Genomic DNA, 71,047 nt, shown 5'->3' with positions numbered 1-71,047 from the left:
AGCAAATTAGAAATCAAGGACCAGCACATATTAAACGGATATATCTTGCATTGATAGAGATCGATTCAGAAACAGAGCTTGTTAAGGATTGTATGATAAAATGGGCCCAAAACATTCAGGAAGTTATTACAATGGACACGTGGGAAAAGATCTGGGTGAGGAATGTAAAATTCACTCAAGCTCAAAGTCTAAGAGAGAACTTTTACAAAATGTTTTATAGATGGCATCTAGATCCTAAAAAGCTTGCAAGTATGTATCCGAATTATCAGCCTAAATGTTGGAGGTGTGGTGATGAAGAGGCAACATATTTTCACATATGGTGGACATGTAAAAAGGTCAAGGCTTTTTGGATAAAAGTCTGGTGGAATATGCAGAAGATTTTTAAACGGAGGATAAAGTTTTGTCCGCAATTTTTTTTGTTGGGAATAATTGTTGACGCTACAGTTGTGGACTCTAAGTTGATGTTGAATTTAGTTACGGCAGCAAGACTTTTGATAGGTCAATATTGGAAGAAAGAGGAACTGCTGACTATACAAGAGTGGATTTTAAAGGTTTCCGACTTGGCAGAGATGGCGAAGATTTCGGCCTATTTGAAAGATTACTCGCAAGAACATTATATTATGGAATGGAGAAAATGGATTGAGTTTATCCAGAATAAGTATAGGGTCAAGAAGTTTTATCTAGCATTTGAATAAGTCTTCTTTCGTTTTCTTTTTTCTTTTTTTGTCTTCTATATATATTTAATAATGCTAAGTTTTGTTTGATCCTATATAAGTTAGAGAGTGATGGATTTTAGAATTTATAGTTGTTAGTATATGGTTGTTTATGATTGCTTTTTTATATATATATACCTTGTATTTAGCTCTGGGAAGTCCGGGGGGGGAGGGGGGTTGGGGGGAGGAGGGGGGGGAGGAGGGAGGGGGGAGGGGGGGAAGGGGGGAGGTAGAGAGGGGAGGAGGGAGGGGGAAGGGGGTTTTTTAAAGGAAAACTGTATTTTTAAAACTTTTCAATAAAAAAAAAGAGATAAGAAAAACAAAAATGGCCACTGGGGGTGGGGGTGGGAAAGGTTTCACTTAACAACCCCTGTGAAAAAAACTCATCATTTCAAATCTAGTCACCTGATACCTAGACTTATAACTGCAATGACTTACAGCAGTAATTCCAGGTTCAATCACATTTTTTAGTTGGGGACTATTGGTATCTCTGCCCTATACAGCGGCTCCTAATTTTTCTACAAGTGTTCCAACTAGTCCAGATTTTGTATCTTGCCAGACTCTTCGGTACAGTCCTATTAGTTTACAGCCTCTGCATATCCTCCAATAACCTTATTCTTTTTAGTTTCCCTTTGAAATTAGTCCCCCCCTTCTTGTTTCACATTGCCAGTTTGTATTCAAACTGTTCCTTCAAAATTAGGACTAAAAATTCCTTCTGGTTCCTAGAGCAAATCTCAAACTTGCCACTAAATTGTAATGTAAAAGAGTGCAGTTATCAAATCGAAATGAAACATTTATCTTAACGACCTTTAAATTTGACTTGTCATTAAAGTGATATCAAAACAAAAAAAAAAAACATATGGAGAGGTCCAGGGTGAGAAAGGCTGTCACTGGAGAAAAGAGGTCTGGATTATTCACCAATTTCTTTCTGTGTCTTATCACAAGAGCCCTCCCCATTCTGGACAGTAACTTAGCCCTGAAAGTTCCAGTAACACAAGAGCATCTTGAAAAAGCCATGGACCAGGAAGACTCACACCAAGCACAATGGATTCCTTTGCTTCTTACCAGTAGTCATTGGGACAATATCCGACCGCAAGAGAATATGCAATCGACCTGCAGGTTTATTTCCAATCTTGATCTCCATGTAAACCTGGGGGTTGGTCCTGGATTTTTTCACTGGTGGTTCTCCCTAACAGAAAAGAAACAGAGCTTTTTCCACAGGTCCAGAAGATGGCTACCTACGAGCCATTCTCCTCCTTCCTCTGCTTTAAAGAAGACATCTAAGAAGGGGATGAGGTAAGAACCACTGTGATGCAGTGGCTACCCAGGTAAATAACAGATTGAAAAGATCCAGATTCAAATCCAGTTGTTAAATCACAGTGGGTGACTCTGGACAGGTTACTTCCTTGGTTCTCCCCTCGCTCCAGAGTTGCTGGCAGGAAAATATATGCCATTTTAGCATCTGGAGAAAAAGGAAGATAACAATAAAAACTGCAATCAAATGCTCATGTACAATCATGGAGGCTTCGCAGAATAAATTTGTGTCCAGCTAACAGAAGCCCACATGTATGCAAACCTATCAGAGCCCCCAAAGGTCTTAGGATGAGATGGGCATCTTGGGAGACAGAAACCACCCAGGGCCATGTGGCCTTTCGCCAAGGAATGTCACTGTACCTCTTGAACCTCTGACTGGGCTGCCACCGCTCCCTCTTCTTCCAAATTATCCTGAAGTGTCTTTCCCGAAAATTTCTTCAGCCAGTCATCATCCGACCAAACTGTCATGGAAAAACAGAAAAAGTTCAGAGAACTTGTGAGCTGAGCATCAAATCAACTTATAAAACAAGTAGGTCTGAAGGAATTCCCTCAGAGCAAGCACAAGTATGTGGGCTGAAGATTCCTTATGATCTTGAATTCTGCTGCTCACCTGGACGGGAGGAGCCTTCTTTGATCCTCATTGGCTTGGCCAGGTTGACACGGATAGTCCTTCCAAAGAGCTCAGATTCGTTCTAAATGGAACAGGGAAGGAGGAGGGACGTCATTACTTTATACTAGAAGGCAGGACAAGAAGAATGGATGGAAATTAATGAAGGAGAGAAGTACCTATAACCAAGGAGAAATTTCCTGACAATGAAAACAATCAGTGGAAGGGCTTGCCTCCTGAAGTTGTGGGTGCTCCATCACTGGAGGCTTTTCAGAAGAGATTGCAGAATGGTATAGGACCTGCTGCTTGAGCAGAGGGTTGGACTAGAAGACCTCCACACTCCCTTCCAATTCTGTTACTCTGTTTTATTCCTCTCTTGCCAAGGAATTCAGCTCCGTATCAATGCTGTGTTTCTGTGTCCTGCAACAATCATCCTGAATCTTGTTCCAGTGCATTAGCACCCAGATTAATATCATCTGCCTCCACCGCTTCAACTTCCCTGTGGCCCCATGGAAGGACTCCCTTACTGGGCAAAGAGGCTTCTGCCTGCCTGGTTTTAAAACTGGATTTGAAAAACCCAACAAGTGGAAGTATTCACTCCTCCAGAAACAGAAAGCCAGGCGGTACCAGCCTTCCATGGTTTGGAAGCCAAAGAGAGGGACATGCTGTTTCTGAGAAAGGCTCAGCTTCCCCTAATGATCTCAACCATTTGGGAAGAAAGGAAGAAAATGTTTGAAACTGCTGAAAAATGAAATAAAAGATTTAAAGATAAACTTACCATGTTGTCAATAGCAGCTGCAGCATCCTAAAAGAAAAAAGAGGAATCATTTAGGACAGACTGTCCCTTTACATAGTTTTGTTGTGGTCATGACATTAAGTACTGTACTGAGAGAAATAATCTGATCAAGATCTGGGCAAGATGGATGAACCTAGGAAACTTGCTAGGTCTTCAGAAACCTTTTACTAAGCAAGCTTTCAATAATCGCCGGTGCACTGCTTGAATTTTTGGTAGCAAAGAAACATGCTGAAGTTTAAAGAATGCCAAAGGTGGTTGGAAACATCATTTATCTCTCATCTGCCAGCTTGGAAGCACCTTCTTTCAAACCAGACTGCAATGGGATGACTGGGCACATATTGGCCTCCAGACATATCCATGCTCTTATAATTGATCGATGCCATTTCCAGAGATGTCACCTGCCCAAATGGATTTCATGCAGTCCTTACAAGTGCTCAGGGATTCACCCTCCCCACCTGACCCCAAATGGGGCGAAAGGATGAAGAAACTTTGAAAATGCCTTCCTCACTTACCTCAGCCAGCTCAAATTCAATGAAAGCAAAGCCTCGATGTTTTTCTGTAGACAAAAGAAAAACATCAAACATCAGTACTTGAGGAAACAGACCTCAATATTCATCTCGATATGGAGATCAACTGCAATTTTTTGGACTTTGTAAAAACAAATGGGTGTCAGGAGTAGGAAGAATCAAGACAGCAGCTACACCATTTTGACCCTTCCACCAAACTGCCTCCATCTCCTTGTCACCCCACCCGTCACAAGGGCCCAAGAGCACTGCTGAGCTGCAACCAGTTTCTATCCCGGAGCGAACACAGAGCCCAATCCAAGTTTCTACAATCTCCTTTCCAACCTCCAAGTGCCCATTTAAGACTCAGGGCTGGGCTGTTTATTATAAACCCTCTAGGCCACTCATCTCACTGATACAGTGACTCTGGACAGCTTACAATATAATAAAAAGCAAAAAAAATACTAGGAAACAATAAAATTGTTTCGCCTTGACTACTGCAACGCTCTTTACATGGGGCTGCCCTTGAGAACCACTCGGAAGCTTCAGCTGGTGCAGAGTGCAGCTGCACGAGTGCTTTTGGGGGTCTCCCGATACTCCCATATTACACCTCTGCTCCGTGAGCTGCACTGGCTTCCAGTTGCCTTCCGGGTGAAATTCAAGGTGCTAGTGATGACATACAAAGCCCTACATGGCATGGGTCCGGACTACCTACGGGAGCACCTACTGCCAGCGTCAACATCCCTCCGTCCTGTGCGCTCCCACAGAGAGGGCCTCCTCAGGGTGCCACCGGTCAGAGAATGTCGGCTGGTGACCCCCAGGGGGAGAGCATTCTCGGTGGGTGCGCCAATCCTTTGGAACCGCTTACCAGCTGAAATTCGGATGGCCCCCGACCTTCGCTCCTTCCGGCGTGATCTAAAAACGTATCTATTCCAACAAGCCGGCCTGGCCTGATGGATTTGGGTTTTAAAATTTTCTCACTTTATTGCTTTATTGTATTCTTACTTTATTGCTTTGTACACCGCCCTGAGTCCTCCGGGAGAAGGGCAGTATATAAAACAAACAAACAAACAAACAAATAAATAAATAAAATTAGAAAAACTGAATAGGAAAACTAACCAAGATGTTGGGCAGCCTGGGGTGAGGATCTTTTGTACCAAGACCAATGCAGGAGACACCAGGCCAAGTGGCAGAGCCAATTTTTTAGACTCTTCTGGAAGGCCGGGAGTGTGGGGGTGAACTTCACCTCCAAGGGGAGAATATTCCAGAGGTCAGCAGCCACAGCAGAAAAGGCTCGTCTCCTGGATCCCTTTGGCAAATGGGATCCAAAGTAGACCCCTTCTGCTAGGATGAGTGAGGCAGGCTAGTCCCATCAGGGTGAGAGGGCTCCTCAGACATACTGGACCTATGAACAAAAGGGCCTTTGAAGGTAATGACCAACACCTTGAATTGGACCTGGAAGTAAACTGGCAGCAGCTGCAGGTCATGTAACAGCAGTGCAGGGGTGGGGGGTACCCAAGGTTCTGTCTTAGGCCCAGTACTCCTCAACAGCTTCATAAATGATTTAGAAGAGGGGGTAGAACAGGAACTCATCAAATTTGCAAACAGAAAGCTGTCTGGGGAAAATAGCCAACACTTTAGAAAATAGGCTCAAGATCCAGAAGATCCTGAAAGACTTGAAATGCTTAGCCCAATCCAACAAAATGCAGTTCAGTGGTGAGAAATGGAAAGACAAGAAAAACCAAATGTACAGGTACGGGATTAGGTGAAACTTGTCTCAACAGCAGCAGCTGCCAGAAGGATCTTGCTCACTTAAATATGAGCTAGCAGTGTGCAGCAGCTGCCAAAAAAACCAATGCAATCCTAGGCTGCATCAAGAGATATTTTACATTGCATTGGTCAGTTTTGATCAACATGATGTAAAAAAGATGTTGAGACTCTGGAAAGAGCGCAGAAAAAAGTAACTAAGATGGCTAAGAGGCTGAAGACTAAAACATATGAAGAAAAGTTGCAGAAATTGGGTACGTGTAGTTTAATGAAGAGAAGAACTAAGGGTGACATGATAGCAGTCTTTCAGTATTTGAGGAGCTGCCACAAAGAAGAGGGCATCAAGCTATTCTCCAAAGAACCAGAGGGCAGGACAAGAAATAATGGTTGGAAACTAATCAAAGAGAGAAGCAACCTGGAACTAAGGTGAAATTTCCTGACAGTGAGGACAATTAGCCAGTGAAATGGCTGGCCTCCAGAAGTTGTGGGTTCTACATCACTGAAGGTTTTCAAGAAAAGCCTGGACAGCCACTTGTCTGAAATGGTCTAGGCCCTAAATCAAGGATAGGCAACCTTGGCTCTTTCATGATTCGTGGACTTCAACTCCCAGAATTCCTGAGCCAGCAAGGTTGCCCTAAACTGTCTCCTGCCCCAGGAGGCGGTTGGACTAGAAGACCTCCCGGATCCCTTCCAAACTTGTTCTGGGGTGTGTGGGTCAGCGACCGAGCCCTTCCAAACTTGTAGTGTCTCTCTCTCTCTCTGTCAGCGATCGAGCCCTTTCTCCCGTCCCGCCCTCGTCGGCCCTCACCGGTCTCGTAGTCCAGCGGGATCTGGATGTCGGTAAGGTCTCCGAAGGGGATGAAGGCCGCGTGCAGCACCCGCTCGTCCACCTCCTCGGCCAGCCCACCTGCAAGAAGACCGGCCAGGCCAGTCAGACCGCGCGTCGCCCCCGCCCCGCCCCCCCCCCGCGCCGCCGCCGCCGCCGCCGCCGCTCACCCACGTAGAGAACCCGCTTGCTGGAGGCCATCGCTGCTGCGCTCGCTTCGCCAGGCGCCACTTCCGGGCGGCCAGGCAGCAACAGCGCTCCCAGAGGCGGGAGGACCCGGCGCCGGAGCAGCAGCCCAAGAAGCGTCCCGCCCCTCGCCTTCCCGAGGCCGTCAGATCCGCAGCTGCCGGGCAGATCCGAATCTTCCCGGGGCTCGCCGCCCAACGAGGCTCGTCGCTGCCCGGATCGAGACAACAGCCGGCCCGGGTCTCTCCGCGCCGGCCAAGGCCGGCGGGCCCTCCAGCTGAGTCGGTTGGCGCGGAGGGCGTGCCCGGATCGCCTCCGACGGACCCCCGACCCAGCCAAGAGCCTCGGGCTGCCACGGCGCCTGCGCGGGACTTTAGCGCCCTTCTGTCTCCTGGCTCTTTCTGCGGGAGCAATTCCTGTCACCCCCTTCTGGCTGGAGGATTCTGGGAGCTGGAGTCGGAGAACAGCAGAAAGCCGCCCGCGGGCGGGGCTTGCTTCCTTCTGACAGAAAAGGCACTTCCCGACTTTCAGCTGCCGCAAGCTCAGCTGGCCGCTCCTGCGCAGCCCTCCGTCCCCTGAAGGCTCCCCGCTCCTTCAGCAAGGAGCTCGGAGGCGCTGCCCCGCCGGGGCACTCTTGGGCTCTGCCCGGGCATGCGCAGGCGTGGTAGCAGCAGGGAACACTACCTAGCTACAGAAATGCACGTGATCCAAGATAAAAGCCCTCCAGAATATATATGGGTTAATATAAAAGGGGGGGAAAGTGACATTGCCATAGGGCAGGGGTTGGCAACCTCGACTCTTTTAGTCATAAAAGCTATGCTGACTCAAGAATTCTGGGAGTTGAAGTCCATGAGTCATAAAAGAGCCGAGGTTGCCTACCCCTGCCATAGGGTATACCACAGGCCACCCAACCAATCAGAAGAAATAGATGGGCTCTTTGCCAACCAGTTAACAAATGTATGTAGGAAGCAGTAGTAATGGTAGGGCGGAGGTACAAAACCTATCCATATGGTATAGTAACAACAACTGCACCTAAACATTGGCAAGTCGAAAGAGATGGTGTTAGACTTCCGGAGAAAAAAGGAGGAACCTGCCCCACTTTACATCGGGGAGGACTGTGTGGAGAGAGTTTCCTCCTTTAAATTTCTGGGAGTCTACCTCTGTGAAGATCTGACCTGGAAAGTTAACACAACCCAGGTGGCTAGAAAGGCCCAACAGAGGCTTCACTTTCTTAGGGTCTTGCGGAAGAACAGGGTAGAACAACGGCTAATGACCCTCTTTTACCGGTCTACTATTGAGAGCGTCCTCTCGTATGGTATTGTGGTTTGGTATGCTGGCCTGACAGCCGCGGACAGGAAAATATTACAGAGGGTGGTGAGCACAGCACAAAACATTGTGGGCTGTCTCCCCTGACACCACTGGATGACATCGCCAGGGCTCGTTGCCTTGGAAGAGTGAGGAAGATTCTCAGGGATGACTCACACCCTGGACGGTATCTCTTTACTCTCCTACCATCCAGTAGGAGATATAGGAGTATAGCCAGCCGTACCAACAGGCTGAAAAATAGCTTTTATCCATGGGCTGTTGGGCTTTTAAATGGAATATAATCTCTGTGAACTTATGCAGAATTGACTTGGGAGGCCGGTGTGTGGTGTAGTTGGTTCACATGGTGTGGTAGGATGGAGGGTTTGTTGTCATTGTGTGTTGGGGGGAGAGAGCAGGGGGGGGAGGCTCAGCTAATCTCAATGTACACATGTTGTACTTTGACAATAAAGGTTTATTATTAATGGGAGACTTCAACTAGCCAGTTATCAGCTGGGAGACAAAGTCTGCAGTGAGTGGGAGATCAAACAGATTCCTAACCAGCCTAGCTTTTGGATGCAAAAGGTGGAGGGAACTAGATGTAAAGCTATACTGGACCTAATTCTAATAGAGAAGAAGTGACACAGGGAGTTGAAGTTGGGTGAAAGCGACCACGTCATACTGGGCTTTAATATAATGCAAACACAAAGCTCCGTCTTAGGCCCAGTACTCTTCAATATCTTCATCAATGATCTAGATAAGGGAATAGAAAGGGAACTCATCAAATTTGCAGATGACACTAAGCTGGCAGGAATAGCCAACACCCCAGAAGACAAGCTCAGGATTCAAAAATATCTTGACAAACTGGAACAATGGGCCCTATCCAACAAAATGAGTTTTAAAAGTTTTACATTTAGGGAGGAAAAACCAAAGATATAAGTACAGTTTAGGTGAGACCTCAAAAACAGTAATTGCGAGAGAGATCTTGGAATCCTAGTGGACGATCACTTGATTATAAGCTAGCAATGTGCAGCAGCCGCCAAAAAATCTAATACAATCTGGGGTTGTATAAACAAAGGCATAGAATCAAGATCACATGAAGTATTAGTACCGCTTTATAAAACCCTAGTGAGACCACACTTGGAATACCGCAACCAAATTTGGTCACCATACTACAAAAAAGATGTTGAGACAGACTTCCAGTTTGCTGCCGTGGATGTCTGGAAGGCAAGCTCTGTCTTCCAGGTCCATTTTCACTTCAGTGGGGGACTCTGGAAAGGGTCAAAAGTCGCCCTGTAAGGGTGACGAGCAAGGAGGGGACCCCCGCTTGATCTGGGGCAGCCCTCCAAACTGGCAGAGAAAAGACCAGCCATAGCAATATGGCCCATCATTAATTAATAATTTAATTTAATAATTTAATTTGTATACCGCCCTTCTCCCGAAGGACTCAGGGCGGTGAACAGGGCAATACATAATAAAAATAGAATACAAAAATTAAAAAGCCATTAAACATTATGCCCATAAAATTGTGTTGTTGTTGTTAGCTGCGAAGTCGTGTCCGACCCATCGCGACCCTATGGACAACATTCCTCCAGGCCTTCCTGTCCTCTACCATCTTCTGGAGTCCATTTAAGCTCACGCCTACTGCTTCAGTGACTCCATCCAGCCACCTCATTCTCTGTCGTCCCCTTCTTCTATTGCCCTCGATCTTCCCCAGCATTAGGCTCTTCTCCAGGGAGTCCTTCCTTCTCATTAGGTGGCCAAAGTACTTGAGTTTTAGCTTCAGGATCTGGCCTTCTAAAGAGCAGTCAGGATTGATCTCCTCTAGGACTGACCGGTTTGATCGCCTTGCAGTCCAAGGGACTCGCAGGAGTCTTCTCCAGCACCACAGTTCAAAGGCCTCAATTCTTTGGCGCTCAGCCTTTCTTATGGTCCAACTTTCACTACCATACATTGCAACTGGAAAGACCATAGCCTTGACTATACGCACTTTTGTTGACAGGGTGATGTCTCTGCTTTTTAGTGTGCTGTCTAGATTTGCCATGGCTTTCCTCCCCAGGAGCAAGCGTCTTTTAATTTCTTGGCTACAGTCCCCATCTGCAGTGATCTTGGAGCCCAGGAAAATAAAATCTGTCACTACCTCCATTTCTTCCCCATCTATTTGCCAGGAATTGAGAGGGCCAGATGCCATGATCTTGGTTTTCTTAATGTTAAGTTTCAACCCAAGTTTTGCACTCTCCTTCTTCACCTGCAACAAGAGGCTCTTTAGTTCTTCTTCACTTTCTGCCATTAGAGTGGTATCATCTGCGTATCTTAGGTTGTTGATATTTCTTCCTGCAATCTTAATTCCAACTTTTGATTCATCTAGCCCTGCCTTTCTCATGATGTGCTCTGCATATAAGTTAAATAGGCAGGGCGACAGTATACAGCCTTGCCGGACTCCTTTCCCAATTTTGAACCAATCAGTGGTTCCGTGTCCAGTTCTCACTGTTGCTTCTTGACCCGCATATAGGTTTCTCAAGAGACCAATAAGATGGTCTGGTACTCCCATCTCTTTAAGAACTTGCCACAGTTTGTTATGATCCACACAATCAAAGGCTTTAGCATAGTCAATGAAGCAGAAGTAGATGTTTTTCTGGAACTCCCTAGCTTTCTCCATGATCCAGCGTATGTTGGCAATTTGATCTCTAGTTCCTCTGCCTCTTCGAAATCCTGCCTGCACTTCTGGTAGTTCTCGATCCACATACTGCTGAAGTCTAGCTTGTAGGATTTTAAGCATGACTTTACTAGCATGAGAAATGAGTGCAATGGTGCGATAGTTTGAACATTCTTTGGCACTGCCTTTCTTAGGAATTGGAATGTAAACTGATCTTTTCCAATCCTGTGGCCACTGTTGAGTTTTCCAAATTTGCTGGCAAATTGAGTGTAGCACTTTTACTGCATTGTCTTTTAAGATTTTGAATAGCTCAGCTGGAATACTGTCACCTCCACTAGCTTTGTTGTTGCTCAGCTTTTCTAAGGCCCACTTCACTTCACATTCTAGGATGTCTGGCTCGAGGTCAGTGACCACCTCATTGTGATTATCAGGGACGTTAAGCTCATTCTTGTATAGTTCTTCTGTGTAATTTTGCCACCTCTTCTTAATCTCTTCTGCCTCTGTTAGGTCCCTGCCATTTTGGTCCTTTATCATGCCCATTTTTGCATTAAACGTTCCCTTCATTTCTCCAATTTTCTTGAAAAGATCTCTGGTCCTCCCTATTCTATTGTTTTCTTCTATTTCTTTGCACTGTTCATTTAAGAAGGCATTCTTATCTCTTCTAGCTATTCTCTGGAATTCTGCATTCAATTGGGTGTATCTTTCTTTTTCTCCCTTGCCTTTCGCTTCCCTCCTTTCCTCAGCTATTTGCAAAGCTTCCTCAGACAGCCATTTTGCTTTCTTGCATTTCTTTTTCTTTGGGATGGTTTTGGTTGCTACCTGTTGTACAATGTCACGAACCTCTGTCCATAGTTCTTCAGGCACTCTGTCTATCAGATCTAATTCCTTAAATCTATTTGTCAACTCTACTGTATATTCAACAGGGATATGATTTAATTCATACCTGACTGGCCTAGTGCTTTTCCCTACTTTCTTCAGTTTAAGCCTAAACTTTGCAAGGAGAAGCTCATGGTCTGAGCCACAGTCAGCTCCTGGTCTTGTTTTTACTGACTGTATAGAGCTTCTCCATCTTTGGCTGCAGAGCATATAGTCAATCTGATTTCTGTGTTGACCATCTGGTGATGTCCATGTGTAGAGCCGTCTCTTGGGTTGTTGGAAAAGAGTGTTTGCTATGACCATCGTATTCTCTTGACAGAATTCTATCAGCCTGTGCCCTGCTTCATTTTGCACTCCAAGGCCAAACTTGCCTGTTATTCCAGTTATCTTTTGGCTTCCTACTTTAGCATTCCAATCCCCCATGATGATAAGAACATCATTTTTTGGTGTTAGTTCTATAAGGTGCTGTAGTGCTTCATAGAACTGGTCAATTTCATCCTCTTCAGCACTGGTGGTTGGGGCATAGACTTGGACTACTGTGATATTGAATGGTTTGCCTTGGATTCGAACTGAGATCATTCTGTCATTTTGAGGATTGTATCCCAGTATTGCTTTTCCTACTCTTTTATTGACTATGAAGGCTACTCCATTTCTTCTGAAGGATTCTTGCCCACAGTAGTATACCTGATGGTCATCTGAATTAAATTCACCCATTCCTGTCCATTTTAGTTCGCTGATACCTAAGATGTCAATGTTTAGTCTTGTCATCTCTTGTTTGACCACGTCCAGCTTTCCTTGATTCATGGATCTTACATTCCAGGTTCCTATGGAGAAAAAATCTTTACAGCATCGGACTTTCCTTTCACCACCAGACACATCCACAGCTGAGCGTCCTTTCGGCTTTGGCCCAGTCGCTTCATTCTTTCTGGCGCTACTAGTACTAGCCCTCTGCTCTTCCCCAGTAGCATATTGGACGCCTTCCGACCTGAGGGGCTCATCTTCCAGCGTCATATCGTTTTGCCTTTTGGTACTGTCCATAGGGTTTTCATGGCAAAGATACTGGAGTGGGTTGCCATTTCCTTCTCCAGTGGATCACGTTTTGTCAGAACTCTCTGCTATGACCTGTCCGTCTTGGGTGGCCCTGCACGGCATAGCTCATAGCTTCATTGAATTACGCAAGCCCCTTCGCCACGACAAGGCAGTAATCCATGAAGGGGCCCATAAAATTAATACATATTAAAATTAAAACTATTTATAAAAACCCAGCCCCATCCCATCAGACCAGGCCAGCTTGTTCTAAAAAGAAAGTTTTGAGATCGCGCCGGAAGGAGCGAAGGTCGGGGGCCATCCGGAGCTCAACCGGTAAGCGGTTCCAAAGATCTGGCGCGCCCACAGAGAACGCTCTCCCCCTGGGGGTCACCAATCGGCATTCTTTGATCGGAGGCACCCTGAGGAGGCCCTCTCTGTGGGAGTGCACCGGATGGAGGGAAGTTGACGCTGGCCGCAGGTGTTGCCGTAGGTAATCCGGCCCCATGCCATGAAGGGCTTTGTAAGTCATCACTAACACCTTGAACCTCACCCGGAGAGCAACCGGTAGCCAATGCAACTCGCGGAGCAAAGGTGTAACATGGGAGTATCGGGAAACTCCCAAGACAACTTGCGCGGCTGCATTCTGCACCAGCTGGAGTCTCCGGGTGGACCTCAAGGGCAGCCCCATGTAGAGAGCATTACAGTAGTCTAGACGAGAGGTCACGAGCGCATGAGTGACTGTGCGCAAGGCATCCCGGTCTAGATAGGGCCGCAACTGGCGCACCAGGCGAACCTGGGCAAAGGCCCCCCTAGTCACAGCTCCAATATGCTCTTCCAAAGAGAGCTGTGAATCTAGAAGGACCCCCAAGTTGCGGGCCCTATCTACGGGGGGTAATAGCTCACCCCCCATGGCCAATGATGGAATAATCGGAATTTCCCGGGATGCCGGCACGAACAGCCACTCAGTCTTGTCAGGGTTGAGTCGAAGCCTGTTCCTCCCCATCCAGACCCGGACCGCCTCCAGGCAACGGGACATCACGTCGAGGGCATCGCTGGGGTGGTTTGGGGTCGAAATAAAAAGCTGGGTATCATCAGCATATTGGTGATACCCAACTCCAAAACTACGAATGATCTCACCCAGCGGCTTCATATAGATGTTGAACAGGAGAGGCGAGAGAACCGATCCCTGAGGGACTCCGCAAATGAGAGGTCTCAAGGTCGATCTCTGCCCCCCTGCCAACACCGACTGCGAACGTCCCAGAAGGTAAGAGGAGAACCACTGGAGAACTGTGCCTCCCACTCCTAACCCTCTGAGACGTCGCAGCAGGATACCATGGTCGATGGTATCAAAAGCCGCTGAGAGGTCTAAAAGGACTAGGACAGAGGAGCAACCTCTGTCCCGAGCCCGCCAGAGATCATTCACCAGCGCGACCAATGCCGTCTCCGTGCTGTACCCGGGCCTGAAACCCGATTGGTACGGGTCTAGGTAATCTAGGTAATTAGGCTGCAGACAGCCGAAGTCAAATCTATTATTAAGCACTTCAAAAGCAACACAGATGAAACTGGGTGAGATTTGATCTTCGCTTTACCCTAAGTATTTTTTTTCCTTGCAAAAGCTGTTTGAAATATCTGTCCCCCTGTGAGGAGAGAGGGAAGGGAATTTCTATCCCACCCTCTAAGAATAGCGGCGTTTGACTACCCAGGGGAATCAAAGCATTAAAAAGGACAATTTTAATCTAATTGGATTTATATGCTCCTGAAATTTAGGGAACAAAAATTTCCCTACTTTTATTGGAGACTTTTGTTTTTATCTACAAAAAAGAAATAAAATTGGAAAAAGGACTAGAACAATTTCCAATTTAAAAAACCTTAAATGACATCAGTGACATCCTGTGGTGAAGTTTGGTATTAAAATTTGTTATTTCCTAAAAGACAATTTGAAACTCAAATACTTTGGCCACCTAATGAGAAGGAAGGACTCACTGGAGAAGAGCCTAATGCTGGGAAAGATTTGAGGGCAATACAAGAAGGGGACGACAGAGAATGAGGTGGCTGGATGGAGTCACTGAAGCAGTAGGCGTGAGCTTAAATGACTCCAGAAGATGGTAGAGGACAGGAAGGCCTGGGGGAACATCGTCAATAGGGTCACAATGGGTCGGACATGACTTCGCAGCTAACAACAACAAAAGAGACTTGGCGTGTAGCTCAGACCTTAGGTAAGACTTTCCTGACCTTGGTACCACCTGTGAGAAACTCAGCTGTAAGCGAACAGCTGGGCAGCATAACTAGCCTACTTGAACTGTGAATGTAAACCCTTACTGACTTTTGCTTGGCAAACAACTTTTACTAGAAAGGATACTTATAAACACGTGAAAGAGATGGATGAAGATCAGGAAAAGATTCTTTCCATGCTGAAAGCAATACATTAAACCATTCTTTCTTTCTTTGTTAGCAATCTAAAAAAAAATAGCGGTGACATGATAGCAGTATTCCAGTATTTGAGAGGCTGCCACAAAGAGGAGGTCAAATTATTCTCCAAAGCATCAGAGGGCAAGACAAGAAATAATGGTTGGAAACTGACCAAAAAGAGAAGCAACCTGGAATTAAGGAGAAAGTTCCTAACAGTGAGGACAATTAACCAGTGGATCACCTGCAGAAATCATGGGCGGTCCATCACTGGAGGTTTTTAAGAAGAGAATAGACAATCACCTGTCTGAGATGGTATAAGTTCTCCTGCTTGAGCAGGGGGCTGGACTAGAAGACCTCCAAAGTCCCTTCCAGATTCTATTCTGTTCTGTTCTATTCTATTCTATTCTATTCTATTCTATTCTATTCTATTCTATTCTATTCTATTCTATTCTATTCTATTCTTTTTGGAATTCGCACCCGGCACCTTCCAGGCTGCCCTCCCTGCCTGTCCTCTAGTTTGAACCACAGCTGCAGGTCTTGATGGATTTAGGGCTGTGGTGGCGAACATATGGCACGCGTGCCACAGAGCCATCCCTGTGGGCACGCATACCATTGCCACAGAGGAACGCAGGGCCGGGCTCCTCCCCTCCCCTTCTCCATGCATGTGGAGTCTGGGTGGGGTGAGAGAACCTATAAAAGGAGCAGTTTTGGCTGGAAAGTGAGTGAACGGCCTTTGGAAGTGACCAGTGGTGGGTTTCAAATCATTTAACAACCAGTTCTCTGCCTCACCTTCCCTCCGTATTGGTCAGGCTGGGCTTCTTGGGGGGGGCAGGAGGGTGGAGGTCATTGGGTCCTGGCTGGGGGAAGGTGAGTAGGTCTGGCTTGGGACCTCCATGGAGGAAAGCTGCCCCCCCTTGCCGGCTGAGCCTTTCATCCAGACCGGTCATGTAGGATTGCACAGAAGGGGCACCGGGCAGGGGGCTGAGGGGGCAGCTGGCAGGGGGGAATCAGACCCATCTCCCGCAGTGCAGCTCCATTGGCGTGGGCGGAGATGGCCCTGGTACGGCCGGAAAGGAGCCCTCACCTGGTGCGGGCCCTTTCTACATGGTGACTCTGACGGGGGCAGCAGCTGCTGCTCCTGCTGCTGCTCCAAGCCCCTTGACCAGCAAACCACACAGGGAAGTAGGAGGCGGCGGCAGTGATCCCCATGTGCAGGGGCTGATGGTGTCAAGCAGCAGATCCGGAAGTGAAGCCGTGCCACCCATCCTTGCAATGGTGGGGGTGGCGGCGGCAGGGAAGGCGGGATCTGGCATGCACCCACCCTTTGCCGTTGCTGCCCCATATCATCCCATGTGTGCCTCCAGGTGGCAGCAGGGAGGGGTGGGCGTGCGCCACAGCTTACCTTCCTCCGCTGCTGTTCTGTACCAGCCTGCTACCGGCCCTGCAGAAAAGGCAACCCCTTTATAAACGGCAAGAGGCTGGAATGACGTCTGCCAAATTTATTACTAAAAAAAACAAACAAGACACATACCAAGATACAGGAGCTTTGAAACACTATCTGAGCGGTTGCTTTCAGCAAACCAGCCCTTCCCAAACATTCCCTTTATAAAGAGTTCAGGGCGTGGCCTCTCTCTGTCTCCTTCCGAGAAGCCCCACAGCCTTCCTCTGTTTACTCCTACTTGACTGCCTCCTGCGTCGGGCGTCCTTGAACAGGGCCAGCTGTGGGTCATCTTCATCCACACTGTCAGGCTCACACAGCTGGGTCTCCATGGTGACCAAGTGGGAGGGGCCTGCCTGAGGGCTATCATCAGCAAGATCTTCAACCCCCTCAGCAAGGTCTTCAACACCCCCCTCCTCCTCTGATTCATCAGACCCAACTGCCGAACCCACAGGCTGACCCTGAATCACAACACTATCCCACACCGCAGGGCCCTTCCCCCGGGTCTGCCGATCCGGATGTGGTCGGGATAGAAATTGTTCATGAAAAGCGGTCACCAACGCAGGGGCATGAACGGCGGTCGCATCTTCCCAGGTGAAGTCCTCTGGTCCGTAACCTTTCCATTCAATCAGGTACTGGAAACGACCTTTCAGCCAACGGGAATCCCTGATGCTGGCGACCTCGTACTTGGGGGTGCTGCCTCCATCACGAGGTCCTGATGGGGGAGGTTCCGCTCGGCGGAGTGGACAGGCCGGTTGCTTGGGGACCAACAGAGACCGATGAAAGACTGGGTGCACACGCAGGGAACGTGGCAGAGTTAAGCAATAGGCGACCGGATTGATGACAGCCTCGACTGGGAACGGTCCTAAATATCGGTGATCTAACTTTCTCACCGGCCGTGTTGACGGTAGGTTCCTGGTGGACAACCAGACCCGATCTCCCACCGATAGTGGAGGCGTATCCCGTCTTGACCGATCAGCAAACCTTTTGTAATTGGCCTTGGCCTTCTCTAACTGACGTCGCACCAATCGATGGATCGCCTGTAACTCTGCCATGAAGTCGTTCGCTGCCGGCTCCGGTGAGTCCACGGGAGAAAGGGGGAAAAACCAGGGGTGATATCCCACATTGGCCAAGAACGGTGTCATCTGTGTGGAGGTGTGCTGCGAATTGTTAAATGCAAACTCAGCTATGGCCAGATAGTCCACCCAATTATTTTGCTGCAGATTGACGTAGCAGCGCAGATATTGTTCCAGGATACCAATGACCTTATCGGTTCCCCTGTCAGTTTGAGGATGATGCGCGGATGAGAGGCAAATCTTTATATCCAACGCATGCATCAACTCCTGCCAGAAGCGGGCTGTAAACTGGGCCCCCCTATCAGAGACGACTCTATCAGGGAGGCCGTGCAGCCGAAACACCTGCTGAATGAACATACGACTAGTGGTGCGGGCTGACGGTAAGCCACGACAGGGGATGAAGTGCGCCATCTTGGTCAGCATGTCCACCACCACATACACTGTCATAAAACCAGAGGATGGGGGTAAATCCGTCAGAAAGTCCATGGACACAGCCCCCCAGGGTCTTTTGGGTGTTGGCAAAGGCTGCAGTAATCCAGGCGGGGCCCCTGTCGCTGACTTGGCCTGCCTGCATGGGATGCAGGAGGTAACATAGGACTGGACGTCGTGTCGGACTCAGGGCCACCAGAAGGTACGGGAGACCAGGTTCAGGGTCTTGAACAGGCCAAAATGCCCCGCCGCCGGGTTATCGTGACACTGGCTGAGGATGAGTCCCCTGAGTGGCCCTCCCGGAACGTAGAGCCGGTCACGGTAATACAAGAGTCCATCCGTGACCGTCCAAGGAGAATCTGGCCCCACCTCCTCCTTCCACTGAGCCACCCACACCTCCTGCTGCTGTGCCTCCCGGATCTGAGCCCGTATATCAACCGGCTCCCGCACCGCAGCAAAAGACTCGACGGGGATCACTGTCCTGGGCAGAAGCTTGTCTTCCACTCAGGAATATTCGGGCTTCCTGGACAGAGCATCCGCTCTTTGATTGTGCTAGGTATGTACCGAACCCGGAAGTCAAACCTCGCAAAGAAAAGAGACCACCGGATCTGGCGTTGGTTCAAATTCCGAGCGGTCTGCAGGCTTTCCAAATTCTTATGGTCCGTCCGGACCTCGATTTGATGCCGCGCTCCCTCCAGATGATGCCTTCAGGCCTCGAACGCCGCTTTGATGGCCAGCAGCTCCTTCTCCCAGATTGTATAATTGCGCTCCGAAGGGTTCAGTTTTCGTGAATGGTACGCGCAAGGGAAGAGGGTACCGCTGGGCGTTGTTGCCTGGACTAACACCGCCCCAATGGCAATGTCGGAGGCGTCCGCCTCCACAACAAACGGCCGTTGCGGGTCAGGATGCTTCAAGATGGGCTCCTTCATGAAGGCTTCCTTCAAAATCTGGAAAGCCTGTTGTTCTGGAGTGTTCCACTGGAACCGAGTCTTCTTCTGCAGGAGCCGGGTGAGGGGGGCTGTCAAGGCAGCAAACCCAGGGATGAAAGTTCAGTAATAGTTGGTGAACCCAAGAAGTCGCTGAACATCCTTCACGCGATGCGGGGGTTGCCAACTCTGCAAAGACTCAACCTTACTCGGCTCCATGGCGATGCCCTCAGGAGAAATGCGGTGACCCAGGAAATCGATGGTCACCCGGTAGAACTGGCACTTCTCCAACTTGGCAAACAGCCGATGTTCTCGGAGTCGCTGCAGGACCTGATGGAGATGCTGATGGTGCACCTCACGCGACGGGGAGTAGATCAGGATGTCATCCAAGTAGATCACGACAAACTGATCCAACAAATCCCGGAAAATGTCATTCATGAAATGCTGAAACACGGCGGGGGCATTGGTCAGGCCAAACGGCATCACCGTGTACTCAAAATGTCCATAGCGAGTACCAAACGCCGTCTTCCACTCATCACCCGGCCGAACCCTGACGAGGTTGTAAGCTCCACGCAGGTCCAGTTTCGTGAAGATCTTAGCCTCCCGGAGTCGGTCCAAGAGTTCGGGGATGAGGGGCAGCGGGTAACGATTGCGCACCGTGATGGCGTTAAGTTTCCTATAATCGCAGCAAAGCCGTAATTTGCCCGACTTCTTTTTGACGAAGAGCACGGGTGCAGACACTGGCGAGGATGAGGGCCGGATGAAACCGCGAGCCAAATTCTTCTCCAGAAAGTCCCGCAATGCAGCCAACTCGGGATCCGACATGGAGTACAAACGCCCCACTGGGAGAGGCGCATCAGGGACTAAATCAATGGGGCAGTCATAGGGCCTGTGCGGGGGTAATTGATCTGCCTCTGTCTCACTGAACACATCAGCAAAGTCGGACAGTTCAGGAGGCAAGGAAACCCCTGGCTGGCACAGATATGGCGGGAGTGGTCCACGCACTGCAAGCTTGGGAAGGTGACCAAGTTCTGTGACCAATAGATCTGTGGGTCATGTGCCCGGAGCCACGCCAGTCCCAGGACCACGGGGAAATGCAGATCTGAGGTGATATAGAACTGGATGGCCTCCACATGGGAACTGATGGCCATACATAATGGTTGCGTGGCGGCCATAATAGGCCCAGACAGGAGCACTCGACCATCAATAGTCTCCACTAACATGGGCGGATCCACCGGGCACTGGGGAACAGCCCATTTGGCCACAAATGCTGAGTCCATAAAATTTGTGGTGGCCCCAGAGTCAATTAAGGCATGGACTGGAATCCCCTCTGGCTTGCCAGGAAGGATCAGACATGCCTCCAAAATCAAATGCCGTGGAGGTCCACAGCAGCATCGGAAACACGTCGCTCAGTGTTGTTGTGGGATGCCCGATCTATCACACCGTCTAGATCAGGCTCGGGGCGTTTCCCGACAGAAAAGTAGGGGACTTTCTCAGGGCAGGCTCGGTCACTGATGCCCGCTGTCGCTTCTTTGGGCAAAAAGCAGCCAAATGCCCAGGGTCCCCACAGTAAAAACACAACCCCCCCGATCGTCGTCTGTTCATTTCAGTCACCGATAGACGAGACCTGGCGGCACCCAACTCCATTGGCTCCTCCCTTTGAACTGGGGGTTCACGCACAACAGGGGCTGCAGGGGTCTGTGGGGTGGCACGGCGACTCCTTCGCTGCTGCAACCAAGCATCGATCTGCAGGCAGAGATGGATCAGCCCATTCAGGTCTGAGGGAATATCCACACGGGCCAGCTCATCCAACATCTCCTCCGACAATCCATCCTGGAAGGCATCCACAAGCGCAGCCCCATTCCAGGCGGAATCCTGGCTAAGCAGCCGAAAATCGCTGATATAGCCCTGTAGGGGGCGTTGACCCTGCCTCAGAGCTTTCAGGCGTCAAGTAGCACTCTGCATCTTAATAGGGTCCTCATACATCAGACGCATATGATCACAAAACCCCACAAAGTTGTCCAACAATGGGCTAGGTTGAGCCAGCAGAGGCGTGCCCCAACGAGCTGCATCACCCGAAAGAAGGCTTAACACAAACCCAACCTTATCCCGGTCAGTGGGGAAATCAGCTGCTCTCACGCTGATAAAGAGCTGGCATTGTCCCAGGAAAGCAGGAAACAGTTCTGGAGTGCCTGTAAATTTATCCGGCATCGCAACTTGGCATTTTCTCCTGGGTGGGGGTGATGGTGGGGGTGCAGCATGAACCTGAGCTTGCAGTTGAGCCACCTGAGCTGCCAGCAAAGTGAGTTGCTGGGTGAGCTGGGCATTCTCAGCACGTAGCTGCTCCATAATATTAGTAAGGGGTGGGAGGCTGAAAGCAAACTGTTCTTTACCAGCCTGCTACCGGCCCTGCAGAAAAGGCAACCCCTTTATAAACGGCAAGAGGCTGGAATGACGTCTGCCAAATTTATTACTACAAAAAACAAACAAGACACATACCAAGATACAGGAGCTTTGAAACACTATCTGAGCGGTTGCTTTCAGCAAACCAGCCCTCCCCAAACATTCCCTTTATAAAGAATTCAGGGTGTGGCCTCTCTCTGTCTCCTTCCGAGAAGCCCCACAGCCTTCCTCTGTTTACTCCTACTTGACTGCCTCCTGCGTCGGGCGTCCTTGAACAGGGCCAGCTGTGGGTCATCTTCATCCACACTGTCAGGCTCACACAGCTGGGTCTCCATGGTGACTAAGTGGGAGGGGCCTGCCTGAGGGCTATCATCAGCAAGATCTTCAACCCCCTCAGCAAGGTCTTCAACACCCCCCTCCTCCTCTGATTCGTCCGACCCAACTGCCGAACCCACAGGCTGACCCTGAATCACAGCAGCTGCTGCCTCCACCAGCACGAGTATGGGCGGCACAGCTTTGCTTCCAGATCTGCTGCTGGCCAGGCTTGGCGAGCAGGGATCACCGCCGCCTCCTAGTTCCCTGTGTGGTTGGCTGGTCAAGGGGCTCGGAGCAGCAGGAGCAGCCACCGCCACTGTCAGAGCCACCATGTAGACAGGGCTCACACCAGGTGAGGGCTCCCTTCTGGCTGTCCCAGGGCCGTCTCCGCCCATGCACCGATGGGGCTGCCATGATGTAGGACAGCCAGCAGGCTGTGGCTGCTGACGGACACCGTCGACCATTGACCCCCACCATCGGCCCTCTGTGTGGGGGCCGATGGTGTCAGGCAGCAGCTGCTCAGGCCCCTGCCTCACCTTGCCCCATGGCAATTGGCACACCTGCCCTGCCTCACCTCACCCCACTGGACGAGCCTCCGGCCCACCGCCTCACCCGCCAGAGACCCCCTGGATCTCCCCCATCCCTGCCCGGCCCCCACAGGCATCCCTCCCCACAAGCATCATTGAGGTGGCCACACCCACCAAGCCAGCCACACCCACCCAGCACCTGGCAATAAATAAATGGGTTTGGGGTTGCGGTTTGGGCACTCGGTCTCTAAAAGGTTTGCAATCACTGGATCAGGTTTAGGGGCAGGAGAGTCCATCTGTCTCTTCTGCTGCTTTGGGGAAAACTCCCTGCACAGACCAGCTGTTTATTCGGGAGGCTTTTGAGTGGGATCAAGCACACTTCTGGAACAGTGTCAGAATCCATTTATATCACATTTCATAAATGTAGAGGTAGAACAATGTGCTTATTCTGGGGATTCTGCCATCTCTCCGAGGGGGGGGGAGAGGATAGTTACTTAAGGCGATCTTCAAACAACAGGGAAATGGTTGAACTGGGGGAGGGAGGGGGAGACACAGATCTGGATCGCATCTTCATTTACAACTGAAAAAGGAAGAAGCAATAACAATAAAAACAAGGAGAGTTCCCTTTCCCACGGAAGGGCCTGACACCTAAGCAAATGATGGGAGCCTGACCAAATGGATGAGGGGAGGGGCTGAAATGGGAATGCTTTATATAGGATTGAAATGTAACTTTGTTAGATTCCGTCTTGTATTGCCACAATCGATTCCATCCTAGTAAACATTTTCCTTTTGGACAAACTTGCATCCAAGAGTTCTTATTTCCTAAGATGTGGATTGAGGTGGGTCCTGACAAACAGCGCTAAACCCAGCTCTTATTTCAATCAGGCTCCCAATGAATGTAAACACAGAATCACAAGTGAGTTTTGACACATGCTGAAGCCAACAAACTGAGCCAAACCTGCCTCCTCTCCAGGCCATGTTAAGGAAATTGAAGAATGTTTCCCATCTCAGTGATGGGAGAGGGAAAGCAATCCAGGAGAATCCACCAATCCCTCTCTTGAATCATCTAGAGGACAGCACTGTTTGCCTACCCTCTGTCTGTGGCAGGATAGGCACTGTTAGTAGGCTCAACTTTGTGTTTCTAATCCTGTTACCTGTTCAGAATTGCAGTTTGAGAACCATATAAGTTGCATCCATGCATGTCACACAGGTATAATTTTCTGCCAATTTCAGGACTGAAAGAGCATTTTAACCCAGGTCACAAGGAAGAGCCTAGAACACGGGTCAGCAACCCGCGACTCCAGAGCCAATGCGGTTCTTTCAGCCATCTCCAGTGGCTCCCAGTACTCCTCCGCCATGTCAAGTCCCGAAAAAAAAGTGGGACTAAAAAAATTCAACTAATCAATTCAAACTTCTCACGGAAAAAAACTCGCGAAGTTTGAATTGATTGGTTGAACTGTTTTGGTTTGTGGGACTGCCCACAAACCTCTTTTCTTCTTCGGACTGCACATGGCGGCAGCGGAGGAAGAGACTAGACTGCTGGAAAGGTGAGTGGGCCCTTTTTCCATCTGCTGCACCTTCCTTGGGCTCCCCTCCTCTGAACACACCGCTGCCGCCTCGCCCAACTCTCTCCCCACCTCACTGGGCGAAACAGTGGAGGAGGGCAGCCCGAGGAAGGTGCAGCAGGTGGAAAAAGGGCCGGACGGCTCTGCTGCAAAAGAGTGGGGTGGGGAGGGAGTCGGGCGAGACAGAAGCGGTGTGTTCGGATGAGGGGAGCCTGAGGAAGGTGCAGCAGGTGGAAAAAGGGCCAGACGGCCCTGCTGCAAAAGAGTGGGGTGGGGAGGGAGTCAGGCCGTCCACTTTTTGTGAATGGAATGGAGAAGTCTGCAAAGCACACAAGCAGAAGCGGCGGTTCTAGGCCAGTGTTTTGGTCACATGGGCGTTTGTAGTTGCGGTGTCCCTGGTAACCCACCCTTTCCTCTCCCCCCCCACTACTACCCTTCTCCCTGCGCACTTAGTTGGCCTTGGAGCCGCTGCTGGGCAATGCCATTCATGCACTACTGAAAGGTCATGATCTTGGGATATTGCTCAGTCGGTGAGTGGTGCTCTGCCTGGCTGGAGGAAAGTGGAGGTGGCTGTCCGTGGGAGGCACCATGTGGCAAGAGATGCCGGGTGGCTGCTCTGCTGCAAGCGGTGCCCCAAGAGCTGGGCGTGGGTGGGAGTTGGAAGTTCGGCGGGGAACAAACTGAGCACTGTGGAAAAGGGAGCCAGCTGGGCTGGGCATGTGCCGAAGTGATGGCCAGGAGAGAAGCGGAAAGGGGTCCGAGGGAAGGGCGGTGGGTTTGCGCCATTCCTGAGTGCACCAAGTCTGGAGGGCAACTCACGAGTCATATGGGGGCTGGCAGGTGTTGCGTGGCAGAGAGGCAGGGGAGATGGGAGTTTGCAGGTGAGGGAGGGGAGGCGGGCGAGTGCCAGAACGCCAGGGAGATTTCCACCTTGGTTGCCTCTGATGCTGGGCAGTAGCAGGGCGTGAAAGAGCAAGTGGTTGCCCGTGTGAAGTTGCAGAAGACACTAAGCGGGAGGCAACCCTCGGACCTCAGATCTGGATGCAGTGACTTTGGAGCGGTCTTATGTAGTAGTGTTAAGCTGCAAAGAGGTCCGGCTGCAAGGATTGATAAGAGTACTATTGACTACATCCATATTTTGGCCGTAACAATAGGGCATGCAGGCTTGGTTTGCTGAAGGATTTCCTGAAGAGAGAGGTGTGAGCTGTGAAGAAAAACTCCTCGCACTCCGATTCTTCCCGGAGAGGGAGAGCGCGGGGTGGTGGGAGAGCAGTCTTTTCCAAGGGGAGGAGAAGCCAGGATGGCGGAGCCATCCATAACAGAACTGGATGGGGGGGCAGGGCTGGTGCATGTCTCGTCTTAGGCTCCACCCTTCAATCAAGCCCTGTTCTGTGCATGTGCACCTGCGCAAGCATATGCATGTGCATTTTGCAGCTCCCAGGTTTCTTTTTTTGAGGGAACCGGTTCCAAGTGCCTGTTTCAGTCTTTTAGGATGCCGACTCCTGGCCTAGAACCTTCCTTTCTCATTTAAAACCCAACAAAATAAAATGGGGAATTTAAAAGTATCACATACAGTTCAAATTTTAATTGGCATTTGCTGCCACAGACTGTGACACCTGACAAATAACTGTAAAGGATTAGGCACTGTCAGAATCCATTTATATTTCATTTCTAACTATCTCCTCTGAGCTAACCCCAAATCTCATCTCCCCCTGGATTCTGCCATTCCCTAGGAGGACAGGGAACAGGCATGGAGCTTTATGGCTTTCACTTCCTCCCTTAAATGTTTATTCCGCCTGCCTGCTATCCATCACAATATAATCAATTGCTTTCTCACTAGGCATTCCCTCTCATCTTACGGGCAACTAGGAAAGGGGATGGAAAAGGGAGGAATGAAACTCTCCGGAATCTGGTTTGTTTCTCCCAATGAAGTGTGAGGGGGGTGGAAATGAACCTGCTGCAAACACTGTTATCTCTCCCATGATGGGCTTCCCACCTGGAGCTTGGCTGATCCGGAACTCCACTGTGGGGTGGAGTTTGCTTGGGGACACTTTAAAAATATCAATCTGTGAGGGGATTCCTCAGATCCTGTCTATTATGCCCGCTATCTCCTATTTCGTAGTAAAATCTTGGAAAATCTTGTCTCCAAGACTCCTTCTTTCTTAAGATGTGGGTTGAAGTGGGTTCTGACAGGCGCCCTCAGAGATGAAGAAGCCTTGCAGCCTTTGATACTAGTTAGCTAGGCAGGAAACAGCTACAGTTTCCAGCAGCAACAGCTCAATCCCAACAGCAAATAAGATGCAAGAATATTTAGGCCTTTCATCTGACCTAACATAATTTTTTTCTTTACTTAATTCAATAGATTACAAAGCTTTTTATCAGATGATTGCACATGAATTGAAAAAAAAGTTGAGAAATTACTAAATGAGAACATTATTGTACAAATTTGTCAGTTTCTTTCTCTTCAGATTGTTTGCACCCAAGATCTTGGATATACTCGAAGGATTTGTATGCCAATTAGTATTTTCCTGAAACATAGGGCAAATAACATTGGAATATTCTTACGCTTTCCTCACACAGCTTGTTAAGGTGACTTGAGGTAATCAGGAAGTACTCGCTAGAAAATCTAGAACTAGTTGTGCTACTTTATATGGACTCCCATATAAAGCTACCTGAATGATCAAACTCTTAGACCAGTTGCTAGTGGTGTCCCAACAAGAAGGGCCCTTGAAGAGTTTCAAATCAGTTCAATGTGGCTGCATCAGAATCCCACCAAGGACTGCAGATAGACAGGCAGCAATTTCATAAAATACTTCTATTTATTGATTTTGCAAATGGGATTGTCTGATTAGAACCAAGTCCAAAAATGTCATTATCCCACATGGAAAAACAAGATGTCCACCTTTTGGCCAGGGCACAGGTCGGCAACCTGCGGCTCCCAGTCCTCCGCCATGTGCAGTCCAAAAAAAAAAAGTGGGACTAAAAAAGTTCAACCAATCAATTCAAACTTCTCATGGAAAAAAAAACTTGTGAAGTTTGAATTGATTGTTTGAAGTTCTTTGGTTCTTCTTTGGACTGCACATGGTGGCAGCGGAGGAAGAGACGGGAGGACTGCTGGAAAGGTGAGTGGGTCGGTCAGATGGGGTATGCAGGTGTGGTGGTGGTGTTTCTGAGCAGCATATGGAGTCTCGGATGCTCCCAGATCCCCTCCTTCTTTTCCCCCTTCTCTCTCTCTCTCTGTATCTGTGTGTCGGACCTGCGGGGAAAGGCTGGTAGGGAGGTGGCAGTCCGGCGTTCCCCCCCTCCTCCATTTGTGTGTGTGTGTGTGTTGGACCCACAGGGAACGGCTAGTAGGGAGGTGGCAGTCCGGCATTTTCCCCCCCTCTCGTTTGTGTGTGTGTGTGTGTCGCACCCGCGGGGAATGGCTGATAGGGAGGTGGGAGTCCAGTATTTTTCCCCCTCTCATTTTTGTGTGTCGGACCCACGGGTAACGGCAGGTAGGGAGGCAGCAGTCCGGCGTTCCCCCCCGTGTGTGTGTGTGTGTCAGACCTGCGGGGAATGGCTGGTAGGGAGGTGGCGGTCCAGCATTTCCCCCCCCCTCCTGTGTGTGTTGCCCACGGGGCTCGACACACAGAGATGCAAACACCGGACTGCTGCTGCCTCTACTAGCCATTCCCCATGGGTCCGACACACACACACCAGACCTCCGCCTCCCTAGCAGACCTCCCCTGCGGGACATGCCGCCAGGAAGCCAGGCTGCCTGATGAGCGGACTGTGGCCCAATGGCCGAGGCTGGGCCAGCTCCGTGATGCCGCCAGAACTTTGTTTACTTTGCCCGAATATACCGCTGCTCCTGCCACCAGTCGCCAAAGATGGCAAGAGTGGTAGCTCCCCACTGGGGGGTTCCCGTATTCCGCGATCCCTTGGCAGTTGGACATAATAGCATGCAAGCACAGTGCTACCAGTCGCACCTGCCGCATACTTGTGAAGTAAACTGGACAGGGAGGCGAGAAGTGCCCACCTGCTGCCACCAAGGGAGGCCGCGCCTGCCATTGGCTTCTCCTGCAGCGGACGCTGGGCTAGGCAAGCTGGGAGGCATAGAAGCAGGGGCAGGGAAAGTTGCTGGCAGTGCCATGCAGTTCCCACTTGGCCTGGGAACTGGCGGAGCCGGAAGCCAAGGCGCAAGAGATATGTAAGCTGATGCCGGCTGGGCAAGCGTGGTGCACGGTCCGGGACGAAGGGCTCTTCTTGCGTCCACGCCTTTCCTTGGCTGAGCTTCGCAGGCTGAAGTCTCTCCTCAGAGTCCTCACCCTCCCAGCCCAGAATGCAGAGTGACAAGTCCGGTCTCCTGTCAAGTCCCAGGTTGAATCAGCTTCCCCCAGCTTACACCCGCCTGAAGGGGCAGGGAGGGATGTCTGGCCCGACAGTTCAACTGTGTGCAGCTTTCCCTGGAAAGGCCAGCCCTGGAGCTGGCAGGCTTCGCTGTCCTAGCATGGAAAGTAGCCAGCGTAGGGCGAAATGTGTGTGTGTGGGTTGTTCGGAAGCGTTGAAGCGCCAGAACCTAGGCATGGAGCTTGTTTTTAGGGTGTGGCGCGGAGCTGTTCATTGGAAAAGTTGGAAGGGGATGGGATGATTAAGGAAAGCGAGGGCTTGCCGTCTGGCGGATGTGGTGGCAGGAGCAGCAACAGGAAGGCGGCAGTGGTTCCTGTTGGGGCGGCCTAGTGCCCTCACTGTGCCCGGCAGTCAGTACTTGGCAAGTGGGTGTGGGTGATGCGCTGGCAGCTCCCGCCCCTCCAAGTACCAGGCGGTGCTGCCTGGACACACCGCTGCTCCTGCCACAGCCGCCAAAGACAGCAAGCCCTCGCTTTCCTTAATCATCCCCTCGGCGGTGCTGCCCAGACACACCGCTGCTCCTGCTGCCACAGCTGTCAAAAATGGCAAGCGCAGCTGCTCCCACACTGGGCCTGGAGCACCTGCAGCATCTCTCGATGAGGGCACTAGGCCGCCCCAACTATAGCTGCCGCCGCCACTGCCACTTTCCTGTTGTTACTGCCCGGCAGGCAGGCGGTGCTGCCCGGATACACCGCTGCTCCTGCCGCCAAAGACGGCAAGCACGGCGGTTCCCAATCTTTGCTTTTTCACTCTTCAATTCAGTCTTCTGTTGTGCACATGCGCGCGCATGTGCACATGCTTTTTATGGCTCCCATTTTTTTGCTTTTGTGAAAGAACCGGTTCCAAGTGGCTCTTTGACCCATTCAGGTTGCCGACCCCCGGGCCAGGGGTATGAATTCTTGCAAATGGACTTTACTTTTTTTTAGTATTTTTAAATAGGCATTTTAAGAGCTTTACACACTGAAAATTATTGAGATATGTTGCATTATATTGAAATACGCAGAATGAGATGATTTCTTCAGATAGCCGTTTTTCGTTTACAAGACCTAGGGGAAAAAAGAGAACACTTTAGATGCTAGAGCAACTGTCTGGGAGCTTCCCATTACTTGCAGACATGAGGAGGCAGCATCGCACCAGAAAGAATCACAAATTTTAGGAGGACTCTATTCAATTCTATGGATCTATTCTGGGCACTAAATTTAAATAGAGGAAAATTCTAAATTTTGGATAATTATTTAAATCATTGGAGATTCATTATGACTTTTTTTTAATGGCAGAAGGCTAGCCGATGAATAATGTATTTGAAGGAACATCCCCCACTCATTTTCATGAGCAGAAAGTATAGGAAAGTATCCAGAAGCCAAACCGTATTTGCCTTCTTGATGCTGCTGCTTTTCCACACAAAAGAGACCTTAGCAGGCCACTGGCTGGTCAAGAAAGCAATAGGGCTGGTCAGCAAAGTCACGGACCAGGGCTCAGAGACTTACCAGCATCCTTGGCTTACGAGGTAGCAGTAATGATGCCCACCTTTTGGGCAGCTTCCTTCTTTGCTTGGTGAGCTTGTAGCACTGCCACAGCCTCCTCCACCTAGGATGGAGAAATTGCATTGATGGGAGGGATATACAGCTACCTTTACCCCCTTGTATGAGTACCCAGTGTGCAAACGTGGCTGAATAATTCAATAGAGTAAAGTGCTTCAGATCTGGTAAGGGTGTGCTACTGTTCCTGTCAGTGGCTCCCTGAAAGAGCTGCACTCGAGATCCGAAGAGATCTGTGGCCCTCCCTGATGGTCACACTCCAGCAAGCCAGCAGAAGCAGAGGATTGGGGACCACTGGTGCTTACCTTGGAGCGGAGGGATTCTGGAGACTCCAGCATGTGTAGCAGCTCTGAGTTGTCAATCTCCAGCAGCATCCCAGTGATCTTCCCTGCCAGGCTGAGATGCATTGCTTGGATCAGTGGAAAGAGACGTTCTCCTGAAGAAGCAAAAATCAAGAGAGTTGATGACTATTTTATTGAGCATATGGCACCCTGACTCTACTCATAGTGAAGTAGTTTAAGCCAGGAGATCACAAGAATTGTCTGCTGCTGTTGTGGAAGAATTAGCCAACTCTGTGTCGTTGCCCAGGGGACACCTGAGTTTAGGATTCCTACATTTTTCAGGGAGGCTTCTTTCTTGTTCCCCTATCCATAACTATTCTGCACCTGTGGCTAGGACAGAAGAGCCATGCAGATGCTGAAAACCCCCTAGATGCCCCAAGGGAGAGATGAGAGAGGGACTGGCTCACCCAGCATTTGCTTTTGCTCCTGAGGAGGTGCAGCAGCCAGCATGGATGCTGTCAAAGGCTCTTGTCCCTGCACGTGAACAGCAGGCTGTGGGGCCTATGAGGAAACCAGGGATTTTGCCATTAGCACAGCCCACAAGGAGATCACAGAAGCAATTCTACCAAATTTAGAAGACACGCGAAAAATAAAATGCTCAAGAGAAGGGCACACTTTCCTCACCAAAGTAAAAAAAGGCTTCTGCCTTGGCTGAGGAAATAGCTCACTGAAGTGAAAGAGCAATATCAGGGATCAAAATATACTAAATGATTTGAGTGTTCCCTGATATTTTATCTAAAATGGCAACATCTACCAATCAGTTTACTTGAAAATTCCTAGGAATGACTTACAGCAGTTTCTCACATTTAAGACGGGTGGACTTCAACTCTCAGGATTCCCAAAGCAAGCAAGGCCAGCCAGTTGAAGTCCATCTGTCTTAAAGGTGCTGAGTTTGAGAGACGCTAACCTAGAGCAAAAACTGCTTATCTTCTGGGCACATTATGCCAGAGACAGTACAACACTAACAAGCATGAAATAATTCTTTGGATTACTAGGTGCAAAGCTGAGAGGTTTACATCTGCCAGAACATGTCTATGTGCATGGCAGCACAAAAGTCATCATTCTTTGCAAGAACAACTATGGCTTTGTAGGTCAGAATGTAAATTGCTGCTCAAATATCGAAAGCATATTTAGTTGGAGCCTAGAAAACCACTGCATTTTCACAGTGGAGAAAAAAAAACCGTGGAAGAAAGAAATATCATTCCCGTTTCTATCTGAAACCCAAAGACTTGGCCAGTTGAAATCAGGCACCAGACCTGCCAGGGTTCTTCCAAGGCTTTGCGTTACCTGTAAAGGCTGGACTGCTGGGTGGGGGCTGTGGATGCCTGCAGCATATTTGTATGGTGGAACAGCCCTGGGAGCTTTGGTGACTACAGGTGGCCGAGGAGCCAGATTTGGGGCTGTGGCGGCAACCCCTGTTTATACAGAGAAATTGAGGAGTATCAGAAGCTCATCAGAGAAGTTTAACTTCATTAGCATGCATTTAATCCTGTTTCAGGAACCACAGACAAATGTTTTATTTCATGTAAGCATGTCTTAAACCGATACTAGCAATTGTCCAGGCAGTTTATTTGAATTCCAATCTATTATTTTCTTTACTGATATAATGCTTGAATCAAAAAGCTTCTGTTACAATATGGCAGCCTTGTTCAACAATTTAATACTTTCCCTAAATATTTGGGGAAATATCTCTTAAATATTTCCCTAAATATCCCCACTATATACATACACCTCAAGTTCCCAATCAGCATATTAGCCGAGTTGGCTGGAAACTCTGGAAGTTGCAATTTCAGCACCTCCAGAGATTCTGGCATAGACAACTGTACAGGTGAAACTTGAAAAATTAGAATAATTCAAGCCATGATTTGTCATAATTGTGATGATTATGGCTTACAGCTCATGAAAACCCCAAATCCACAATCTCAGAAAATTAGAATATTGTGAAAAGGTTTAATATTCTAGGCTTAAAGCGTCCCACTCTAATCAGCTAATTAAACCATAACCTGCGAAGGGTTCCTGAGCCTTTAAATGGTCTCTCTATCTGGTTCTGTAGGAATCACAATCATGGGGAAGACTGCTGACCTGACAGTTAGGCAGAAAACCACCATTGACACCCTCCATAAGGAGGGAAAGCTTCAAAAGATAATTGCAAAAGAAGTTGGATGTTCCCAAAGTGCTGTATCAAAGCACATTAATAGAAGGTTATGTGGAAGGGAAAAGTGTGGAAGAAAAAGGTGCACAAGCAGCAGGGATGACCGCAGCCTGGAGAGGATTGTCAGGAAAAGGCCATTCAAAAGTGTTGGGGACTTTCACAAGGAGTGGACTGAGGCTGGAGTCAGTGCATCAAGAGCCACCACACACAGACGGATCCTGGACATGGGCTTCAAATGTCGTATTCCTCTTGTCAAGCCTCTCCTGAACAACAAACAATGTCAGAAGCGTCTTACCTGAGCTAAAGAAAAACAGACCTGGTTTGTTGCTCAGTGGTCCAAAGTCCTCTTTTCTGATGAGAGCAACTTTTGCATCTCATTTGGAAACCAAGGACCCACAGTCTGGAGGAAGAATGGAGAGGCACACACTGCAAGATCTTGAAGTCCAGTGTGAAATTTCCACAGTCTGTGTTGAGTTGGGGAGCTATGTCATCTGCTGGTGTTGGTCCACTGTGCTTCATTAAGTCCAGGGTCAATGCAGCCGTCTACCAGGAGATTTTGGAGCACTTCATGCTTCCTTCTGCAGACGAGCTTTATGGGGATGCTGACTTCATTTTCAAGCAGGACTTGGCACCTGCCCACACTGCCAAAAGCACCAAAACCTGGTTCAGTGACCGTGGGATTACTGTGCTTGATTGGCCAGCAAACTCGCCTGACCTGAACCCCGTAGAGAATCTATGGGGCATTGCCGAGAGAAAGATGAGACACGAGACTGAACAATGCAGAAGAGCTGAAGGCCGCTGTTGAAGCATCCTGGTCTTCCACAACACCTCAGCAGTGCCACAGGCTGATAGCTTCCATGCCACGCCGTATTGAGGCAGGAATTGCTGCAAAAGGGGCCCAAACCAAGTACTGAGTACATATGCATGTTTATACTTTTCAGAGGTCCGATATTGTTCTATGTACACTCCTTGTTTTATTGATTGTATGTAATATTCTAATTTTCTGAGATTGTGGATTTGGGGTTTTCATGAGCTGTAAGCCATAATCATCACAATTATGACAAATCACGGCTTGAACTATCTTGCTTTGCATGTAATGAGTCTATCTGATATATTAGTTTCCCCTTTTAAGTTGCATTACTGAAATAAATGAAGTTTTGCACGATATTCTAATTTTTCGAGTTTCACCTGTAGTTTTCATTCATTCATTCAAAAGATTTGTAGGAAATGTCACATTTACTACCAGAAGGATCTGTCCAGCGGCTACTGGATTGCTGGTAGGTATATCAGATCCATCAGTTAATCAACATTAACTGATGCTTCTGTGAGGCTGTGTGTGTGTCTACATGTCTGTCTAAACCTAACAAATTATAAATTCAGAATTGTTTAAATTATACATTTGTTTAATAAATAAATAAAAAGATTCCATGGGAATATCTCTGGGCAACGTGCTTACCAATCCTCTGGGGAGCACCGGGCAAACCACGTGATGCTTGAGCAGCGCTTGTGGGAGCCAAATGCCGTAGAGTGGGCCGCGGCCCAGACTGGCGCATACTGTTGGGCATACCTTGGAAGCCTAATTTGGTTTGGAACAGCAAATTATTGGCCAGTTACATTAGAAGAGCCTTATCAAGTTAAAACTGGACGGATGGTCATCCCTGGAAACAGGCCTGTGTGAGACCCCACCTCCCTAGAAAACATCCTTAGTTGCCTTTTAGGATAACATGGCATTCTTACACAGGTCTTGAGAGAGAGGGGTCAGGGCTTACCAGGGCAAACTGCTCTTCCACACATACCTTGAGGCCTTCCGCCTGGCTGCCAGCGTGGACTGGGTCTCATCTGAGTTATCTGGTTAGGTGCATAGTACGTGGCTCTGTTCTGAGCCTAAAAAGTAAAGGGGGCCGCAACAGGATCAGTCCTGCAACATTTTTTCATTGCCCTCTTACACTACTACTGCCTTAATCCCAGGAAAAAAGCAGAAAAGTGCTAAATTGTATATCATCTCATCTCATCTCACAGCACAAGACATTGTGGGCTGTCCCCTGACACCACTGGATGACATCGCCAGGGCTCGTTGCCTTGGAAGAGTGAGGAAGATTCTCAGGGATGACTCACACCCTGGACGGTATCTCTTTACTCTCCTACCATTGGGTAGGAGATATAGGAGTATAGCCAGCTGCACCAACAGGCTGAAAAACAGCTTTTATCCGTGGGCTGTTAGGCTTTTGAATGGAATATAATCTCTGTGAACTTATGCAGAATTGACTTGGGAGGCCGGTGTGTGGTGTAGTTGGTTCACATGGTGTGGTAGGATGGAGGGTTTGTTGTCACTGTGTGTTGGGGGGAGAGATCACGGGGGGAGGCTCAGCTAATCTCAATGTACATATGTTGTACTTTGACAATAAGGGTTTATTATTATTATTAACTCTTGGCTTAATGTCATGGTTCCAACAGATGAAACTCTTCAAAAGAGCTTTGAGGCACTGTTTACCTTAAAGAATCTTTTATTCAAGAAACAAAGTATCGGCACTACATAGCTAAAACCAAAAACTGAATTCCCCTCCCCTGGGCACAAAGTAACAAAGCACAATTCCCTCCTCCAAAAAACAGTCATAAATCACATTCCCCAATTAGCTTGAAGCGCCGGCTTTCTCCCCAGCAATCCAGCCTGCCAAATCTTTATCAATTCTGGGCACAACAACCTTGGATTCCCACGACTGAGTTATTATTGTTATGACTAACTGGACTCTCATCCACATCCCCTCTCCCAGCACCAACTAACTCCAAAAGCTAAAGAGAAAAGATGGCCGCATTTCCATCTGTTGTCAAAGCAAGAACATCTGATGTTAGCAGCGTTGACATCTATCTTGTGAAAAAAAAGAAAGCTATAAAGCCCCCAAGAATCTTAGTCCTTGTGGGAAACAGAAACCACCTGCTTTGGTAGGGGTTGGGGGGGGTCAAGACCCTCCCCCCCAGGACAATTGTAAGGAGGACTCACCTGGGGCACTGCCGGCATGAAATACCCTCCAGAAGCTGGTTGGAACTGGCTGACAATGGTGTTCGCTGGCAGAGCTCTCATGCCAGCAATGCGCTGCAGGTACTGGTTGGTGAGGTGGGCCTTGCGCTCCTCCTTCCTCTGAGCCAAGGCCACATACAGTGGCTTGGAGCCTACAATGCGCCCGTTCATCTCAGTTACAGCTTTGGTGGCTTCTTCTGGAGAGGAGAAGCAGACGAAGCCAAAGCCTTTGCTTCGACCATCTTCCAGCATTACCTAATGAAAGGCAAGGACTGAGAAAAGGGCTGGCAGTTCTTAGTCCTTGGTGCTGATGTTCCTTGCCTCACCCGGGGAAATACTGCAGGAAGAGAAATACCCCAACATGGACTTCCCAGAGCCGGCTCTTCTTGCCCAACATCCAACAGCAGCACCGGGCATCCCAAAGCAGTTTTTGCATTCCCCAGACCCACAGCTCCTCCCTCTTTCTTGGCCAGTTATGGGAACGGCAGTGGTTCCGCCCCAGGCGCCTGATGGACCCAGATAAATTCCAGATGGCGCTTGGACCGATTCCCACCTCCCTCTCCCACAACCCGGTCGAGTCCTTAGTTAATGCCTGGCAACAGGCTGCTTCGGAGGCGCTCGACCGCGTTGTCCCTTTGCGGCCTCTGACCCGGCGCAAGTCCCGACTCGCTCCTTGGTTCTCCAAGGACCTGCGGGAGATGAAGCGCCAGAGAAGGGGCCTAGAGAGCATTTGGAGAGCCAGTCGGTCTGAGTCTGACCGAACACAGTTAAGATCCTTTTCTAGATCCTATCTTGTGGCAATGAGGGTGGCAAAGCGCGCCTACTTCACCACCCTCATTGCGTCCGCAGATAATCGCCCGGCCGCCCTATTTAGAGTGGTCCGCTCCCTTTTAAGTCAAGAGACGGGAGAGGACCCCCTACATGGACGGGCTGAGGAATTTAGTAAATATCTGGTGGACAAAATTGCTCAGATTCGGGCTGGTCTGGACTCTGACTGGGCAGTATCTAACGAGAGGAAAACGATGAAGTTGGCCGAGTACATTTGGGAAGAGTTCGATCCTGTGACTCCGGATGAAGTGGACAAGATCATGGGGAAACTAAGTGCCGCCACATGTTTGTTGGACCCGTGTCCCTCCTGGCTAGTCTATGCTTCTCGGGAGGTTACACGAGGCTGGCTCCTAGCTGTTATCAATGCCTCACTGAGTGAAGGGTACTTCCCTGCTGCCTTGAAAGAGGCGGTGGTAAGGCCCCTCCTCAAGAAACCGGCACTGGACCCAGCTGTTTTAAACAACTTCCGTCCTGTCTCCAACCTTCGCTTCCTTGCGAAGGTCGTTGAGAGCGTGGTGGCACGACAGCTCCCTTTGAACCTGGAGGAAGCTGAATATCTAGATCCGTACCAATCGGGTTTCAGACCAGGGCACAGCACGGAGACGGCATTGGTCGCGCTGGTGAATGATCTCTGGCGGGCCCGAGATAGAGGTTATTCTTCTGTCCTGGTCCTATTAGATCTATCAGCGGCTTTTGATACCATCGACCACGGTATCTTACTGCGTCGTCTTGAGGGGCTGGGAGTGGGAGGCACCGTTCTGCGTTGGTTCTCCTCCTACCTCTCGGACCGTTCGCAGACGGTGTTGGCAGGAGGGCAGAGGTCAAGCCCTAGGCCTCTTAATTGTGGAGTGCCTCAGGGTTCGGTGCTCTCGCCCCTCCTGTTCAACATCTATATGAAGCCTCTGGGAGAGATCATCCGTAGCTTCGGGGTGAAATATCATCAATATGCTGATGATACCCAGCTATTCATCTCCACCCCGAACCAACCCAGTGATGCCCTTGATGTGATGTCCCGTTGTCTGGAAGCGGTACAGATTTGGATGGGAGAAAACAGGCTTCGACTCAACCCGGCCAAGACTGAGTGGCTGTACATACCGTCATCTCGTTTAGTCCAAGAGGTTCCATCTCTGACTATAGGAGGAGAGATGTTACCTCCCATTGATAAAGCACGCAATCTGGGCGTCCTCCTAGATTCACGACTCAGTTTTGAAGATCACATTGGAACCGTGGCTAGGGGGGCATTTGCCCAGATTCGTCTTATATACCAATTGCGCCCCTTTTTGGACCGAGATGCCCTACGTACAGTCACCCACGCACTCGTTACCTCCCGTATTGATTACTGTAATGCTCTCTACATGGGGCTGCCCTTGAAGACCACCTGGAGGCTTCAGCTGGTGCAGAATGCAGCTGCACGGGTTGTGATGGGAGCTTCCCGATACTCCCATATTACACCCCTCCTGCGTGAGCTGCATTGGCTACCAGTTGCCCTCCGGGTGAGATTTAAGGTGCTGGTACTTACCTTTAAAGCCCTACATGGCTTAGGTCCGGGATACTTGCAGGACCATCTGCTGCCGGGAACAAATTCCCATCGTCCAGTACGCTCACACAGAGAAGGCCTCCTCAGGGTACCGTCAGCTAGGCAATGTCGGCTGGCGACCCCCAGGGGGAGGGCCTTCTCTGTGGGAGCACCAACCCTATGGAATCAGCTCCCCCCTGAGCTTCGGATAGCCCAAAACCTCCAATCCTTTCGCCGCGGCCTCAAAACACACCTGTTCCACCAAGCTGACCTAGACTGACAGGCATTTTAATTAATTTATATTTAGTATTTTTAATTCATTTTTAAATTCTCTAATTTTTTATTGCACTGATGTTCTCAATTTCATTTTATCTTGATTTATGTACTTATTATATGTTTTATTGTGAGCCGCCCTGAGTCCTTCAGGAGATAGGGCGGGATATAAATCCCATCAATAAATAAATAAATAAATAAATTGGCCCTGATCGGTCCCCAGCCTCATTAGCACAGAAGGCCGGGTCAGCCCTGGGAGACTGGGTGGTCTCCCCTTTCCCAAGCACCTGGTTCAATGCCCAGGAGGCTACCTGCAATGTTGATTCTTAACTGGTAAGACTACCCCCTTGATACATTTTAGAAATGTTGTATTAAAGGTAATTATGCCCCTGATGGGAAGTTATGATGGACACCCTCTCATGGTCACATGCTCAGCAACTGGGCTGCATTGACAGCCATCTGCAGCATGCTGTAGCCATGTGACTGCATTTTACAACAGTTTTGCTGAAAACTAGCATTTACTTCTGATTTTAAGCAAAAACATGTGCATAGTGAACTGTCAGCTTATATGGGGTTTGCTTAATGACCCTTGCAAAAAAGGTCATAAAGTTGGGTTAGTCACATGACCCAAGTAAACTTATTTTAGAACCATCACAACTTATAACTGTCATAAGCAGGTTCCATTATGGTCATAAGTTGAGGACTACCTTTTGCTGAACTGGTATGTCTGTTCAAATTCTTATTCTTGTCTCTGGGGCCCAGCTGCTTCATTAACTATGGTGGCAGAACTAAATTCCCTCATATATTTTTTACATCTGATTTCCATTTACATGCTTTATTTCTACAAAAGATTCCAATTTTACACTTCTATCCATTCAATCATTGTCATAATAGTTCTAAAGCCTTATTTGGGCAAATGGCTTAAAAGTGAATCCCATGCAGGTACGCAAGTCTTAGAACAGTTCAGGCAATGCTTGGTTCAACTGGAGGGATTCCTGGCAGTGGGACCCTTGCTCAATGTCTGCTTAATCCCCTGCTGTCTTTACCTTAGCACTTGTTATGGACCCAAATGGACAGAATTCCTTTCTCAGCTTCTCGTCATCAATTGTGTCATCCAGGTTCTTGATATAGAGATTAACTCCCTGAAAGGAGGACAGAGATGTTAGCATGAGTTGACAACAGTGCAAAATGTGATGTTTCGGTTGATTATGAGCAAAGCAGGATTTTCTTTTCTATCAGCAACCACCCCCACACATGCCATTAATTACACAGTCATTTGGAGTTGGACAGCCTAGACATCTAACAAATGAAAAGTTGCAGGATCCAATTTGGGTCAGTTTAGTTTTCCAAGCTTTCAGACTCATGCTGAAGCCCATCCTCCGGGAACTTCTCTCTAGCAGAATGTGGATCCTCGCCCAGATTGGATCCTGCAATATTACTCTGTGACACATATATTTGCCTTCATTAGTAATAACAAATTAGGAATGCCATGTCCTTTGCAGAAATAAACGCTAAATGTTTCAAAGCCGTAGAGACAAGTTTCTTTATAAGAGAACTTGCCTGGATTTGCTGTGCATTTCTGTAGCACCATCTGTCCCCAGGCCTGCACTGCACAGCCAGGATCAGGAAAGATTCAGGTGCATCTCCCACCATGCCATTCCTTGGTCCTGTTTCCACTCCCTCCCTCTTGAGGGAGTTTGGAGAGTCCTAAAGGAACTCAAAATTCACCAGGCTGCTAATCCAGAAGCTTCAGGTTTCAGCAGAGCACAAATTCATGACCTAACTTATCCCAACAACAGTCCCTCAAATTCACACACACTTTGTAACTTGGGAGCACTTTCCTCCTTCTAGAGCAGAGATGTCAAACTGCCTGCCTGCGGTCCGGACGTGCCATGAGGAAACCGCACCCACCCTATTGCCGGCAATGGGGTAAAAGCTCCGATACGTCGTGTGACGTTGAGAGTTTGACATGTCTGTTCTAGAGGCAAAATACCTGGTAACGACTGATCCTCTCTTGCTTCAGCTGCTCAAACCTGCGTTTCAGCTCTGCCTGTCGTTCCACCTTCTTCTGTGCACGACCCACAAACACAATTTTCCCATTGATATCTTTTCCATTCATTTCTTCGACTGCCTGTAAAAGAATTAAAAGCAGCAAATCCCTTGCAGACATAGAATCTTCCTTAGACACATGGTGCTATTATTATATTTTCCGATGTTAATTTGGGATTAATAATAATTTAGCACTCAACAAGCTAAAACCTGAAGCAAGTTCAAAGTGTTGACACAACCTTGGATAAATCTGGGACTTTCAGTTCTTTTCTGAATCACATGATACTCTACTGCTCATTTAACTGAACAGCATTCACAGATCTCCCATTGAAAGGCAAGGCTAAGGCCATTCCCAGAGTCTTAGCTGGTTTGTTGAGCTGTTGCCTTTTGGTAATAAAATGGGAACTATCACTGACCACAGACTTGCCCTTTGCTTTATCCCAACAGGCATCTAACAGAAAATCCAAAACAAAGGGATTTGCTCTCATTTTATTTCTGCAACATTCACCAGAGCTCCATTTTTCAGTTCAAAAACAGATCATGCTGGATCCACACAGTAGCCTCACAGTTTATACCTTGCTGGCTTCTTCATGCTTTTCAAAACTCACGAAGCCAAAACCTTTGGATTTCCCAGCTGGATCAGTCATCACTTTAACACTGAGGGTCTTACCTGTTGTTGGAAGAACAGGGTTAGCAAATATTACCCAGAGCAAAATTATAAGGAGAGCTCTTCAGAAGGAAAACTATTACTGAATAGATCATTACATTATTGAAACTAGTCCACATCAGGATGCCCACCAGCCCACTGTCTGGAATACTAGATGGTGTCTATGCACTCTTTTTCCCTTAATTACCTCCTGAGCAGAATGACATACTCTCTTAATGTTGCTAAATTCTGTTTAATAGCTGGCAGAATTCATTAAAACCTTGCCAGCAACAGTGTCAACGCTGTAACAATGGATGTTCCTGCTCTGACAACTGATGGAAATCACAGCCATTTTCCTTTTGCTTTTTGTTCTGTTTAGAGATCAGGTGTTGAAGGGGGGATGGGGTGAATGCTTGAGCTCAGCTAGCCGTAGCAACAATGCATCTCCGTGGGAACTCAAGGACACAAACTGGTAACGTTTTGGCAGGCTAGGAGCTGGGGAGGGGCTAATTGAAGAATGTGAATTATGGCTGCTTTGGGGGGGGACTTGCAATTTGTTACTTTGTATCTGGGGGAAGGGAATCTAGTTTTGGGTTCAACTATGTAGTGCCAATACTTTTGTTTCCTGAATAAAATGTTCTTTAAGGAAGAATTCTTGCCTTGAAGTTCTTTAATGGGTTTCATCTATCGGAACCCATATGATAGGATTATGACTTTATTTGCCTTTAATCTATTTTATTTTGTTAAATCTTATTTTAGTACCGTTATTCTGCTCTGTTACCCGACTCTGATCGATGGTGAAATATAGGTGGTCCTGGGTTAATGACCCTAACTGGAACTGGCAACTTCACTGCTAAGTAAAGTGGTCACTAACTGGTAAATCATATGACTGTGACTGTGCTTTCCAGCAGGAAAGAGACAACTCAGTTTCATACCATCAACATTTTTTTTATCCCATTTATATCCCGCCCTTCTCCGAAGACTCAGGGCGGCTTACAATCTAAGAAGCACAAATCAATGAGCTTAGCAATAGCCTTCATTCTATGTATATGCCTGCTTATTAGGGCTTTCACACACACCCCAAGCGGCATTATTACAAAGTCAGCTTAATTGCCCCCAACAATCTGGGTCCTCATTTTACCTACCTGGGAAGGATGGAAGGCTGAGTCAACCTTGAGCCTGGTGGGATGCGAACCTGCACTAATTGCAGGCAGCTGGTGTTACTTAAGGAGGCATTAGCCCACTGCTCCAACAAGGCAGTTTGCCTCCACCACCCACTGGAATGCTCAAGTCCTTGCTAATAATCTTGCACACATTGAAAGCAATATGATTGTTCTGGCAACAGGAGATGATCAAGCAAAGAAACTGCCTACAGAAATTGCTTGCTATTTTTCTCCACCCTCCCTCCCTCAGCTATGATTGGAGAGAAAGAGATATCACTGTATCTCTTGAATAACACGCTTGTGACTCCCAGCCTTGGGTGGCCAGCACAACTGCATTGCTTTTGGTGTATAAAAGAGGAAAAAGGTTACTCTCTTGCAATAAGCCCTTTCTCTCCAACCTTTCTGCTTTCCAGGGATGGGGAGAAGAAGAAAAAAAACCACAGATCAGGCACAGTGTCAATGCTGCTAACATCCCCCCATTGATTCAACAGAAGTTACAGGAGAATTTAGCCTACCCAATGAGCGAGTGCACATGGCTGCCTTACAGCCACCTGGCAAGCCGCTTATCCCCAGCGAGTTCCAGGACCTAGCAGAGGCGTTTAGTGAAGAAGAATGCAACACCTTGCCTCCTCACCGTCCCAATGACTGTTCCACTGAACTGTTACCAGGGGCCAAACTCCCTCGACCAAGAATGTACGCTATGTCCCCCCTTGAAATGGAGGAGATGCAGCAATATGTGGATACAAACCTAGCGAGGGGATTCATCGAATGGGCCAAGTCTACTGTGGGAGCCCCTGTGTTGTTCAAAGAGAAAAAAGATGGGTCTCAACATCTCTGCGTGGACTATAAAGACCTAAATGCTCTGAGTGTGGAAAATAAATAACCTCTGACCCTCCTGAAAGACTTGCTAACCCACCTGGCAAAGGGGAGCGTCTTCACCAAATTAGACCTGAGAGAAGCATATTACCGGGTAAGAATAAAGGAGGGAGATGAGTGGAAGACAGCCTTCAATTGCCCCTTGGGAAGCTACCAATTCAAAGTCATGCTATTTGGACTGCAGGGCCCCCCAGCTGTATTTATGCAGTTGATTAATGAGGTCCTACATGAACACCTATACAAAGGGGTCCTAGTATACCTTGATGACATCCTGATATACAGCACGAATATGACTGACCACATAAAACTGGTCAGAGAAGTGTTAAAGAAACTATTGAATGCCAAACTTTATGTCAAATTGTTGAAATGTGAATTTCACCAAACACGATTAGATTATCTTGGCTATAGAATTTCCAATGAGGGTATTGAAATGGACCCAGCCAAAGTAAAAACCATAACTGAATGGCAGCCCCCCCAAACCCGCAAACAGTTCCAGAGCTTCCTAGGTTTTGTCAACTTCTACCATCAATTTATTCCTTCTTTTGCCGAGATTGTTCTACCTCTTACAGAACTACTCAAAACGGGCAAGGGAAGGAGAAAACCGCGACCTGGCCAACCACTAGCATGGACTATGAGTTGTCAGAAAGCTTTTGAGAATTTAAAAAGACTTTTTGCGGCTGAACTGGTTCTAAAGCACCCCTGCCCAAGGGAGCCCTTCATAATTCAGGCAGACGCCAGCGACATAGCAGTCGGAGCGGTGTTATTGCAAAAGAATAAAAGTGGGGTCCTGCAACCTTGTGCTTACACTTCTAAGAAATTTATTGAAAGTAAGAGAAGATGGACAGTCTGGGACAGAGGTCAGCAACCTGAAACACTGAAAGAGCCACTCGGAACCGGTTCCCTCACAAAAGGAAAAACTGGGAGCCGCAAAAAATGTGTGCACATGTGTGTACATGCGCGCATGTGCAGAACAGGGTTTGACTGAAAAGTGGAGCCACGGCGAGATATGCACCTACCCTGGATATTTGAATTGATTGGTTGAACTTTTTTAGTCCCACTTTTTTTTTTGGACTGCACATGGCAGAGGACTGGGAGCCACAGGAGATGGCTGAAAGAGCCGCATGCGGCTCCGGAGCCGCGGGTTGCAGACCTGGATCTGTCCTTTTTGTAAGGGGGGCCGCAGATGTCAATGCTGCTAACATCAAACGTTATTGCTTGACAAGAGATGATGAAGTAGCCATTTCATATGTTAAACTTGTGTATTGCTTTAAGACAGACATGTCAAACACAAGGCCTGGGGGCTGGATGCGGCCCGTGAAGTGGTTTCATGTGGCCCGCGAAGCCATCCTGGAAACAATAAGGGAACGGCCCCCGCTGTCTTGGCCCCAGCCCAGGCTGGCCAGGAGCCAATGTACAATTTCATGGTGGTCATCTATGTTCTGTACCAGCCTGCTACCGGCCCTGCAGAAAAGGCAGGGACAACCCTTTTACAAGAAGGCAAGAGGCTGGAATTACGCCTGCCAAATTTATAGCTACAAAAACAAACAAGACACAAACCAAGAAACAGGAGCTTTAAGAAACATGAACTATCCAAGCGGTTGCCTTCAGCAAACCAGCCCTCCCCACACATTCCCCTTATATAGAGTTCAGGGCGTGGCTTCTCTCTGCCTCCTTCCGAGAAGCCCCATTGCCTTCCTCTGTTTACTCCTACTTGACTGCCTCCTGCGTCGGGCGTCCTTGAACAGGGCCAGCTGTGGGTCATCTTCATCCATGCTGTCAGGCTCACACAGCTGGGTCTCCGTGGTGACCAAGTGAGAGGGGCCTGGCTGAGGGCTCTCATCAGCAAGATCTTCAGCCCCCTCAGCAAGGTCTTCAACACCCCCCTCTTCCTCCTCTGAGTCGTCCGACCAAACAGGCTGACCCTGAATCACAACACTATCCCGCACCGCAGGGCCCTTCCCCCGGGTCTGCCGATCCGGATGCGGTCGAGATGGAAATTGTTCATGAAAAGCGGTCACCAACGCAGGGGCATGAATGGCGGTCGCGTCTTCCCAGGTGAAGTCCTCTGGTCCGTAACCTTTCCATTCAATCAGGTACTGGAAACGACCTTTCAGCCAACGGGAATCCCTGATGCTGGTGACCTCGTACTCGGGGGTGCTGCCTCCATCACGAGGTCCTGATGGGGGAGGTTCTGCTCGGCGGAGTGGACAGGCCGGTTGCTCGGGGACCAACAGAGACCGATGAAAGACTGGGTGCACACGCAGGGAACGTGGCAGAGTTAAGCGATAGGCGACCGGATTGATGACAGCCTCGACTGGGAACGGTCCTAAATATCAGCGATCTAACTTTCTCACCGGCCGTGTTGACGGTAGGTTCCTGGTGGACAACCAGACCCGATCTCCCACCGATAGTGGAGGCGTATCCCGTCTTGACCGATCAGCAAACCTTTTGTAATCGGCCTTGGCCTTCTCTAACTGACGTCGCACCAATCGATGGATCGCCTGTAACTCTGCCATGAAGTCGTTCGCTGCCGGCTCCGGTGAGTCCACGGGAGAAAGGGGGAAAAACCGGGGGTGATATCCCACATTGGCCAAGAACGGTGTCATCTGTGTGGAGGTGTGCTGCGAATTGTTAAATGCCAGATAGTCCACCCAATTATTTTGCTGCAGATTGACGTAGCAGCGCAGATATTGTTCTAGGATACCAATGACCTTCTCGGTTCCCCCGTCAGTTTGAGGATGATGCGCGGACGAGAGGCAAATCTTGATATCCAACGCATGCATCAACTCCTGCCAGAAGCGGGCTGTAAACTGGGCCCCCCTATCAGAGACGACTCTATCAGGGAGGCCGTGCAGCCGAAACACCTGCTGAATGAACATACGAATAGTGGCGCAAGCTGACGGTAAGCCGCGACAGGGGATGAAGTGCGCCATCTTGGTCAGCATGTCCACCACCACATACACTGTCGTAAAACCAGAGGATGGGGGTAAATCCGTCAGAAAGTCCATGGACACAGCCCCCCAGGGTCTTTTGGGTGTTGGCAAAGGCTGCAGTAATCCAGGCGGGGCCCCTATCGCTGACTTGGCCTGCCTGCATGGGATGCAGGAGGTAACATAGGACTGGACGTCGTGTCGGACTCGGGGCCACCAGAAGGTATGGGAGACCAGGTCCAGGGTCTTGAACAGGCCAAAATGCCCCGCCGCCGGGTTATCGTGACACTGGCTGAGGATGAGTCCCCTGAGTGGCCCTCCCGGAACGTAGAGCCGGTCACGATAATACAGGAGTCCATCCGTGACCGTCCAAGGAGAATCTGGCCCCACCTCCTCCTTCCGCTGAGCCACCCACACCTCCTGCTGCTGTGCCTCCCAGATCCGAGCTCGTATATCAACCGGCTCCCGCACCGCAGCAAAAGACTCGACGGGGATCACTGTCCTGGGCAGAAGCTTGTCTTCCACTCGGGAATATTCGGGCTTCCTGGACAGAGCATCCGCTCTTTGATTGTGCCCGCTCGGTATGTACCAAACCCGGAAGTCAAACCTCGCAAAGAAAAGAGACCACCGGATCTGGCGTTGGTTCAAATTCTGAGCGGTCTGCAGGCTTTCCAAATTCTTATGGTCTGTCCGAACCTTGATTTGATGCCGCGCTCCCTCCAGATGATGCCTCCAGGCCTTGAACGCCGCTTTGATGGCCAGCAGCTCCTTCTCCCAGATTGTATAATTGCGCTCCGAAGGGTTCAGTTTTCGTGAATGGTACGCGCAAGGGAAGAGGGTACCGCTGGGCGTCGTTGCCTGGACTAACACCGCCCCAATGGCAATGTCGGAGGCGTCCGCCTCCACAAAAAACGGCCGTTGCGGGTCAGGATGCTTCAAGATGGGCTCCTTCATGAAGGCTTTCTTCAAAGTCTGGGAAGCCTGTTGTTCTGGAGCGTTCCACTGGAACCGAGTCTTCTTCTGCAGGAGCCGGGTGAGGGGGGCTGTCAAGGCAGCAAACCCAGGGATGAAAGTTCGGTAATAGTTGGCGAACCCAAGAAGTCGCTGAACATCCTTCACGCGATGCGGGGGTTGCCAACTCTGCAAAGACTCAACCTTACTCGGCTCCATGGCGATGCCCTCAGGAGAAATGCGGTGACCCAGGACATCGATGGTCACCCGGTAGAACTGGCACTTCTCCAACTTGGCAAACAGCCGATGTTCTCAGAGTCGCTGCAGGACCTGATGGAGATGCTGATGGTGCACCTCACGCGACGGGGAATAGATCAGGATGTCGTCCAAGTAGATCACGACAAACTGATCCAACAAATCCCGGAAAATGTCGTTCATGAAATGTTGAAACACGGCGGGGGCATTGGTCAGGCCAAATGGCATCACCGTGTACTCACAATGTCCATAGCGAGTACCAAACGCCGTCTTCCACTCATCACCCGGCAGAACCCTGACGAAGTTGTAAGCTCTTAGCCTCCCGGAGTCGGTCCAAGAGTTCGGGGATGAGGGGCAGCGGGTAACGATTGCGCACCGTGATGGCGTTGAGTTCCTATAATTGCAGCAAAGCCGCAATTCGCCCGACTTCTTTTTGACGAAGAGCACGGGTGCAGACACTGGTGAGGACGAGGGCCGGATGAAACCGCGAGCCAAATTCTTCTCCAGAAAGTCCCGCAATGCAGCCAATTCGGGGTCCGACATGGAGTACAAACGCCCCACTGGGAGAGGCGCATCAGAGACTAAATCAATGGGGCAGTCATAGGGCCTGTGCCATCACGGTGCGCAATCGTTACCCGCTGCCCCTCATCCCCGAACTCTTGGACCGACATCCTGATCTATTCCCCGTCGCATGAGGTGCACCATCAGCATCTCCATCAGGTCCTGCAGCGACTCTGAGAACATCGGCTGTTTGCCAAGTTGGAGAAGTGCCAGTTCTACCGGGTGACCATCGATGTCCTGGGTCACCGCATTTCTTTTAGCAATCAAACAATTAAAAGTGGGTAAAGCCCCGGGTACTGACGGTTTGACTGCCATGTATTATAAAAATTTATATTTGTCAGCCTCAAATGTGAAGTTATATAAAAATAATTATGAAATGTTATGGGGAAAAATACAAAAAGAATTAGATAGTTGGAAAAAATTACAATTATCTTTATTGGGAAGAATTGCAGCAGTGAAAATGAATGTTTTGCCAAAATTTTTATTTTTATTTCAAATGATACCTATACTCAAAAAGGACTTAAATCTGGAGGAATGGCAAAAAGGAATTAATAAATTTGTCTGGGCAGGGAAAAAGCCACGAGTTAAATTTAAGATAATGCAAGATACGCGTGAAAGAGGTGGTCTTAAAATGCCTAATTTTAAATTATATTATGAGGCTGCTGCTTTGTCAGCGATAAGTGACTGGTTTAATTTAACACAAGAGAGATTATTAAATCTTGAGGGTCATGATTTGTTATTTGGTTGGCATGCATATTTATTGTATGATAAGGTGGATAATGTGTTTAAGATACATATTTTAAGGTATGCTCTGTTGCAGGTTTGGAAAAAGCATAGACATAAGTTAAATTATAAGATACCCATTTGGGCAATACCTAAACAGGCAATAGAAAATATAAATGTGGGATTTAAACATGATGTGACTACATATAAGGAAATTTTAAGTTTAGAGAGGAATGTATGGAAACTAAAGTCATATAAAATTTTAAAAGAAGAAAAAATTGTACAAACTTGGTTCCAGTATGGGCAATTACAGGCTAGATGGAAAGAGGACCAGAAAGTTGGTTTTTCGATGACTGATGAAAATTTGGTAAAACAAATTAGAGATCAAGGTCAAGCACATATAAAAAGGATATATAAATGCATTGATAGAAATTGATTCAGAAACGGAACTTGTTAAAGACTGTATGGGCTCAGAATTTTCAAGAAGTTATAACAATGGATACTTGGGAAAAGATCTGGGTTAGAAATGTAAAATTTACACAAGCCCAAAATTTAAGAGAGAATTTTTATAAAATGTTTTATAGGTGGCACCTAGACCCTAAAAAATTAGCAAGTATGTATCCGAATTGCCAGCCCAAATGTTGGAGGTGTGGTTGTGAGGATGCAACGTATTTTCATATATGGTGGACTTGTGAAAAGGTTAAAGCTTTTTGGATTAAAATTTGGTGGAATATGCAAAAGATATTTAAGAAAAGGATAAAGTTTTCTCCGCAATTGTTTTTATTGGGTATTATTACAGATGCTACTGTTATAGTTGTTAAGTTGATGTTGAATTTAATTACGGCAGCGAGACTTTTAGTAGCTTAATATTGGAAGAAGGAAGAAGTGCCGATTATAGAAGAATGGACTTTAAAAGTTTCTAACTTGGCGGAAATGGCAAAGATTTCAGCGTATTTGAAAGACCAATCGCAACAGAGATACATTGTGGAATGGAGGAGATGGATTGAATATATTCAGAATAAATATGGGACTAAAAAGTTTCATTTAGCATTTGAATAAGTAGTGGAACTATATGATGTATAATTAGTTAATAGTTATTTTATTAATAATTTGATGATGGAGAGTTAAAGTGCGATAGAACTTAATGTTTTATTGTTAGCATATTTTAGATTATGTTTGTTTGTATTTTTATACCCTGTATTCAGCTCTGGGAAGTCGGGGAGGGGGGAGGGGAGGGAGGGGTTGGGGAGAGGGGAGGGGGGTTGTATTTAAAAATGTATCGTAAAACTTTTCAATAAAAAAAAATAATAATCATAATCTAACTAACATTAACCAACTATATAAATAACCAAGTCCATAATGCGCTTTAACTCCCCTTTAACATGAATATAGATTAAAAGTAAACATAATAAAAACATAAACAAATTAATATCCTAATTATTAAATACAATATCCATATTATTAAACAATACTAATACTTAAAATAATATCATATAATTAAAACTAATAAAATTCCACTATAATAAACTATTAATAATAATAATACTCTAAAATTTACTCATAGGCTAAATGGAACTTTTTACTCCCATATTTATTCTGAATATAATCTATCCATCTTCTCCAGACCGAAATGTATCTTTCTTGTGAATGATCCTTCAAATAAGCAGAAATCTTAGCCATTTCTCCTAAATTTGACACTTTAAGCGTCCATTCTTCTATAGTAGGCAAGCAATCCTTCTTCCAATATTGCCCTACCAATAACCTTGCAGCTGTTATCAAATTCAACATCAAGTTAGTTTCTTTATTATCACAATCTGTAATAACACCCAATAAAAATAATTTCTTTCTCTTGAAAATCTTTTGAATGTTCCACCAAATCTTAATCCAAAAAGCTTTTATATTTCTACAAGTCCACCAGATATGAAAATAAGTAGCATCCAAACTGCCACATCTCCAACATTTGGGCTGTAAATTAGGATACATACAAGACAACTTTTTAGGATCCAAATGCCATCTATAAAACATTTTGTAAAAATTTTCTCTTAAATTTTGGGCCTGGGTAAATTTTACATTTCTAACCCAAATTACCTCCCATATATCCAATGGAATCAGTTCTTGAATATTTTGGGCCCACTTTACCATGCAATCTTTAACTAATTCCATTTCCAAATGCGATTCTATTAAAGCATTATAAATTCTCTTTATATGCGCTCGATTTTGATCTTTAATCTGTTTTACCAAATTCTCATCCATTAATGTAATACCAACCTTTTGATCTAACTTCCACCTAGCTAACAATTGAGCATACTGAAAACCAAGACTGTACAATATTTTCTTGCTTTAACTCAGCTAACGATTTTAATTGCCAATCGTTCCCTACCAATCTAAGTAATTCCTTATAAGAAATCCTATCCAAATTCACACCCATAGATACACCCTCTATCGCGTGCCCAGGAATCCACCAGATTGGTATTTTATAATTTAACTTATAATAATACTTTTTCCAGACACGCAATAAAGCACTTCTCAAAATATGAGATTTAAAAGCCTTATCAACTTTATCATAAATTAAGTATGCATGCCACCCATATAATAAGTCCCATCCCTCAAGATCAGGGGTCGGCAACCTAAAAAAGGAAAAGAGCCACTGGGAACCGGTTCCATCACAAATTAAAAAAAGAGGGAGCCGCGTGCGTGTGTCCATGCACGCGCATGCGCAAAAAGGTTTTTTGCGCATGCGCGGACGCACGCGGCTGCCATTTTTTTAAAAATGAGATTGAACCGGTTCCCGGTTGCCCAACGGCGACGGCCCGTCTGCAAAGCTGCCGCTTTCGGCAGCTTTGCAGACGGGCCGTGGCAGCTTCCTCAAAGAGCGGCACCCCTGCCCATTCCGAGAGGTGCGCGCGCACCTCTCCGAACGACCGGAGGTGCGCGCGTACCTCCGCGCGAATGGGCAGCGGTGCCGCTCTTTGAGGAAGCTGCCGCGGCCCGTCTGCGAAGCTGCCGCTTTACAAAAAGAACTAGATAGCTGGAAAAAATTACAATTGTCCTTATTGGGAAGAATTGCAGCTGTGGAAATGAATGTTTTACCTAAATTCTTATTTTTGTTTCAAATGATACCTATACTTAAAAAAGACTCAAATTTGGAGGAATGGCAGAGAGGTATTAACAAATTTATTTGGGCAGGGAAGAGACCGAGAGTTAAACTTAAGATAATGCAAGATGTACGTGAAAGAGGTGGTCTTAAAATGCCCAATTTTAAATTATACTATGAGGCTGCAGCATTATTATCAATTAGTAATTGGTTTAACTTAACACAAGGGAGATTATTGAATATTGAAGGATATGATTCGTTATATGGTTGGCATGCTTATTTATTGTATGACAAAAAAGTGGATAATGTTTTTAAGACACATATATTAAGATATGCCCTGTTGCGAGTTTGGAAAAAATATCATTGTAAGTTGAATTTTAAAATTCCAATTTGGGCAATACCTAAACATGCGATAGAAAATATAAATGTGGGATTTAAGCATGATGTGATTACATATAAAGAAATTCTTAGATTGGAAAGAAATGTATGGCAATTAAAGCCATTTAATATTTTAAAAGAAGATAGTACAAACTTGGTTTCAGTATGGGCAGTTACAAGCTAGATGGAAACAGGATCAGAAAATTGGTATTTCTATAGTAGATGAAAATTTGGTTAAACAAATTAGAGATCAAAGTCCTGCACATATAAATGCATTGATAGAAATAGACTCAGAAATGGAACTTGTTAAAGATTGTATGATAAAATAGGCCCAGAATATTCAAGAATTAATAACGATGGATACTTGGGAAACAATCTGGGTCAGAAATGTAAATTTTACACAGGCACAAAATTTAAGAGAGAATTTTTATAAGATGTTTTATAGATGGCATTCAGAGCCTAAGAAATTGGCATGTATGTATCCAAATTATCAGCCTAAATGCTGGAGGTGTGGTTTTTTTGAGAGATTTTCTCAAGTTATTTCTTGACCAGGCTCAAGCCCCTGTTCTTGCCATTGGCTGGACCGTAATAGGCCATTCCTTATGCCCCATTCAAATCTTAAAAACATCCAATCAGCCATCATTTATAAAGGCTTCAGTTGTCAGATGTGAAGATAAAATATCACTTTCTGGAAGACCCACCGTAGTTGTTGAAGAGACCCTTCAGCCTCTCGTCATCCATCTCATCCCCAAAGTTTTTAATATAGACGTTGGTGAACTCCTTGGCTTTGGCTCCCAACTCTGCCTCACGTTCTTTATGGGATTTAAATCGGCCAACAAATCTGGGTGACAAAGCAATGACAAGCCCTGGTGAATGCTCTGTTCCTGCCCCCCCAGGAGGAAGGCAAGGCAAGGTTTCAGGGAAGAAAGGCAAAAGCAAGCAGCCGCAGGGGGTGGAGGGGCGGCTGCAAAGGAGGACACAAGACCAAGCTGAAGAATCCCCTGTCCTGAAGCAGAGAGGCAGCAGGCCAAGGGGCAGGATAAAGCTTCAGGGAGTTCAACCCAGCCCACAGCGGGGAGGCATCAAGTGGAGCCAGACCCACAGGGCAGGGGTGTTGGCTGTGGCTCGGGCAGGGAAACTCACCAGCCCTGGAGGAGACAGGCAGCAGGCCAAAGCTTGGGCCAGGAGAACCAGCAGCCTGGTGGGTTAATACTGAGATGCATCATGTCTCAGCTTCTGGCTGAGACACTCACACTTTGCGGTCGTTCAGCAGCATGCCGTTCATCTTCTCAATGGCGCGGTCTGCAGCATCTTGTGTCTCAAAGTGCACAAAAGCATAGCCCTTGGAACCATTCTCATCACACACCACCTGTAAATGACTGGGGTTGATTAGCCAGCATCAACAGGTCAGTTTACTTCACGTTAACTGTTTCCCAAGGACAAATGGAAGATGCAAATTTTGCATCATGGTTGGCACCCCCATTGTGAATGCAACTGTAAATCACTACAGTTCAATGTAAGGTGATTCTCAAAGGCTTTATTTATGAGCTCAGTTCCTCAGCTATTACTTCACTGCTGAGAAAGAAGCCATCGAAGAAAAAAAATGGGTGTCCCCACCTGCTTTCATCACTGGCCATATTCACCATTTACTCCAGCCCCTAATTACTTTGCAGATTTCCACGTTTTAGAAGTACCCAGTGTGTCACTGAAACATTTTGCAAAGCGGGATTAGCTCCAAGAAACTCTACAAAGGCAGCAGCTTAACTCTGATCTAAAGCAAGGATTGACAAGATGTTCCCGAGAGTGTAAAACCCATCAAGTGATTATGTGAAATGCTGGATGGAATCTCAAAAGAGAGAGGGGGGAGGGAGAGAGGGAGAGGGAGAGGGAGAGAGGGAGAGAGGGAGAGAGGGAGAGAGAGAGAGAGAGAGAGAGAGAGAGAGAGGGAGAGAGAATCCATTTTGCCTGGCTCTGTTACATAAACTCACCTGTGCCTGATGCCACCAACCCAATCTTATCTGACATACATGGAGAATAAGGCCCAGTCAATTGCAAAGGCCAAGGTTTCATGCAATTCAGGAAACAGAACTGGCCTATGACTCACCTTGCAAGAAAGAATATTCCCAAAAGCAGAGAACGTGTCATAAAGTGCTTTGTTGTCTATAGATCTATCCAGATTCTTGATGAAGACATTCCCTATACCCGATTTCCTCAAAGAGGGGTCCCGCTGAGACCACATGATGCGGATGGGCTTGCCTCTGATTACATCAAAGTTCATAGTATCCAGGGCCCGCTCAGCTGTAGCACAAAGAGCAAGAAAAAGACGGGAAATTTTATCTTGAAAAAAGCAAGTGAGACTCCCATTGGGAATTCCCCTCTCAACACTTTCTCCTTAACCACACTGCAGATTCAGAGAGCATTCTCTCAGGACAACCTTGAGCTGAGAGGTATATGGCATATGTATGTGCAGACATACACAATGATATCAGTGCATTATGAACTAACAGCCCTGGGAAACTGAGGCTAACAAGTTGCTTTATAACACCTAATAAATGCATGACAAAAAAATAACCTATTCTAGAGAAGATTCTGCCTGCCTGGATGATGCAGACAAGCACTAGAGAAAAATACCTGTTGGTCTGCCCCCTCAAGAGCCGGCCTTGCATCCAGGTAATTTGGATCATTGTTATCCTATCTCCAACCTTCCCTTCTTGGTGACTGAGAAGATTACAGTTTACAGCTCTAAAGAGTCGTGGAAGAAGAGAATTACCTGGACCACGTCTGGTCAGGTTCAGACTAGGATACAGAAAGCTTCAGTCATGCTTGATATTCTGTGTGGCAGGCTCGGGATATGAGTAATGCACCAATCCTGGCCCTTCTTGACTTTCAGCCAACTTCTCTACCACCGACCATGGGTTCCTTCTGGACCACTTTAGGGGGTTGGGAACGATGGAGTGATGCGCCTCCTCCCCCCAGGGCCAAATTCCAGTTGGTGATAGAGGGGTGAGGAATCTAGTCTTAGGCTGCTGCTCGGCGGGCTGCCTCAAGTCTGGGGAGTTGAGGAAGAAAATATTTTGGCTAAACGGTGCCAAGACAAAATGGCTGTGAGTCTGGGGCCCCAACAGCCCTAGAGAGATTTTATCTTTGACTCTGTATGGGGTTATTCACCAGTCCTTTCAGATTTAGCCTACAATTTGGAGGTTACTCCTGGGCTCACAGCTCCTGCTCAAAAGGTGACAGTTGTAAACAGGGGGCCTTTGCCCAACATTGTCTTGTATGCCAATTGTGTCTCTCCCTGGAACAGAGGGAACTGGTAACAGCCACTCACCCCTTACTCAACTCCCAGCTGGATTACTGCCATACTCTCTACATGGGGCTGCTCTTTTCTTTTAATAAATTCAATAGTAATCATTCAACAAAATGTGTTGTCCGAGTATCTTATTCACTAACACAAATTAAATTCCTAATCCCTAAATCTTTTCTCTAACCATTGATAAAATAGGCCCCAAGTTTGAAAATGTTCTGTTTCTTCTTTTTCTTTCAACCTTAAAGTAAGTCTGTCCATTTCCTCAGTCTAGTATTTTTTTTAAATTATTTCTTCTTCTGGTCGTGTTTCTTCGTTCTTTCAGTATTGTGCAAATACAGTGTCTCGGTGTCAAGGATCCCTTGTGTGACCTTCTGACAAGCAAAGTCAACAGGGAAGCCCAATTCACTTAACAACCGTTACTAAGTTAACAACTGTGGCGATTCACTTAACAACTGTGGCAAGAAAGGTCATAAAACGGGGCAAGACTGTATTTGTAGAACTGCCTTCTCACAAGAATATCTGCCCATCCACATATATTTATAGACAGATACACAATGTATATGTATGTATGTGTGTGTGTGTGTGTGTGTGTATGCCATCTTTGTTACTTTATAAGTAACTCAAGGCAGCAAGCATACATAATCCTCTTCCCCTCCTATTTTCCTCACTATAACAACTTTGTGAGTAGGTCTGACATGTTCCAAAAGACAGGATACATTCTGAATCCTTTCTCTGAAATCATGAGGACCCAGATTGTTGGGGGCAATTAAGCTGACTTTGTAATAATGCCGCTTGGGGGGGGCCAAAAGCCCTAATAAGCAGGCATATACATAGAATGAAGGCTACTGCTAAGCTTGTAAGCTGCCCTGAGTCTTCGGAGAAGGGCGGGATATAAATGGAATCAAAATAATAATAATTTAAAAAAATGTCATCCTGGGGGGCCCAGGAAGCCTGTTTTCTTGGTACCAGCCCCTGCCATTTGGAACTATCTCCCCCCACAAAAGCTCAATAAACATTGGGTCCAGAGCCTGCAGGCCTCTCAAAAGGCCGTTGAGCCGTGTGTACTTGCACCAGGATGAGTTGTAGTTGGTGATGTAGCCTATTTTAGTCCTGAACATTTTTAATTGCTTTATATTACCTCAGTGGTATATTTATGACACTGTTCACCGCCCTGAGTCCTTAGGGAGAAGGGCGGTATACAAATCAAATAAATAAATGAATGAATGAATGAATGAATGAATGAATGAATGAATGAATGAATATTGGGGGGATTTTATACAGAATCACAGCATTTGAGTTGGACAATTATAATGAACATGTTCTAAATAAATACATGTTCAAAGCTCACCATTTTCTTTGCAAGCAGACTATCCTAAGTAACTTTCCACCACAGCCAAGTGAGCTCCAAGCAAGTGTCTCACTTTCTAGAGACCTTCTGCAACTGAGACACTCAGATTTGCCACTCATTCTTAAGGATTCTATTTTTATACTGAGCAGCATATTAAAAGCGGTGACATATGCATACCAGATCCTGTTCACAAACTTCAGAAGCTTAGGAGTAAGTCCCACAGCAAGGACTACCTTGAATTGTGAGAGAAAGGGATTCGGAGGGTGAGGAGGGAATGCCTGATGCCAACAAAAGATTGCATTCATTGCTCAGGTCAGCCTGGACAGGTTCAGAAAAACTAGCAAAGGTCGTGGCATTCTGGTCTAATGCTTAAGGCACCGAACGAGAAAGCCAGAGACTGTGAGTTCAAGTCCCCCCCTTAGTCGTGAAAAACAGCTAGGTGACCTTGGGCCAGTCACCCTCTCTCAGCCCAGCCCACAAGGTTGCTGTTGTGAGGAAAATAGGAGGATGCTGGTGCACTGGACATGTTCACTGTCTTATTCATAAAAATAATAAAAGCAGGGTACAATTAAATTTAATTACATTAGTGCCTGACAAGGGAAGATAGCTTGAGTAATAAGTGGCAGATAAGGAGACAAAATACAGGACTGGCTGGGATTTTAAAAGATTAGGATGCCATTGATGCCAAAAAAAGCAGCTGCCAAAAAAGCCAATGAAATCCTAGGCTACATCAACAGTGGTGTAGAATCAAGATCACGTGAAGTGTTGATACCACGTTATAATGCTTTGGTAAGACCACACTTGGAACATTGCATCCAGGTTTGGTCGCTACAATGTAAAAAAAGATGCTGAAAGAGTGCAAGGAAGACCAACAAGGATGATTACGGAGTCTATGAAGAACTGGGTATGTCTAGTCTGGTGAAAGGGAGGACCAGGGGCGTCAGGATAGCAATGTTCCAATATTTCAGGGGCTGCCACAAAGAAGAGTTTAGTTTAGTTTTAGTTTTATTTGATTTCTATACCGCCCTTCTCCCTAGGGACTCAGGGCGGTTCACAGGGCATATATAAATAACGATACAAAAGTTAAAAGGAAATTAAACCAGTGCCCAGTTAAAAAACAAAATAGAGTAGTAAAAACACCAATTTAAAAACCCATAATCCCCCATCAGGCCAGACCAGCTAATTCAAATAAGTGGGTCTTCAGCCCACGGCGGAAGGTTCGGAGGTCTGATGCCATCTGGAGCTCAACCGGCAGTTGGTTCCATAATGCCGGAGCGCCCACAGAGAAGGCCCTCCCCCTGGGGGCCACCAGTCGGCATTCCCTGACCGGAGGCACCCTGAGGAGGCCCTCTCTGTGGGCACGTACTGGGCGGAGGGAAGTTGACGCCGGCAGCAGGTGGTCCCTGAGGTAACCCGGACCCATGCCATGTAAGGACTTAAAGATCATGACCAAGACCTTGAACCTCACCCGGAAGACAACTGGTAACCAATGCAGCTCGCGGAGCAAAGGTGTAACATGGGAGTACCGGGAAACTCCCAAGACAACTCTCGCGGCCGCATTCTGTACCAGTTGGAGCCTCCGAGTGGTCTTCAAGGGAAGCCCCATGTAGAGAGCATTACAGTAGTCAAGGCGAGAGGCCATGAGCGCATGAGTGACCGTACACAGGGCATCCCGGTCCAGATAGGGCTGCAACTGGCGCACCAGGCGAACCTGGGCGAAAGCCCCCCTAGTCACGGCCACAATATGATCTTCCAGAGTAAGCCGTGAATCTAGGAGGACTCCCAAGTTGCGAGACCTATCCACGGGGGGTAAAAGCTCACCCCCATAGAAAGAGATGGAACATTTTGAATGTCCCGGGATGCCGGAATGTACAGCCACTCAGTCTTGTCAGGGTTGAGTTGAAATCTGTTCCTCCCCATCCAGACCCGAACCGCCTCCAGGCAACGGGACATCACAGCGAGGGCATCACTGGGGTGGTTTGGGGTCGAAATGAAAAGTTGGGTATCATCGGCATATTGATGATACCCAACTCCAAAACCACAAATGATCTCACCCAGCGGTTTCATGTAGATGTTGAACAGGAGAGGCGAGAGGACCGATCCCTGAGGAACTCCACAAGCGAGAGTCCTAGGGGTCGACCTCTGCCCCCCTGCCAACACTGACTGCGAGCGTCCCAGGAGATAGGAGGAGAACCACTGAAAAACTGTGCCTCCAACTCTCAATCCCCTGAGACGCTGCAGCAGGATACCATGGTCGATGGTATCGAAAGCCGCCGAGAGGTCTAATAGGACTAGGACAGAGGAATATCCCCTATCCCGAGCCCTCCAGAGATCATTCACCAGAGCGACCAATGCCGTTTCCGTGCTGTACCCGGGCCTGAAACCCGATTGGTAAGGGTCCAGATAATCCGCTTCATCCAGGACCAGAGGGAGCTGATGCGCCACCACACTCTCAACAACCTTCGCAAGAAAGCGAAGGTTGGAGACTGGACGAAAGTTGTTCAATACAGCTGGGTCCAAGGCAGGCTTCTTGAGGAGAGGTCTCACCACCACCTCCTTCAAGACGGTGGGGAAATAACCCTCACTCAAAGAAGCAGATATAACCGCCTGGAGCCAGCCTCGTGTCCTCTCCCTAGCTGCATAAACCGGGCACGGATCCAATAAACATGTGGTGGAGCTCAGCCTCCCCATAATCCTGTCCACTTCATCAGGGGTCACAGAATCAAACATCTCCCAGATAACATTGACAGGACCGCCCATGTCCTGATCGCCAGACTCTGCCCAGCTGGAGTCCAAACCGATCCGAATCCGAGCGATTTTATCCGACAGATGCTGACTAAATTCCTCGGCACGACCCTGCAAGGGATCCTCCCTCACCTCCTGATTAAGAAGGGAGCGAGTCACCCTAAACAAGGCGGCCGGGCGATTATCTGCGGACGCGATGAGGGTAGAGAAGTAAGTACACCTCGCCGCCCTCATCGCTGTGAGATAAGACCTAATGTAGGTTCTTAACCGCAACCGGTCGGATTCAGATCGGCTGGACCTCCAGCAGCTCTCTAGGCCCCGTTTCCGACGCTTCATCTCCCGGAGCTCCGCGGAGAACCATGGAGCTCGCTGGGATCTGCACCGGGTCAGGGGCCGCAAGGGTACAACCCGGTCAAGTGCCTCAGTGGCTGCCCTTTCCCAGGCCTCCACTAAGGCATCTGCCGAGTTGTGAGCAATGGAGGCAGGTGGGGACCCCAGCGCCGCTTGGAATCTATCAGGATCCATTAAGCGTCTGGGGCGGTACCATCTAACTGGCTCCGTACCCCCACGGTGGGGGGTGGCAAAATGGAAGACCAGCCGCAGGAGGTGATGATCGGTCCATGACAGGGGCATAATAAATGGAAAGCCCCCACCAAGATCATCCAACCACCGTCCAGATAAAAAAATCAGGTCAAGGGTGTGGCCTCCCTCATGAGTTGGTTCAGAAATTACTTGCGTCAGGTCCATGGCCGTCATGGAAGCCATGAACTCCCGAGCTAGCTCAGATGAGCCTCCCAGGGATGGTAGATTGAAGTCTCCCAAAACTATAAGTTTGGGGAACTCAACCACCAACCCCGAGAGGATATCGAGCAGCTCGGGCAGGGCTGCCGCTGCGCGACTAGGCGAAATGTACACCAGCAGCAAGCCCAACTGTGCCCCAGAACCAAATCTCACAAAGAGAGACTCACACCCGACTATCTGAAGAACGGTGGTCTCCCGCGGACATAAGGTCTCCCTAATAATCACCGCCACACCCCCACCCCTACCTTGAGCTCGTGGCCGGTGTAGCACCCGGAAGCCTGGTGGGCAAAGGTCAACCAAAGGGACCCCACCCTCTGGGCCCAACCAAGTCTCCGTGATGCAAGCCAGGTCTGCATGCTCACCCTCAACTAAATCAAGGGGAGCTTTGTTAACCACGGACCTGGCATTCAGGTACACCAGCCGGAGCTCAGGAGGCTGCACATCCTCGCTCCCGGGACCTCGGGGAAGAAGCAGAGGGTCGGAGCGCCTCACCGCTTGCAAATAGCGGAGACGGCCCTCCTGGTAACGATACGGCCCCGTCTATCCGCCTGCTGCCATTCCCCGTCGTGGGAATTGGTAATCCCACGACCCGCTCATGAGCTCCAGAGACAACGACACCCCGTTCTCCCCCCGCGCGGTCAGACCCAAGTCTGGCCTGAGCCATAGTTGATTGGCCACCCCCCATAGCCAGACAACCCCCATCTCCCACCCCTCTCCCCAACCCCATAAAAAATTTTGATAAAAAAGTAATCAGGGGCCTCCTATTAAATTTGTGTTGACGGCCCCTGCCCCTGCCCAGCCATCTCTCAGGGTCCCAAAACTCGGGCCCTTCATCAAGGTTAAGAGAATTTAAAGAGGCGGGTCGCACCCAGGCGAGGGGGGCACCCCTGAGGGCGAGCAAGTCCGTGCTGGTGTATTGTCGCATATTAGTCCAACAAGTCCAGGGTAGGCAGTCCCAAAGGTGGTCATGTCCGTAGGAGGATCGAAGGCCGGGAAAAGAAATATCTGGATCCACACCCAACTGCACTGCCACTCAGTTGGGTGCCCCGGTAAACAGGCCACCCCCCGCCCTCTCACGGCGGGTTGCAACTCTGTTCCCGGGGGTGGTCCAAGATTATACTCTGGGTAGGCATGCCCCATAGAGCTCCCACCTCTATGGGGCTGCAGATGTAAAAGCAAGCCACTCTCCCACCGTGGCTGATACCCAGAACCGACCAAGTCCAAAGGGGAGAGGGTGGGGGTAGGCAGATGTATGTATTCAAGGCAGAAGGGTAGGCAGGCCAAGATAGAAAGGGTAGTCTGAAAGCATCATCACCGCCACTAAAACGGTCCAAAAGCGGTACAAAGACCACCTGCCGCCGTTGCTCCATTGAAATAGCCCGTGGTCGTCTTCTCCGCCGCTGAAACGGTCCGAAGACGCCATCGCCGACACAAGCAGTCCGAGGTGGCACAGAAAACATCATCGCCGCTGGGATAACTCGCAGTCGCCCTCTCTGCCGCCGAAACGGCCCGAGGACGACGACGTCACCAAAAGCAGCCTGATGCGGCCTGGGGCAAGGTGAAAACGCCACCGCCGGCGAAAGGGGCCAAAAGCCCAAAAAACGCCGCAGCCAGCCACCGGCCTCCACAAACGGCCCGAATAGGCCCGAAAACACTGGTGCCGCCGAAGCGGCCCGAAAAGAGACCAGATGTTGCCACTCGGGCCAGAAGGTCCCAGAAATGTCACCACTTGGTGCTGGTCGCTGAAAACGGCCAAAGCATATCACTGCTACCGTCGCCGCTGGATGCGGGCCGTCACCGCCGCCGAATGCGGCCCAAAGGACCGCCGCCACCAGCGCCGACGCCCATGCCGTCGCCGCCATCGCCGCCGCCAAGCCGGACCCACAGGCGTCTCCCTCGCCGACCGAAGGCAGCCTGAAAATGTCGAAGGCGGCCCGAAACGGCCCGGGGAAGCAGGAAACGCCGCCGCCGAGCGCGGCCCGAGAAACCGCCGCCGCCAGCGCCGAGGCCACCGCCCACGCCGTCGCCGCCATCACCGCCGCCAAAGCGAACCCACAGGCATCCTCCTCGCCGACCGGGAACAGCCCGAGAGCGCCGAGGCAGCCCAAGACGGTCCGGAGCAGCAGGGAACAGCAGGAACGCCGGAGTCGGCTACGAACAGCTGAAGATGGTCCGAGGAAGGCAAGCAGCAGAAGGCAAGCAGCAAAAGGCGAACGGATGGAAAGGCGACGAATGAAAAAGAGCAGGGCCAGCAGACAAACAAGTAGGAGTTCAAATGCCAGTTTCATCAACCTCTAGCTGCCCCAGTGCCTATAACAATAAACCCCCAATCCCCATCCCAGAGAGCCTAAAGGCTCCTGAGGGGCTCCAAGGGACGCCTAGTAACTGGAGCTCGCGGAGCTCAGTCAAGCACGTCCGCCATCTTGGGCATGCGTTAACTTAAGCAACTTTAAGAGGGTGTCAACCTATTCGCCAAAGCACCAGGACAAGAAGCAATGGATGGAACTAATCAAGGAGATAACCAATCTAGAGCTAAGAATAAATATCCTAACAGTGAAAACAATTATGGCTTCAGAAGTTGTGGATGCTCCATCACTGGAGACTTTTAAAAAGAGACTGGACAGCCATTTGTCCAGAATGGTATAGGGTTTCTTGCTTGAGCTAGGGTTGGATTAAAAGACCTCTAAGGTACCTTTCAATTCTGTTGTTCTGTTACTCTATTAATCTTATGCCTATATGACAACAAAGTTACCAATATGGCTTCTTAACTAAGGTTGAAGTCAGTATTTCGGAAACTTGGACACCTCCTGATTTTAACTCTTCCTGAAACATGGAAAAACCAAGCAGCTCTCAGGAGTAAAAATGCTACACAGCCAACTCTCATCAGTCACACAAAACACAATTCTTAACTAATCCAGCTCTAATTCAAGGCAGAGGAAGTGGAAATGTTCTCTATCAATACCTCCCAGTCTCTTCCTAATCCAACAATTCAAACATGCATCCTGCATTACCTAAACAGGATTTGTCACAAGTAATGGACAAGGACGCAGCCAACGTTGGTGGTGTTTTGTTCCAAGAACTGTCCAAGACCATACTGGACATAAAGTGGTGGAAGAACCGGTGTAACCTGTGCTTCCCAAGATGAAATGTCTTTGGTTTCAAGCCCTTGTTCCCTTCCCATGTGGATCAAGGTTTTAGTTGAGAGACAAGGCTCAGTTGTCTTTCTTTATCAAAAGTAGCATCCATTTCAAATGGCACTTTAGTCAGCTAGTTAAATCAGGCAACATTTATTTATAGCAGGAAGAAGTGTTCCAGACAGAGATGCTGGTAACTCCAGCATATCTTTTTGCAATTGAAAGGGAAAAGCAATTTGAAACTGAAGCAAGTAATGCAATTTGGGGGAATCTTTACCTGCACAGACATTTCTCCGATACTCATAGTTACCTGCTAATAAAAACTACGAAAGTAAAGATGGTTTTGGTTTGAGCTTTGGGACAGATATGGTAGAAGTCATCCGATACTGTGAAATGTTCTACCTTTATGAAACACTATCAGAAATTAGCTTTGCTGATAATGGATGCAGATGCATATATAAAATTTCTATCCCATCTTCTGAATCAAGAAAGTTTCCTCATAGGTCCATTATAATACCAGTGTTTATTCCATACTTCTGTGACGTCTATGATGGTTCCCGGGTAATTTATTGCCACCTTTCAGCAGTTTACAGTTCCCTCGAGTCATATTATTATAGCAGAACAAGAAATAATGTATCGATCCATTCATGTCCCTGATGGCTAATGAAAGACCATTTCAGGGCTGAGTAGAAATCCCCAGAACAAAATCCTGTGAAGTAACATGGAACACACCTTACATTTCTGGTTATATGGGAAACACCGAAACGGAAGGTAAGCTATAAACTATGGTTTACACACCACACTGGCAGGGTTCACACAAAATGTTATGTTGAAAGAAAAAAACTCAGTGGGATGTGTGACCTAATTCCTGAGAGCAGATGGAGTCCAACCCTGAATCTCAGCTTCACTTTAGAGGTGGAACTTGGGAGATGCTCCAAAATAACATTATTCATTTATGTTCAGCCTAGAGACGCCCTTTTCATGAAACTGTGTGAGCATCCTTTTAGAATTGGGACCAATCTTTAATCTGAAACTCACAGTTGGGCACAAAGTTTAATTTAAATTTATACACTCATACAAGACAGCAGCCCTTTCTCCACTGTGGGCAATTTAGCTACGTGTTGCTTCTCCATTGCTCAGGCAGTCAGAGAGCAGGAAGGCTCTTCATTAAGACACCTCCTCTGCCTGTCTCAGGGAGTTAGCAGCTCACAACAGGAAATCATCTGTGGAACCACATTCCGATAAATCCATTGGACTCTTTTGGGGGACATCCATTACATTCCTCAATTAGTCAACTTTCAAACATAAGAGAAGGACCTGCCCTAAGACACCCAGGTGAGATCGCACCCTCTCTCTCAAAATTTTCAGTACATGGTCCCTGGATGACCACCCTCAACAAGGGCCCTCCAGTCCTCTTCAGGGACAGGAACGCGAATGGGCAACGACCAGAAGCTAGCGGGAACCCCACAGACTGGCTGGCTGGCAAGCTGAGGAAACACCCTAGAAGGTGGCACGAGGAAACCACATTTCCTTTGCTGCCAAGGAGCCCGCCTGGAGGCCCTACCAGGCCAGCAAACAAGACACCGTGAGCTGGCCTTGACTGTTACTATTGGAGATGTGAAAGGCCTGTCCAGGGAGGGAGCCCGGTGCAAAATCTGGGCCTGCAGCTCCTACAGCGGTTTTACCCCCACCTCAGCTAGTTTAAGGGGGGGCTCCGCCTCCCAGAATCCCCCGCAGCATGCTCTGGGGCCCGCTCACGCTCCCTGGGGGATTCTGGGAGTCGGGGGTCCGGCGGTCGCCCTGAAGCCCACCCGGAGGCCCCGGGCCGCAGGGGCGTCGGGGAGACTCACCGTCGCCGGGCTGCTGGAAGTTGACGTAGGCGTAGCCCAGCGAGCGCCGGGTGATCATGTCCCTGCAGACGCGGATGGAGAGGACGGGCCCGGCGGGGCTGAACTTCTCGTAGAGCAGCGCCTCCGTCACCTCGGGGTGCAGGTCCCCCACGTAGAGCGATGCCATCGGGTAGCTGCTCCCGGCGGCGGCGGCGGCGGCGTTCATATCGGCGGGCAGGCGCGCTGCCGTCCCGGAGAAGCGCGGCGAGCGGGGCAGGGCCAGCCTCGGGGAGCCCGTCCGCGCGCCGCGAAGGCCTGCGGGCGGGGATCCGGGCCTCTTCTTTGAGGAGCTCCTCCCCTCCCCGCCAAGCTGCGGCAGAGGGCGCCCCCCGGAGGCCTGCTGGGGCCGCTCCGAGGCCGCCGCCGGGCCTGCAGGGGCTGCCCGCAGGAGAGCCGCGGCCGCAGCGGGCGGGGGCGGGGCGGAGGGGCTGGGCAGCGCCGGCTCCCGTCTGGCAGGCGCTGCCTTCGGGTCCGGCTGCTTGAGGGTCTCGGTTTGGTTTCGGGGCTTTCTTGATAGCTCCATTGTACAGATAAAGCTGATACAGGTAGTCCTCGAGTTATGACAACAGTTGAGCCCAAAATTTCTGTTGCTAAGTGAAACATTGGTTAAGTGAATTTTGGCCCATTTTACAACCTTTCTTGCCACAATTATTAAGTGAATCACTGCAGTTTTAATTTAGTAACATGGCTGTTAAGTGAATCTGGCTTCCTCAGGATTCAAATGTTGACCACATGACCCAGGACACTGCAAACGTCATAAATATGAATCAGTTGCTCAATTCTGGTTGTAAGTCGAGAACTACCTATAGTTCAGAAATACATGTAAAAATTTAAAACTAAAAAAGTGCATAAAAAGAAAAAAAGGTAAAGAAAAAGAAGAAATTCCAGCTTCATCCTCAGCAAATATAGCCAACATCAACAACTTATTGTAAAATACAACTAAACATCTCAATCCAAACCTGACAAGGCGTTGCACACTAGTGATTGATGGTCCACTTCTTTCTATCCCTGGACAGATTTACGTGACTCCATTCTTGTCCTGACCTGATCTGGCCCCTTCAGATCTAGGGTCTCTTAAGTCTTTCGGTCACATTGCACATTAGACCTTTTATGAAGTTTGAAAAGCACCTCATCGATTTTATATTATTGCTAGCATATGTTTTAGAAAATAAATATTTGCTGGACAAATGCTGCAACTGAAATAACACTCTGTTTTGCAGCTTTTCACCTTCAAGACGGTCTGACAGTCCGTCCTCCTTCTTGCCTTTGACCTCTGTTTTGATTTTCTATGTCTTCCTTTGCCCGATCAGAGTGCCATGGCTCTGGCAGCCTCCTGCCCACTCTGCTCCAGGCTGCTGGCATGGAGAAACACCTTCACGATGTCTTTGGGGCACTGAGGTCTGGCCCACGGGTGGAGAAGAAATGGGATCTGGAGACGTTTTTACTATATATTTGGTTTTATTGTCACCCCTATTGTTTTATTTTGCAGTTGTCGGCTGCCCAAACTTTGACTTTACAATGGATATTGTTAAGTATTCGGTTCTTGAAGGCATTAAGAGAGACAAAGTGTTCAAACAGCAACAAGTTTATTCTCAGTCAGAACATAACAACATAAGCAAGCTAATAGCTGCTGTGCAGCTATTTATACGGTTGGCCTCTAGGCGGTGACCAATAGATTTGAAGGAGCAGTTTCCCGCCCCAAACCTACTTAACTGCCCGGAGACAGCAAATCTAGCTCAGCCCAGTAACCATTACAACATACAGAAAGTAAGTCAGTGATTAAGCAAGCAAATTATACATACAATGCCAATACATTACAGATATACAAATATCTTAATGAAACAACGTCTCTGCCCTTCAGCATAAGAAGACCTTCCCCTTGTTTCCCTCGCTAGTCCCAGAACATGGGCAGAATGAAGGTTGTGCAGGGAAAGTATGTGTTGCCTTCCCAGAACTGTGCTTTGAATGGCACGTGGGAGGCTACTGTGGTTGGTGCATCTTGCTCAGAAGCCATCCCACATGGACATACAAATTGATCCCCAACTTTCAGTGCTCTGAGTGGCCTTCCAGGGCAGTCCTGTACCCCACGCCTTGCAAGCTTCCAAAAGAGAGGTAACTCGGGTGCATGACTGAGCACCCCTTGTCCAGAATTGGAGATAGTTGATGTCCAAGATAAATTGTCAGTGCTGCCAGCTGCTCTTCAAGACGTTTAAGTGGTTTGTTACAAATAAAAATAATAACTGAGACAGAAGTCATACCATTAGAAACTGAACATGTAGAATTGTAAATTGTAAGAATTAGGTGGTAAATGTATATTTTTTGTTATTGTCAGTGTAACTGCTGTTGCTGTTATTGCTGTTGTGATTGTGGATCAATTTGTGGCTGTGAAATACTGTGAAATAATCATGAGGGGGTGGATTCTAATTCTAATATTACTGAAGACAAAACACCAGAACAGCCTGGGAAACAAAGATAAAACTTTGTTTGTGGGATTTAAAGGTAGATGACAATCATGAAGCAGTAATGGATATTGCAAAAGGAATCAGGAAAGTGGCTAAAGCTCCTGAATAAAAGTATGAAAATATGTGGGGTGATTGGAGTTGGTTAACTAATTGGCTTCTCAATTTTGGATGGCTAAAACAAATATGTGTAGGACTTATGTGTTGTGCATGTCTGCAATGTATTCCTTTATGTGCATCTACTTTGAACAAAGCTGTAGCAAAAGCTTTTAGGAAAGCCTTAGGAAGAGAAAAAATTATACATATAATGGTTATAAGATTTTCTAAGCATGATAATGACCTTTCAGTGTAATAAAAATTAAAAGGGGGGATTTGATAGAAGTAAATGAAAGGTCTTCAAATTTTAATATTGAAAGAAACATTTAAAACTGAATATGCTCCAGTGGAAATTTACTAGGTGAATGGAGAAGATGAGAACCAGGAAAGGAGAGCACAAAGAAAGGATGTAAGTGAAACACGTAGGCAAAAATTAGCTGGGTCTTAGAGTGGGAGAAGAAGACAAGCTATAAAAACGTCCGTAAGGGAAGATAAGTAGCAAAACAGGAAAGAACCTATTTTTTTCTAAAAGGTCATAAAAAGGAGGCTAGAACTCAAGCAACTGCGCATGTGCAATTAGTTGATTAATATTAACTGACACACCTTGTGAGGTGATCTCACGATGAACCATTAAAGGAGCTTCCAGGCAAAGGCATCACGCAGAGATGCAATCATATTAGTTTTATTCAATGATAGATCAAAGAGAAAGAAATACTTGGCATGAAAGCATTCATGCCTTCATGTGAGAGAGAAATAAAATAAAACAAGCTAGCATTACATGACTAAAACAGAAGGACTAGGAGCTAGGAGAGGAGAACTGGAAACTAGAAGGAGAAATGGAGACTAGAAATTAGAACAAAGAGCAGCCCCTCGTGCAGAGGTATTTATGGGGGGTCTTGGTCCCTCCCTGACCATAAAACTCTCTCGCCAATGGGGCTGCCGGGTCTGAGACCCTTGGCTCATCAGTGGAAGCAAAGAAGCCTCTTTGCTCCCATCTGATGACCTTTTTGGGGAACTGCCAATGGCTAGCACAAAACATCTAACAATTCCCCTTCTTGCCAGCCAATGACAGGGACCAGTGAATGTATGTAAGGGGCGAGCAGGTGTCATAGACATGCATAAAAACATTCAGAAGGCCAAACACAAACGCTTACACAGAAGGTTGTGCCGGTCAATGGGAACAGGCTTGGTAAACAGATCAGCTATCTGGTCAGCTGTATTACAGTGCTCAACATGTATAAAACCCTTTTTGGTAAGCTGCCTGACATTTTTATAGCGTATGTCTATGTGGCGAGACCTAGATCCTACTGCATAAGCCTCCAAGATTGCAATGGCGGCTGTGTTGTCCTCTAGAATTTGGATGGGCAGAGGGGGAGATGCCCAGATGCTTGTTATCAGCTCATTGAACCAAGTCAAATCATTGGCCGTGTCTGACAGGCTGGCATATTCAGCCTCGGCCGTGGAGCAAGAAATAAATTTTTGCTGCCTAACATGCCAATGTATTGGGCAGCCATTTAGCAATATGAGGAAACCAGAAGTGCTCCGTCTAGTTTTGGTGTCGCCAGCCCAGTCTGCGTCTGAGTAAGCGGAGAGCTGGGCCGTCTTCCCCTTCTCTGGTTCTAGCATAAGGAGAGCATCAGCTGTGCCCTTTAGGTATCTAAGCACCCTTTTAACAGCAGTCCAGTGGAATTCCTTTGGGTGTTCCATGTGCCTGGACAATAGATTCACAGCTAAAGCTATGTCAGGTCTGCTCCAATTGCTGATGTATAGCAAGGAGCCAATCACAGATCTGTAAAGCGTGTTATCTGTGAACTCAGGACCGTCCTTATGGGTGTGGTTGTAAAAGTCGCTTTGCATTGGACTATGCGTAGGATTAGATTCTGTCATTTTGCATTTGGCCAGTAATTCCTCTATCTTTTCTTTTTGAGATAGAGCGAACCCCCCCTTAGTGGCCAAAATATGCACACCCAAGTACTTGTCAACCCGCCCCAAAGACTTCAGAGTAAATTTTTCTTCCAGGGCCTTGGCAAATTCATCACACCCTTTCTTGTTAGGCCCTACATATAATAGGTCGTCCACATAAACTAACACCCGTTCTGTGGTTCCCTTGGAATTGCGTGTGAAAACACATTGATCTGCATGAGATGCTGAGAAACCAACTCGTTCTAAACTCTTTCTAAGACAGTCATACCATAATTTCCCTGACTGCTTGAGACCATATAACCCTTTGTGGAGCAAACATGTATTTCCCCCTTCTTGCTGGTAGCCAGGAGGGGTCCTCACGTAGATCTGCCGGTCGTGGAGGTAAGCCGTCTGGATGTCGAATTGGAAGACTTCTTCTCCTAGAGCGGCTGCAGTCACGAGGGCGGCCTTGATGCTTTCTGCCCGGACGGTTGGAGAGTAAGTCTCCGAGTAGTCTTCCATGTAACGCTGAGCGAAGCCCTGGGCTACCAGATGGGCCTTATATAGGTAGAGGCCATTGGCAAGTGGTTTGGCTTTGTAAACCCACCTTGTGCCAATGACTTTCCTCTCCTTTGGTGGTTGCTGGGGGGTGAAAACCTTGAGTTGTTTTAAGCTCTGCATCTCCTTCTCCATCGCGAGCTGCCATTTCTCTTGCTCTTCGATGGGCAGCTCCTGGATGTCAGAGAAGGATTTTGGGGTGACCACAACGCTGTTGACAGACGCGATGTGGCCAATGTCAATTCTCTTTGGCGGGACCCCTTTGTTGGACCGCTTTGACCTCCTTACCTTCTGCCACTCACTGCCCTTCCGTGGGTCTCTGAGGCGTCGCTGGGGGTGAAGACGGCGTGTCTTCCTCCGTGGGACTGAACACATCTTCTTCTTGTTCCTCACTTTCATCGGTGGCAGGGTACGAGGTCGCCTCTGGTGATGTCGTGGTCGGTGTGTCCTTGCTGGGTCGGTTGGCATATGGGTTCAGATCATTTGAGTGGATCTGGGTCCAATTGGAATCCTCTTCGAAAGAGGCAGATTGGGAAGTCACAGGCCTGCCCCCTTCTCCCAGGAAACGATAGGCCTTGGAGCCAGGAGCATAGCCCAAGAACCTTAGTCTCTGGGAAACAGATCTCCCCTTCTTCTGCAGCTGCTTGGGGATGTGCACCCATGCATAGGAACCAAACACACGCAAATGTCCCAGGTTTGGTTTCCTACCGTGAACCAGGAAATATGGGGTCTGGTTCACAACACTGCTCCAGGTGCGGTTTAAGGTGTAATTGGCATAATGAATTGCCTCCCCCCAGTATGATTCTGCGACATTTGCGTCCGCAATCAGACTACGCATCATGGTTTGCAGAACTCCATTTCTTTTCTCAGCTACACCATTTTGCGAAGGGGTGAACGGTGCAGTTAGAAAATGGCGGATGCCCTTACGCCTTACCCAGTCCTGGAACTTCTGAGACATGAACTCAGCCCCGCAATCGCTCTGCAATTGTGCGATTTTGGTCTTGTACTGGGTCTCTACGAAGTTGTACAGTGACTTTATGGCGTCAAAGGCTTCAGATTTTTCTGTGAGAGTATACACGTGACCGTATCGTGAAAAATCATCAACGGCAGTGAGAAAATACCTTTTCTTTCCTAGGGATGGTGTAAAAGGCCCAACCAAATCAACATGTACTAGTTGGTATGGGTACTGAGCCTTACGGGATGACACCTTTGGTATAGGGGCAGCCTTCCTCTTTGTTTTCTTGCAAATGGCACAGTCCAGAAACACGTCACAGTCCTTGAGCTGGACTCCCTCAGCAAATTCTCCCATCTTTTTAACTACAGGGAAGCTTGCATGTCCTAGCCTTCTGTGCATGAGGTGGACGCACTTATTGTGAATTGGCTTCCACATTGACACCCTCTTGGCTCTAGTTGCTTTGAGTGGTGCTGTAGGTGCCTGCTGAGATTCAGGCTCCTTGCCCACA

At 48.0% G+C, this 71,047-nt stretch overlaps 2 protein-coding genes across 7 annotated transcripts in view; both read right to left on the bottom strand.

Moving 5' to 3' along the window:
• The window catches only part of PPIE (peptidylprolyl isomerase E), a 21,818-nt gene extending 14,681 nt beyond the window's left edge, over window positions 1-7,137 (bottom strand). Inside the window, exons 1-7 of one of the 2 annotated variants that reach the window (XM_083369260.1) lie at window positions 6,697-7,137; window positions 6,509-6,607; window positions 3,943-3,986; window positions 3,413-3,439; window positions 2,638-2,719; window positions 2,388-2,488; window positions 1,779-1,902 (exon numbers count right to left, since the gene is read on the bottom strand). In XM_083369260.1, coding sequence (XP_083225386.1) covers window positions 1,779-1,902; window positions 2,388-2,488; window positions 2,638-2,719; window positions 3,413-3,439; window positions 3,943-3,986; window positions 6,509-6,607; window positions 6,697-6,727 — 508 coding nt within the window. In that variant the 5' untranslated portion in view covers window positions 6,728-7,137. The remainder of the gene's footprint in view (window positions 1-1,778; window positions 1,903-2,387; window positions 2,489-2,637; window positions 2,720-3,412; window positions 3,440-3,942; window positions 3,987-6,508; window positions 6,608-6,696) is intronic. The other variant, XM_083369261.1, reaches the window with a different exon arrangement.
• A 21,829-nt stretch (window positions 7,138-28,966) lies between these two features.
• PABPC4 (poly(A) binding protein cytoplasmic 4) lies at window positions 28,967-64,835 on the bottom strand. Of its 5 annotated transcripts, none has more exons than XM_083369142.1 (15): window positions 64,531-64,834; window positions 53,450-53,643; window positions 52,599-52,714; window positions 52,047-52,186; window positions 40,344-40,438; window positions 39,713-39,850; window positions 38,766-38,861; window positions 35,085-35,357; window positions 33,883-33,970; window positions 33,543-33,662; window positions 31,222-31,349; window positions 30,342-30,435; window positions 29,899-30,029; window positions 29,543-29,642; window positions 28,967-29,101 (listed from the first exon to the last, which is right to left on the bottom strand). In XM_083369142.1, exons 1-14 carry the CDS (start codon window positions 64,733-64,735, stop codon window positions 29,556-29,558), a joined length of 1,905 nt encoding a protein of 634 aa, XP_083225268.1. In that variant the 5' UTR covers window positions 64,736-64,834; the 3' UTR covers window positions 28,967-29,101; window positions 29,543-29,555. The 5 variants fall into 5 exon arrangements, 4 of the variants coding, with proteins under 4 accessions (XP_083225268.1, XP_083225270.1, XP_083225269.1 ...); XM_083369144.1 differs by lacking the exon at window positions 64,531-64,834 and adding an exon at window positions 62,991-63,231; XM_083369143.1 differs by lacking the exon at window positions 64,531-64,834 and adding an exon at window positions 62,558-62,652.
• Between the last annotated feature and the right edge of the window lie 6,212 nt (window positions 64,836-71,047).

Source organism: Vipera ursinii (genome assembly GCF_947247035.1).
Source record: "Vipera ursinii genome assembly, chromosome: 9".
NCBI classification, from domain to species: Eukaryota; Metazoa; Chordata; class Lepidosauria; order Squamata; family Viperidae; genus Vipera; species Vipera ursinii.
This window is presented reverse-complemented; position numbering and strand designations above follow the sequence as displayed.

Bases quoted from the DNA above. Each gene is read 5' to 3' on its own strand.
- PABPC4 (XM_083369142.1), bottom strand. From the start codon at position 64,735: ATGAACGCCGCCGCCGCCGCCGCCGGGAGCAGCTACCCGATGGCATCG. The intron at 39,851-40,343 runs GTATAAACTGTG...ATTCTTTTACAG, and splicing joins AGCATGAAGAAGCCAGCAAG to GCAGTCGAAGAAATGAATGG. The intron at 33,663-33,882 runs GTATGTGTGGAA...AAACCAAATTAG, and splicing joins GCCAGGCGGAAGGCCTCAAG to GCTTCCAAGGTATGCCCAAC.